Below are 64,324 nucleotides of genomic sequence, written 5' to 3'. Positions count from 1 at the left end.
CGGCCGGGCTCCGGCGGTCCCGAACCGGGGGGGGGTTTGGCGGAGCGCGGTTCTGGCGATGGCGGAGTGGGGGGGGCGGAGATGGCGGCGGCGCGTGAGGGAGCGAGGCGGGAAAAGGGGGGTGGGGGGGCCGCCCCCTCAGGGCTTGCGGGGAGGGGTGGGGCCAAAGCCCTCGTGGGCGGGGCTAAATGCCTTTAAAGGCTCATTAAGCCTAGGGGGCTTTAATTACCCCCACGGGGGGTCCTAATGAGCCCCTTCAAGGACCCACTTAACCCCCCAGGGGGCGGGGTTAGCCTCGCGGGGGGGCGTGGCTTGCGTCGAGGGGCGTGCTTCGCTCATTAACGGGTTAATTAAATCACTCCGGCCCTGATTAACCCCTGCGGGGGCGGGGTTGACCCCGCTTGGGGGCGTGGCCTATCCCTGTTTAACTCCTCGGGTTAATTAACCCGTGGGGGGCTCGGCCTCATTAACATCGCTGGAGGTCTAAGAAAGCCCTTTTTGTGCATAATTACCCCCAGGGGGCGGGGCTAATCATTAACGAGCTAATGAGCGCGTTTAAGGATAAATAAATCCTCGGGGCAGGGTTAAACCAGGGGGCGGGGCTGCAGGTCGGGGGCGGGGCCAATTCGCTGTGGGCGTGGCCAAGCCGCGCTGAATTAATTAAACTCATCAGGGGTTTCATTCCCAGCTCGGGGGGTCTCTTCCCCCCCCCCGGTTTTTGGCAGCCAAATTCCCGCGTTTCTCTTTTCCAGAAGATTTTGCTTGTTCCGACTTTTCCCATTAAACTTTGGACTCCAAGCCCTGGGGTTCTGTCCTTTTTTTCCCCCCCAGTTTTGAGGGTCTCAGATCAGTTTTTCCTGCTCCCCACTCCCCGTGTCTGGGGCTGAGCCCGAGTTCAGCTCCCTGCTGCTCTCCCCAGCCCGTTCCCGGTGCCTAAACGGGATTTCATCCCGATTTTCTGACCAAATCCCCAATTCCGTAATTCCCCGTCAGATTCCTATGAATCCCATCCCGCCCCCCTTTTATATATTTAACTAAATTTAATTTAATTAATTTAATTTAATTTAATTTTTAAAATTTTTAATTCTGGCTCAGGCCACCCCAGATTTCCCCTGTTAACTCCAGATATTTTTTATCATAAAGGACACAGCAGAACTTTTAGGAGTCCCATTTTTGTACACAAAGCCCCGGATTTTGGGGCTGGACCCCCAAAATTCTCCACTCCCCCTTCCCAAATCTGGGAGTCCGAACTTCTGCCAGCTCCCAAAATCCACGTTTTTACCCCCAAAACGCCTTCCCCGAGCTGCCCGTTTCAGCCCCCCCTCCCCCAGGCTGGGGTGAGGGGGGGGGGGGGGTCACCCCCCGGGTTTGGGTTGGGGGGGGGAGGGGGGAGGGGCCGGGGGGGGAGGGGTCGCTCAACCTTCTCTCCTTCCACAGGGCCCAGGAGGCGCACCCGGAGCCGGCCCCTCCCCCGCCCAGCCTCCCCCTCCCCTCCCCTCCCCCAGCCCCTCCCCGGCGCCGTTTTGGGCCGAATCTGCCCAGTTTTGGAGGTTTTTCAACCAATGGGGAAAGGGGGCGGGCTCGTCGCGGTGGGGGAGGGGCGCTGCTGGGGGAGGGGCCTGAGCGCGGGGGGGAGGTGGGGGAGGGGCCGCCCCTCCCCCCGCTGGCCCCCCCCCCGCCCCCCAATTTGCCTTTTTTTTGTCTCTTTTTTGTTCACAGCGCGATTTTTTTGAGCCGGCGGCGACCGTAAGTTCCAACGTTTTCCTGCTTTTTTTTTGTTTTTTTTAACCCCCCTTTCTCCCCCCTCGATTCCCGGAAAAAGGAAAAAAGCAATGCGGGTTTTGCCCCTCCCCCCGCCCCCAAGCCCCTCCCCCAGCTCCCCTCCCCCACCCCGCCCGGGTTTTCCCCCTCGGCCCCTCCCCCCCGGCCCCTGAATCTGCCCCCGACGGCCCCGGAATGGCCCCAGCCGCGAGTGGGGGCGGGGCCCGGCCCCTCCCCCCGCCCCTCCCCCCCGACGCATTTTCAGGGGTTTCGAGGGGTTTGGATTCTTTTTTTTTTTTTTTTTTAATTTTTTATTTTTTTAATTTTTTTTTTAATTGTTTTCCCGATTTTTTTTTTTTTTTTTTTTTTTTTTTCCATTTTTTATTTTTCATTTTTCTGGGCTGTTTGGCCCCGCCCCCCTAAAGCCCTGCCCCCTACACACGTTTTGGCCACACCCCCCTCTCCCCACCCCGCCCCTCCCCCATCGCCGCCGCCGACCCACGGACGCCCCTCCCCCCCCACCGGAGCCCCTCCCCCCACGGTAAGAGGTGGAGCATTCATTAATATGCAAATTAGCGCTAATTGGGGCCCAGGCTGACTATAGAGGGGCTTAACAGAGGAGCCGAGAGCCGTCGTTAGGGACTCGGGGCTAATTAGGAATGTTAATTAGGCATTGCAATCAATAATCGGCTTTTCCAGTGCTAATTAGCATAATTAATTCAATAATGGAGGCCAGGCAGCAGCCACGGTGGCGTCGTCAGTGCTAATTAGAGCTCCTGCACACCTTGGGAGTGTTTAACGCTAATAACGCTCTTAATTAACGGGCAGAGCGATTAGTCACCGATCATTAGGGCTGATTGGTGAGACGGGGATAATTAGCAGTTTTGGGGAGGCTGGAGGCCTCGTTAACGGCTGGGGCTAACGAGGGCCGGCTAACGACCGTCATTAACGAGGGCGGGGGCCAATCAGCAGCATTCGTTAGGGAGCCGCTAATGAAGGGCGTTAATGGAGGAGTTGGGGGTGCTGGGGTTGGCCGACAGGTCCTGCTGATGCTAATTAGATGCTAATCAGGGTCTTGGGGAAGGTTCCAGAACGAACCAGGGGGGTTCCAGGGGGTTCTGGAACCTTCTGGGGTGGTCCCAGGTGGATTTGGGGCGGTTCCAGGTGAATTTTGGGTGTTCCCAGGTGGTTTTGGGGTGTTTTCAGGTGTGTTTTGGGTGTTCCCAGGCGGTTTTTGGGTGGTTTGTGGAGGTTCTCAGTGTTTTTGGGGTGGTTCCAGGTGGTTTTTGGGTGTTCCCAGGTGGTTTTTGGGTGGTTCCAGGTGGTTTTTGGGTGTTCCCAGGTGGTTTTTGGGTGTTCCCAGGCGGTTTTTGGGAGGTTTGTGGAGGTTCCGGGTGTTTTTGGGGTGTCTCCAGGCGGTTTTTGGGCGTTCTCGCTCACCCCCAGCGCGTTCCGGGTGGTCCCGAGACCTCGCGGCGGCCCCCAGCTCCTCCCCCGCCCACTCCGGCCGCGGCCGGCGCGCTGACCGCCCCTCCCCCGCCAGGCCCACCCCCCGCCATGGCCAGCAACGTGACCAACAAGACGGACCCGCGCTCGCTCAACTCGCGGGTGTTCATCGGCAACCTCAACACGCTGGTGGTGAAGAAGAGCGACGTGGAGGCCATCTTCGCCAAGTACGGCAAGATCGTGGGCTGCTCGGTGCACAAGGGCTTCGCCTTCGTGCAGTACGTCAACGAGCGCAACGCGCGCGCCGCCGTGGCCGGCGAGGACGGCCGCATGATCGCCGGCCAGGTGCTAGGTGAGCCGCGCTCGGGTTCCCCCGCGGCCGGGTTGGGGTCGCTTGGGGTCACCTGTGGTCAGTTTTGCTCACTTGTGGTCACCTGTAGTCACTTGGGGTCACTTTTGGTCACCTGTGGTCACTTTTGGTCACCTGCAATCACCTGTGGTCAGTTTTGGTCACTTGCGGTCACTTGTGGTCACCTGCAATCACCTGTGGTCAGTTTTGGTCACTTGGGGTCACCTGCAATTACCTGTGGTCACTTGTGGTCAGTTTTGGTCACCTGTGGTCACTTGTGGTCACCTGCAATCACCTGTGGTCAGTTTTGGTCACTTTTGGTCACTTGGGGTCACCTGCAATTACCTGTGGTCACTTGTGGTCACTTTTGGTCACTTGGGGTAACTCGTGGTCAGCTTGGGGTCATCCACTGTCACTTGGGGGTCACTTGGGATCAATTGTGGTCACTTAGTCACCTGTGGTCAGTTTTGGTCACCTGAAGTCACTTGGGGTCACTTTTGGTCACCTGCAGTCACCTGTGGTCACTTTTGATCACTTGTGGTCACCTGTGGTCACCTGGGATCACTTGTCACCTGTGGTCACTTGGGGTCACTTTTGGTTACCTACAGACACTTGTGGTCACCTGCGGTCTCTTGTGGTCACTTTTGGGCACCTGTGGTCACCTGGGGTCACTGGGGGTGATTCATGGTCACTCTGGGGGGGTTCATGGTCACTTTGGGTCACTCTGGGGGGGTTCATGGTCACTCTGGGTCACTCTGGGGGGTTCATGGTCACTCCAGGAGGGGTCACAGTCCAGGTGACCTCACCTGGCCACACCTGGGCTCGCTCCTGCTCATTCAGGAGTCAGGGTCAGGCACCTTGTGGCCATCTGTGGTCACTCTGTGGCCAGCTGTGGTCACTGGGGCCACCTGTGGTCACTCTGTGGCCAGCTGTGGTCATTTGGGGTCAGTTTTGGGGTCATTTTGGGCTCATTTAGAGGCGTTTTTGGGTTCGGCCTCCCCATTGTGAGACCTTTCTGGGATGGACTCCCCAAACTGGCCCCAAATCACCCCAAAGTGCCCCAAACAGCCCCAAAGTGGCCCCAAACCGCTCCAAACCGGCCCCAAACCTCTCCAAACCGGCCCCAAACCGGCCCCAACGGGCGCGCTCTGACCCGCAGACATCAACCTGGCGGCCGAGCCGAAGGTGAACCGGGGCAAGGCGGGGGTGAAGCGCTCGGCGGCCGAGATGTACGGGTCAGTACCCGCCCCCCCGTCACCGTCCCCCCTCGTCAGGTGGGGACCCTGGGGGGAAACCGGGGCCTTTGGGGGGTCCTGCAGCCGTCCCGAGGGTCCTGGGGGGTCCTGGCAGCCTTTGGGGGGTCCCAAAGCTGTCCCGGGGGTCCTCAGGGGTCCTGGCAGCCTTTGGGGGGTCCTGGAGCCTCCCTGGTATCCTGGGGGGTCCTGGAGCCGTCCCTGGGGGGTCCCAGGGACGGGGTGGGGTTTTTGGGGGGCTTGAGGGTCTCAGAGGGGAGATTCGGTGTTTTTAGGGCCCGGCTGGGATTTGGGGAGCGCTCCGGAAGTTTCTGGGGGGTTCGGGAGGGGTTTTGGGAGGGCTGGGTTTGTGTCCAGGGGATTTGGGGAGGTTTCAGGGCGTCCCAGGGGTTCCCCGGGGTTTTTTTGGGGATCCCAAGGGGTTTTGGGGGGGGTTTGGGGGGGGGTTTTGGGATCTCACTTCCCGTCTCCGCCCCCAGGTCGTCGTTCGACCTGGACTACGACTTCCAGCGGGACTACTATGACCGGTACCAGTATAAACCAGTGCAGAGCGGGTTAGGGACCCCGCCCCCCTGCCAGCGCCCCCGCCCCCGCCGCGGCCCCGCCCCGCGGGCCCCGCCCATGCCGCCGCCTCTCCCCGCAGGATGTACAGCTACCCCGCCCGCGTGCCGCCCCCGCCCCCCATCGCCCGCGCCGTGGTGCCCTCCAAGCGCCAGCGCGTCTCCGGAAACACCTCCCGGCGCGGCAAGAGCTTCAACAGCAAATCCGGACAGCGCGGCTCCTCCTCCAAGTCGGGAAAACGTACGGGAAACGCCGGGAAACGGGCGGGAAACAGGGCGGGGCGGGATGGGAACGCCCGCACAAAATGGCGGCTGCCGGTGGCCAACGTGGCGGCACCCGGGGCTCGTACGGGACAGCGCTGTCCACGCCCCCTTCCAATATGGCGGCCCCCAAGCTTTATCCAATATGGCAGCCCCCACACCCCAATCCAATATGGCAGCCGCCAAGTCCCAATCCAATATGGCGGCCCATGTTGTAACCAATATGGCGGCCCCCAAGGCCCATTCCAATATGGTGGCCGCCAAGTCCTAATCCACTATGGTGGCCGCCAAGTCCCAATCCAATATGGCAGCCTCCATCCTCCAATCCAATATGGCGGCCCCCAAGCGTTATCCAATATGGCGGCCCCCATGCCCCAATCCAACATGGCAGCCCCCAGCCCCAGCCCAAGATGGCGGCGGGCGGGCGCTGAGGGCGTGTCCGGGCGGTTCCGCAGTGAAAGGCGACGACCTGCAGAGCATCAAGAAGGAGCTGGGGCAGATCAAGGCCAAGGTGGACGCGCTGCTGGAGAGCCTGGAGCGGCTGGAGCGCGAGCAGAGTGAGACCCGGGCGCCGCTTTCGGGGCGGAAAACGCGGTTTTTGGGGGTGGGAACGGTTTTTGTCAGCGGCTTCTGCACGGGGCCCCTCAGGCTCCTCCCAGCACCGGCTGATCAGCCCGGTTTCCCTCCCAAATCACCGATTTTCACCCTAAATGTCCACTTTTAACTCCTGAATGTCCAATTTCAACCCCTAAATCCCTGCTTTTCCCCCCAAATGTCTGATTTTAACTCTTAAATCCTTGATATTTCCCCCTAAATGTCTGGTTTTAACCCCTAAATCACCAATTTTCCCCCTAAATCACCCTTTTTCACCCCAAATGTCCTATTTCAACCCCAAAAATCCGAATTTAACCCCTAAATCAGCATTTTTTCCCCCTGAATGTCCAATTTTAACCCCTAAATATCTGGTTTTTCCCCCCAAAGTTACGTTTTAAGCCCTAAATCACCGTTTTTCCCCTCAACCATGGGATTTTAACCCCTGAATCCCCTCTTTCCCCCCGCCCGGCAGAGGCCAAGAGCGAGAAGGCCGAGGAGGAGCAGGGCGGCAGCGGCTCCAAGAAGGACGAGGCGGGCGGGGCCAAGGCCGAGGGCGGCAACGAGGACTCGGCGGAGGAGGGCGACCTGCTGGACGACGACGAGGCCGAGGAGAGGGGGGACGAGCAGGTGGGGACCCCCCCGAGCCCGGCCGGCGCCCGCCGGGACTGAGCCGGCTTTGGGGAGGGGAAGGGGCGGGCTCGGGGAGGAGGGGGGGAGGGGAGGGGCAGCCCCGCCCCTCCCCCAGCCCTGACCCCGTGCCCCTCCCCCCTCCCCACCCCCGTTCCCAGCTGGAGTCGCTGAAAGGGGACGAGAAGGAGGCGGAGGAGGGGGAGGACGACCGGGACAGCGCCAACGGCGAGGACGAGCCCTGAGCCCCTCCCCCCCCGGCCGGCCCCGCCCCCGCCCCGCCCCTCCCCCCGCCGTGCTCGTGCTGTCGTGGCCCCTCCCCCGCCGCCCTCCGTAGTTCGGTCCCCGCCCCCTTTTCGTGCTCCCCACACCCCCCCCCTCCCCCCACAGCCCCTCACACCGCCCCTCCCCCCGCCCCTCCCCCCACCCTCTCGGTTAATTTTGATACCTCGAGATGACGATTAAAGGACGGATGTTTGTAAATGGGGGCTGGGGGGGAGGGGCGTGGACACGCCCCCTGCGCCCCTCCCCCCACCAAGGTTCTTTGGAGGGGCATTGGGGGGGAGGGGCAGGGATTTGTGGTGGGAGGGGTTGGACACGCCCAACATGACAGCAGCCACACCCACCCAACATGGCGGCCCCCAATGCCACACCCAATGTGGCCACAGCCACGCCCCCAACATGGCAACTCCCGATGCCACACCCAACATGGTGGAAGCCACGCCCCCAACATGACGGTCCCCAATGCAAAGCTCACACCGAGATCCCAAAATGTTCCTTTATTTCCCCAAATTCTGACACAAACCCCGCCCCCGAACCCAAAGGTGGGCGTGGTCAGCGTGCTCCGGGGGGCGTGGCCTCCCCCGGCAGCGCGCTGGGATTGGACAGCGCCAGGCGGGGCGGGGCCAGGGCGGAGGCGGGCGGGCGCTTCCCGTTGACCACGAGGGACAGGGGGGAGGAGACGCGGATCCCCAGGAAGGAGAAAGTCTGGGGCAGAACCGGAACCGACCGGTCAGAACCGGAACGGACCGGTCGGAACCGGCCTGATCCCGTCAGAACCAGCCCAAACTGGCCAGAACCAGCTCGATCCGGTCAGAACCGGCCCGGAGCGCTCAGGGCCCAACTCACCTGTCCCTGGTGCTGGTGCTGGTGCTGGGTCAGGACCGGTTCCGGCAGCGCCAGCGCGTCGCCCACGCTCAGGCCCCAGGCGGGCGCCGCGTTGTAGACGGTGACCGCGGCCACGGCCCCGGCGCCGTCCTGCAGCCCCACCGCGCTGGGGGCGGGGCCAGTCCGGTCAGCGCGGGGTCCCGCCCCTCACACGGTCCAACGGTGTCCCCCACTGTCCTCCCAGTGTCCCCCCAGTGTCCCCCAGGACCCTCCCAGAGTTCCCAGTCCCTCCCAGTTCCCCCCAGACCCTCCCATTGTCCCCAATGTCCACCCAGTGTTCCCCAATGCCCTCCCAATCCCCTCCCAGAGCTCCCAGCCCCCTCCCAGTTCCCCCCAGACCCTCCCAGTTCCCCCAGTGTCCCCAGTGCTCACTAGGGCACGCCCCCGGGCGGGGCCAGGCTGAACAGGACCCTCCCCAGCACCACGCGTTGGGGGTTGGGCCCCGGGCGCAGAGCGGCGAGGGGGGAGGGGCGCGGCCCCCCCGCCCCCCCCAGCGGGCCCAGGAGGGGGAGGGGCACGGGCCCGGCCAGGCCCCGGCGCCGCTTCCCCCGCAGCTTCCCCTGGGGGAGGGGAAAGGGGCGGGGTCAGTGAGGGACACACCCAGGGCTGGCCCCTCCTGCTTCAGACCAGCCCCTCCCAGCCCCTCCCAGCCCTCCCAGTCCCCCCAGCCCCTCCCAATTCCCCCCCAGCCCCTCCCAGTTCCCTCCTACCCCTCCCAGTTCCCTCCCAGTTCCCTCCAGCCCCTCCCAGTCCCTTCCAGTTCCCTTCCAGTTCCCTCCCAATTCCCCCCCAGCCCCTCCCAGTTCCCCCCAGCCCCTCCCAATTCCCCCCAGCACCTCCCAGTTCCCTCCAGCCCCTCCCAGTTCCCCCCAGCCCCTCCCAATTCCCCCCAGCCCCTCCCAGTTCCCTCCAGCCCCTCCCAGTTCCCTCCCAGTTCCCTTCCAGTTCCCTCCCAATTCCCCCCCAGCCCCTCCCAGTTCCCCCCAGTTGCCCCCAGTCCCCCCGGTTTTGGCTCCCGCCCCCACCCTGCTGGCCAGCAGCGCGCAGAGCCGGCTCAGGAACTCCAGGAGGTTCCCGTGGCGCCGCCGGGGCTCGTCCCAGCCCGGGGCCAGCTCGGCCGCGCGGCTCAGCCCCTCCAGCGCCGCCTGGAACCGCTCCAGGAACTGCAGCAGCTGAAACACCGCCCACACTGGCTGCCGGAGGGGGCGGGGCCGGCCGAGCCCCGCCCCCTGACTGCCCCGCCTCTGCCCAGCCCCGCCCCTGCCCGGCCCCGCCCCCTCACCGTGGCTCGGTTCAGGTGCAGGTCGGGGTCAGCAGCGGCAGCGGGGTCCACGCGCTCCTGAGGGAGGAGCGGGGTCAGGGACACGCCCAAGGCTCTGCTCACAACCAATGGTTCCGCCTGGTTCTTTATATGGCATTGGCCACGCCCCTCATAGCACCATTTGTCTTTATATGGCATTGGCCACGCCCCTTAGCCACACCCATGTATTTGGCTACGCCCCCAGCCCAGCTCATTAGCATAGCCACACCTTCCACAGCCACACCCCCAGCCCTACCCACCCACATGGCCACACCTCCAAGAGCCCTCCCCACGAGGGGCTGACCAATGGGGTTTGGCCCCGCCCCCGGCTGACCCCGCCCCCGGCTGGCCCCGCCCCCTCACCGCCTGGGCGTAGGCTGCGAGCGCGCGCCGGGCGCTGCCGGGGCTCTGCCCCCCCGCGAAGAACAGCGACACGTGGGCGTTCCCCAGCACGTCTGCAACGGCACGGCACACCTGAGACACACCTGGACACACCTTAGACATCTCAAACACACCTGAGACACACCTGGGACACATTTGGGATACCTCAAACACACCTGAGACACACCTGGACACACCTGAGACACGCCTGACACACCTGGGACACACCTGGGACACACCTGAGATATCTGAGACACACCTAGACACACCTAGACACACCTGGACACACCTGAGACACACCTGAGACAATCCAAACATACCTGAGACACACCTGGGATACCTCAAACACACCTGGGACACACCTGGGACACACCCGAGATGTCCCACACACACCTGAGACCCACCAACCCCTCCCAAACCCGGCTTTAACCCCCTCCAAACCCACAGGACACCCCCCAAATCTCTCCCCTGGCCCCTCCCCCAGGTGAGCCCCTCCCCCAGCCCAGGTGAGCCCCGCCCCCACTCACACCAGGAGCGGCCGTCGCTGGGGTCGCACCTCACGGCCGCCTCCGCCTGGGCCAGGCTCTCGCGCAGGGCCCCGCCCCCCGGGCCCGGCTCCGCCCCCCCGGCTCCGGGCCCCTCCCCCCGTGGGCCGGGCCCCGCCCCCTGGGCACGCAGGGCCATGGACAGCAGGCGCCGCGCCTCGGGGTCCTCGCCCTGCAGGGAGAAGAGGGGAAGGGAGGCTCCCAGGGACCCCCAAAACACCCCCAGGGATCCCCAGGGACCCCCAAACACCCCAGGACATCCCAAAATACCCCCAGGGACCCCCAAAACGCACAAGGACCTCCAAAAATTCCCCCAGGTCCTCCCAAAATACCCCCAGGGACCCCCAAAACCTCCCAGAACACCCCCAGGGACCCCCAAAACCCCTAGGACCTCCCAAAATACCCCCAGGATCCCAAACCCCACCCTGACTGCCCAGTGACCCCACCCCCAGCGCCACCCTGAGCCAACCCCCCAGTGACCCCTCCCCGCCCCCACCTGCTGCAGGGCCCCCCCGAAGGCGTCGCGGGCGCCCCTCAGGTCCCCCCGGCGCCATCGCTGCTCCCCGAGCTGCCGCCAGGCCGCGCCCAGCCCCGGCTCCAGCTTCAGGGCGTGGCCCAGCGCCAGCTCCGCCCGCGCCCCGCCCACCGCCGGGGCCACACCCAGCGCACGCGCACGCAGCACCAGGGCCCGGCCACGCCCCTCGGGGGACACTGCAGGGAGGGGCGGGGACAGTGTCAGGGGGCGGGGCAACAGGGGCTGTGCCCGACCACGCCCAGTGTCAACCCAGCCACGCCCAGCCACGCCCAGACCCATCCCAGCCACACCCTGCCATGCTCAGAGACATCCTGGCCACATCCAGCGCCATCCCAGCCACACCCAACCACGCCCATTGCCACCCCAGCCACACCCAGAGCCATCCCAACCACGCCCAGCCACGCCCCAGCCCCTCCCTGCCCTGGATCTCCTCCATCATCTTCAGCGTTTTCTCCATCTCGGCCACCAAGGGGTCACTGCCGGGGTCACTGCCGGGGTCACTGCCGGGGTCACTGCTGGGGTCACGGCCGGGGTCACCGGGGTCACGGCCGGGGTCACCGGGCGGGTCCCGAGCCGTCAGTGTGTCCCGGAAGCGATAGAGCTCTGTCACCATGGCCTGGGGGAGCGACGGGCACCGACCACAGGTCACCGCAAATTCCCCCAAAGGACCAAAATTCCTGCCCCAAATAACCCCAAATACCCCAAATTCCCCCCAAATCACCTCAAATTCCCTTGAAATCAACCCAAATTCCGCTCAAATCACCCCAAACTCCCAAAATTCCCATTCCAAATACCCCAAATTCACCCCAAATCAACTCAAATTCACCCCAAATAACCCAAAATCCCCCCAAATAACTTAAATTCCCAAATTCCCACCCCAAATAACCCCAAATCAACCCAAATTCCCCCGCAAAAACCAAAATTCATCCCAAATCCACCGAACTCCCACACAAACCATCCCAAACCAACCCAAATCCACACCGGAAATAAACCGAAACCCACCAGAAATAATCCCTAATGCCACCCCTCAAACAGCCCCGAATTTCCCCTCAAATAACCCAAACCTCCTCCCAAAATCACCCAAACTTTCCCCCTCAAACAACCCCAAATTCCCGCCTCAAAGAACCCCCGCAGAACACACCGACACCGCTCTAAGAAAACCCCAAAATGCCGAAAAGCCCCAAAACTCCCCCAAAGGGCCCCAAAAGGCCCCAGAGGGGTCCCAGCCCCCCCCCTCCCCTCAGGACACCCCAGCCCCCCTGAGAGGGGTCCCCGCCCCCCAGAGACCCCCGAACCCCCCCCCGGGGGTCCCGCCCCGCCCCCCCCAGGGGTCCCGCCCCTCCCCCACCTCGAGCCGCCTCAGCGCCTCCTCATCGCCGCCGTCCCCGCCCCCGCTCTCCGCCGCCGCCGCCTCCTCCTCGGGCGCCGCCATGACAGCGCGGGGCCGCGCCCACTTCCGGCCCATCCTCCCGCCTTTTCCGGCCGCCCGGGCCGCCATTGGCTGCGGCGCCACACTCAAAATGGCGGCCGGGCCGCTCCGCCCTCACGACCCGTAATGGCCGCACCCGCGCCCCGCCCCTCCCGCTCTGCTCAGCGGAGGCCCCGCCCCCTCAGCGCCTCTGAGGGCTTTGCCCCGCCCCCACTTTCCTTTTTCGACGAAGTCCCGCCCCCCATTTTCCCGCCGTCCTTTGGTCCCGCCCCTCAGGCCCTCAGGGCGGTTCGAACCGGCACCGAGAGACTCCCCCACGGGTTTTTATTTAAATGAAACTCTTAAATTAAATAAAACTCTTAAACTATTTAAATAAAATTCTTGTGCTTCCCCTCGCCAAACCCGCGGCAAATTCCACAGCGAAGCAGGATTTATTCCAGCGATCCATAAAAAAACGTTTTCGTAACAACAGGACAACAATTTATCTGGAAAAAAAACCCCGGCAGAATAGAAAATAAAGAGTTGAAGCCCAAACCCCCCACTAACAGCGGTGGAATCTTGAAAAATGGAAAAATAAAAATAGAAAATAAAGGGATAAGAATCGGAACTTTTGGTGGCGCGGTCTTCCCGGCGCGGGCAGCGCCTCAGGGAAAGACGGAGGAAAAATGGGCCAAAAAAACGTAAAATCGATAAAAAAGAATAATTAGGAGGTAAACTTCTCAGAAAAGGTTTTGTGGTTTTTCATTTTAATGTATATTCTGATTTAGGTAACGTTAAAGAGGAGGCAAAACACGTGGGGAGGGTCCAAATCCTGGTGGAACTCTGAGGCTAAATTCGCCTCGAATTCCGAAAAAAAACCTCCAAAAAATCTTAAAAAAACCCCAAAATACTAACTGAAAATGCAAATATAGTTCTTTGAAGCGGAAAACTAATTTTAAAAATGGAAATTAAAGATCTAAAACTGTAGTTTTACAGCGCCGAAATCCGCGGGGCGCCGTTTCCGGCAAGCTGCTCCTTCCTGAGGGGAAAAAACTTTCCAAAAAGGGTAAAAAAGGCAAGAAATCCTACCAAAAGTTACAAACCGATAAAAAACGTTAAATCGGCTAAAAATATGTATTAAAACATAAGGAATTACTTTCAAACTGACCTTCAGGAGAGGATGGGGAGACAAGTGGTGGGGAGGGCAAATCGTGAGGGAAAATGAGGTCAAGAATTTTCAGGTTAAGCAAATACGATTAAAAAAAAAAAAACAACAACAAAAAAAAAAACCCAAAAAAAAACCCAGCAGAAAAGGGAGGAAAGAATACAGCAGAGATCCTCCTGAAGCAGATTCCCGCCGGCGGCTCCGCCTGAGGGAAGAGAAACCGAGTCAGACCGGGACCGAACCGAGACCGCAGGAGCCCTCCCGGGAACGTCCCCGGCCCGGCCCGGAGTCCCCGCGGCCCCTCTCGGAGCATTTGTGCGACCCCCCAAAATCCGGTGGAGCCCCGAAGCCTCCTCTGCTCCGTCGGGTGAAGAAGGAGCCGCCGCTGCTCTGCGACACCGCTAAAACCCCGAGCGCCCGCGGCTGGCGGCGACGGGGGGAACGCGGGTCGGGATCGCGAGCGGGAGCCATGTCGCGACACAGCCACACACACACTCACGCACACACGCGAACGCACACAGCCTCCTTCCCCCACAGCCGCCATTTCCCCCCCGCTACCTCTCCCCTGCGATCCGATCCGTTCGCCGGCCCCTCACAGACTGAGCCGATCCCGCCTTCGCCCGCCAGCCCCCATCAGAAAAGCCACCCCCCCCCCCCCGCGCTCCTACTGGCCATCGCTTTACCGCCCTCCGATCCTATTGGCCGCTGGGCTGCCACTCATGCAGGAGAGAGCTGCGGTTATGCAATACGAGTGGGCGTGGCTCACGGTTGATTGACAGAGAGGGCACTGATATAACCCAATGCAAAGGGCGGGGATTGAAGCTGTTGATTGATAGAGGGCGTTGATGTAACCAAACAAAAGGGGCGTGGCTTACATCAGTTGATTGACAGTGGGAGAGCCGAGTTCCCTGGGTGACTGACAAGCAGTGATGGAAGCTGATTGGTCCTCTCTAGATGGGCGGGGTCACCAATTGAATGGCATCATCCACACATAAAGAGGCGTGGCCAGAAGATGGGAGGGGTGGAGTGTATTTTATTAAAAGGGCGTGGCCATTTGGGGTGTGGTCACCTCAGTCCCTCCAGGTCACCTCCACCTCATCCGTCCGGTACCTGTGCACAGGCAGAGGTCAAAGGTCAGAGCTCAGACAGTCCCCACCCCGCCCCAGCTGTACGGCCACGCCCCCTGACCTCTGCGTGATCCCTGATTGGCTGAGCTCCGTCACCTGCCCCACTCTCAGCATCTCCCACCCGGCCTGGGCGATCATGGCGCCGTTGTCGATGCAGTACCTGGGGACAAAGGCCAGGGCTGGAAGGTCACAGGTGTGTCCCACAGGTGTGTCCCACAGATATGACCCACCCCCGAGGCAGGCCCTGCCCTCACCTCTCGTCTGTGGGGCACAGCTCCGCCCCCCGGGCCCTGCACATTGTCTGCAGCATCTCCTGCAGCCGGCGGTTACCTGCGCACACAGGTGTGGTGGGTGGGGCTGTGGGCGGGGCTGGCCCCTGGCTCCTCCCCTGCCCCGCAAATGGGGGAGTCCCACCCCTCTTGACAGGGAGCTCGACCCCGCCCCTTGGTCCCTGCCCTCCCGCTGTGGCCACGCCCCTCACAGGTGTGACCACGCCCTCTGTGTGTGGCACCCTGCCCCCTGCTATGGCCATGCCCCTCACAGGTGTGACCACGCCCTTTGGGTGTGGCACCCTGCCCCCTGCTATGGCCACGCCCCTCACGGCTGTGACCAACCCCTTTGGGCGTGGCTCCCTGCCCTACAGATTTGGCTCCTCCCACCCAAAATCAGGGTCCCGAGAGCTCCCGCCCCCCCAGCGTGACCCCGCCCACTCACAGGCCACGCCCCCCACGAGCAGCAGGTGCCGCGCCCGCGTCAGCGCCAGCGCGCGCTCGGTGACCTCGGCCAGCATCGCGAACGCCGTCTCCTGCCCCGCCCCAAAAACGTCAGCGCCCCAAACCCCAAACCCCGCCCACAGCGCCCCCCTCAACATCACCCCAAAACCGCCAGCCCCAGGCACAAACCCCCCGAACCCCTCTGCTCACACCCACAGCCCCTCCCGAGCTCCACACATCGCCCCAAGACCCCGTAAAATCCTCCAAACCCCATTTATTACCCCAAAATCCTCATAACCCCTCCCTAAAGTGCTCCCAGAACCTCGTTAACCCAAAGCGATGCCCCAAAGCACCCCACATCCACCCCAAACACCCTTTGGGGACCCAGAAACCCCAATTAATCCCCTCCAAACCCCAATTAATTCACACCAAACCCCTATTAATCCTCCCCACACCCCAATGAACCCCCCAAAATCCTTCCCAAACCCCAATTAACTCCCCCAAACCCCAATGAACTCCCCCAAAATCCCCCCCAAACCCCCAAATCCCCCCCAAACCCCAATGTAACCCCCCAAAATCCCCCCAAACCCCCAAATCCCCCCCAAAACCCCGTCTTTCAGCCCCTCCACCTGCAGGGAGAAGCACAAATCCTCCGGCGTCGCCTCCCCCGACCCCAGCAGTTTGGGGGTCACAGCCTGGGGGGGCACAAAAAGCGTTTCAGGGTCTCCCCGCTGCTCCTGGCCCCCCTCAGGGCGCTCTGGGCCCCTCCCAGGAGGATTTGGGGGTACCTGGAGGTGGGACAGGAGCCCCGAGAAGGAGACGTCGAGACCCTTGACCACGTAGGGCAGCGGGATCAGCCGGTGGCCCCTGGGGTCCCGTGGCGGGAATTTGGGGGGGTTTAGGGAGGTCTGGGGGTTCCCAGAGGCTCCAGAGGGAACTCGGGGGGAATTTGGGGGAGTTTAGGGAGGTCTGGGGGTTCCCAGGGGCTCCCAAAGGAGCTCGGGGAGATTTTGGGGTCACCTCTTGGCCAGCTGCTCCACGTTGTAGCCGGGGCTGGGGGCGTTTGGGATCTGCGGGAAAAGCGGTGGGGTCAGCGAGGGCGTGGCTGGAAAGGCGTGGCCAGGCTGGGCGTGGCCGGAAGGGGCGTGGCTCACCTGCAGCAGCCGGGCCAGGCGGTCAATGCAGTTCCCCACGGCCACGTCCAGGGTCTCGCCCAGGATCCGGTACCGGTGCCGGGAGTACGCGATCACCTGCGGGCACTCGCACCGCGTCACCGCCGGGATCCCGCGCGGTACCGGCTGCTCCCTCCCTCTCCTCTCACAATATATCGCGATATCGGCCGTGTCCTCCCTCTCCCCTCACGACATATCGCGATATCGGCCGTCTTCTCCCTCTCCCATCACGATATATCGCGATACCGGCCGTTTCCCCCCTCCCCCGAGGCCAGCCCGCGGTGTCTCTGTCGCGATACCTGGGTGTTGCCGCCGCTGACGTAGAGCACCAGTGGGTCGGGGGCGGGGCCCAGCAGCCGCCCCATCTCGATGTGCCCCACGCAGTGATTGACGGCCAGCAGGGGCCGCCCCCAGAGCTGCGCCAGCGTCCGCGCCACGGCCGCTACCACGGCCAGGGGGGAGCCCATTCCAGGGCCTGTGGGATCAGGGCTGTGTCACCCCAAAACTCCCCCCTGAACCCCAGTAATGGTCTCACCCATGGCCAGGGGGGAGCCCATTCCAGGGCCTGCCAAACCAGGGCTGTGTCACCCCAAAACTCCCCCCTGAACCCCAGTAATGGTCTCACCCACGGCCAGGGGGGAGCCCATGCCCGGGCCTGTCAAACCAGGGCCATGTCACCCCAAAACCACCCCCGAGACACCCCAAAAACCACCCCCTGAACCCCAGTAATGGTCTCACCCACGGCCGGGGGGAGCCCATGCCCAGGCCTGCGGGATCAGGGATGTGTCACCCCAAAAACCCCCCTCAGACACCCCAAAACTCCCCCAGGACACCCCAAATTCCCCCCCCAGGACACGCCAAATCCCCCCCAGGAGACCCCAATCTCCCCCAGAGTGGGTGTGATCATCAAGACTCCCCCAGGACACCCCAAAACCCCCCTGAGTCCCAGTAATGGTCTCAGCCATGGCCTAGGGACCCCATCCCGGGGCCTTCACCCAAGTTGGGGTCACAGGAGCCCCAAAATCCCCCTGGGACCCTCCAAAGCCTCATCTGTGGGGTCCTCAGGGGGTCTGTGGGGCCTGTAGGGTCTTTAGGGGATCTGTGGGGTGTGTAGGGCCTGTAGGAGTTGTGTGGGGGCACCAGGGGATCTGTGGGGTCTTTAAGAGATCTGTGAGGTCTGTGGGGGCTTCAGGAGATCTGTGGGGTCTGTGGGGTCTGTAAGAGATCTGTGAGTTCTGTGGGGTCTGTAGGAGTTGTGTGGGGGTACCAGGGGTTCTATGCAGTCTGTAAAAGATCTGTGGGGCCTACAGGGGATCTGTAGTGTCTGTAAGAGAACTGTGAGTTCTGTGGGGTCTGTGTGGGCTATAGGGGATCTGTGTGGTCTCTGGGGACTGCAGCAGATCTGTGGGATCTGTAGGGGCTGCACGAGATCTGTGGGGTCTGTGGAGCCTGTAGGGGATCTGTGGGGGATCTGTGGGATCTGTAAGAGATTTGTGGGGTCTGTGGGGACTGTAGCAGATCTGTGGGGGCTGCAGGAGGTCTGTGGGGTCTGTAAGAGATCTGTGGGGTCTGTGGGGTCCATAGGGGATCTGTGGGGCCTCTGGGGTCTTTATAAGGTCTGTGGGGCCCAAGGAGTCTTCGGGGGTCCCGGTCTGGTTTCTGGGGGCACTTCTCGGCCTTACCCTTGGTGAAGGCGACCCCGTCGAGGTCGCGGGGCCCGACGCCCGCCTCGCGCAGCGCGGCCTGGACCAGGCCCAGCAGCACGGCCCGGTGGTGCCGCCCGGTGGGGCCGGGGGCGAAGCCTGAGGGGGAAAAGGAGCGGGGAGGGGTCAGTGGGGGGGGAGGGGGGACAGCGCGGGGGGACACCGGGGGAGAGGGGGCGAAGGGGGCAATGACGTCACCCTGTCCCGGCGGCGTGACGTAGGTGGCGCGGCGGTTGCTGAGGACGACGCCGTCCCGCACCACCCCCGCGCCCACCTTGTTGGCGGAGCCCTCCAGGCCCAGCACGGTCGGCATGACGTCACGCCGGGCTCCCCGGTGTCCCCCCAGTGACGTCACGCTGCCGCCGCCGTCTCTCCTCCCGCCGTTTCTCCCGCCGCTCCGCTACGCCACTTCCGCTCCACCGCCCCACCAACCCCCGGAACGTTTCCGGTTCCGGCCACGCCTCCTCCATCCATTCCCTCCCCTCACGGTTCCCGCGCGCGTGGAGCCACTCGCGCCGCTCCCGCCGCCGCCCCCGCCCCGCGGCCGCTGATTGGTCCCGCGTGCCGCCGCCGCGGCCGCTGATTGGTCCCGCGGGCTGAGGTACGGCGCGCGCTGATTGGGCTGGATGAGGAGGGGGAGGGGACGGGTTCGACCGGGACAGCGGCGGGCGCTGATTGGTCACTGCGGGAGATGATTGACAGCTGGCGAGGGGAGGAGGGCGGGCGGGTCGAACGCGGGGCACCGGGCGCCGTTCGGGCCCGGTTTGGGCCCGGTCTGGCCCGGTTGTTCCCGGCCCCGGCCCCGGTTCCGATCCCCATCGGCCCCGGTTCGGCCCCCAGCGCTGCACGTGGCGGCGGCGGGCGGTGATTGGCTGCCGCGCCGTGGGGGGAGGCGCGCCCTGATTGGCTGAGGTGTGGAGGGGAGGTGGGGATTAAGGGTTCGGCGCGCTCTGATTGGCCGCGGGGCTCGCTCTGATGTTCTCCCTCTCCCACGCAGGGGCGCGGCTTAAAGCCGGATAGGCGGGGCATCGGCGGAGGGGGCGTGTCCGGACCGCAGTGGGCGGGGTCTTCGCCATGCCGAAGCGCGGGAAGAAGAAGGAGGAGAGCGGCAGCGGGGACGAGGCCGGTGAGTGACCAGTCCGGACCAGTATAATGCTTTACAGCCCAGTACAACCCAGTGTGACCCCTCAGAACCCAGAGTACCACCCCACTGTGAGCCCTGTAAACCCCAGTTGGACCCAGTACAGCCCAGTCCACCCCGCCCCCCCTCCCAGTGCTCCCAGTGCTCCCAGTAACCCTCCCCACGCAGGGCCCGGCCCTGCCAAGGTGGCCAAGGCGCCGCCGGCCCCGCTGTACGAGGACCCGCCCACCCGCGAGGCCACGCCCGAGGGCCGGCGCTGGACGCTCAAGGTCTCCTCCTGGAACGTGGACGGGCTGCGGGCCTGGGTGCGCAAGGGCGGGGCCCAGGTGAGTGCCTGGGTGGGGCTGGGGGAGGGGCTAGCGGGAGTGGGAGGGGCCAACCGCAGGTTTTGGGGGGCGCTGGGGTAGGGTCCCGTACAGTTCCGGGGGTCCCCATGTATTTGGGAGGGATCCTTCGAGCCTTCCGGGCAGCGCTCAGAATAATTTCGGGGTTCCCCTGGCCATTTCTGGTTGTTCCCTGGGCGTTTTGGGGCTCCCAGCGTCGTTCCGCTCCCCCCCGGTGTAATCTGGTCGTGTTTGGGGGTTCCTGCTCTGACCGGGGGTCCCCGCAGTGGGTGCAGGAGGAGGCCCCGGACGTGCTGTGCCTGCAGGAGACCAAATGCGCCGTCTCGGCCGTGCCCGCCGAGATCCGGGCGCTGCCGGGGCTCCCGCACCAGTTCTGGTCAAGCGCCAAGGACCGGCCAGGCTACAGCGGTGTGGGGCTGCTGGCCAAGACTGAGCCCCTTAATGTCACCTACGGCATTGGTGAGAGCCCCAGAGCACCCCAAACACACCCTGAACCCAAACCCAGCCCAAACACACCCTAAACCCAGCCCAAATAGACCCCAAACCCAACCCCAAACCACCCCAAAACCATCCCAATTCCCAGTGCCATCACTGTCCCCTCCAGTCCCTCCCCACTCCTTCCCAGTGCCCCCGGTCACTCCCAGTTCATTCCCAATCCCCTCCCTGTGCCCCCAGTCCCTCCCAGTTCATTCCCAATCCCCTCTCTGTGCCCCCAGTCCCTCCCAGTTCATTCCAAGTGCCCTCCCAGTGCCCCCAGTCATTTCCAGTTCATTCCCAGTGCCCTCCCAGTGCCCCAAGTCATTCCCAGTTCATTCCCAGTGCCCTCCCAGTGCCCCAAGTCATTCCCAGTTCATTCCCAATCCCCTCCCTGTGCCCCCAGTCCCTCCCAGTTCATTCCCAGTGCCCTCCCAGTCCCCTCCAGTATCTCCCAAGTCCTTCCCAGAACCCCCAGTCACTCCCAATTCATTCCCAGTCCCCTCCAGTCACTTCCAGTTCATTCCCAATCCCTTCCCAGTCCCCCCAGTCATTCCCAGCTCATTTCCAGTCCCCCCAGTCACTCCCAGTTCATTCCCAGTCCCCCCAGACACTCCCAGTTCATTCCCAGTGCCCTCCCAGTCCCCCCGCTCACTCCCGGTGCCCCGCAGGCGACCCCGAGCACGACGTCGACGGCCGCGTGGTGACGGCCGAGTTCCCGTCGCTCTTCGTGGTGTCGGCCTACGTGCCCAACGCGGGCCGGGGCCTGGTGCGGCTGGAGCCGCGGCTGCGCTTCGACGCCGCCTTCCTGTCCTTCCTGCGGCGCCTGGATGAGCGCAAGCCGGTGCTGCTGTGCGGCGACCTCAATGTGGCGCACTGCGAGATCGACCTGTGCCACCCTCGCGTCAACCGCGCCAACCCCGGCTTCACGCCGCAGGAGCGCGAGGGCTTCTCCCGCCTGCTGGCCGCCGGCTTCGTCGACTCCTTCCGCCACCTGTACCCCGAGGCGCGCGGCGCCTTCACCTTCTGGACCTACCTGGGCGGCGCGCGGGCCCGCAACGTGGGCTGGCGGCTGGACTACGCCGTGCTGTCGCGGCGGCTGCTGGGCGCGCTCTGCGACTGCAAGATCCGCAGCACCGTGCCGGGCAGTGACCACTGCCCCATCACCGCCCTGCTGGCCGTCTAGGGCCCTGCGGCCGCCCCCGATCCCCCCGGGGAGATCCGGCGGCGGCCCCGGCACGGCCCAGGCGGTGTCGCCCAATTTTAACCGGAGGGGAGTCGGCCCCGTGTTGGCGCAAATTGGCCCCAAATAGGCTCGGAAAGAATCAGAGTTCAAAAAGTTCAAGTTGGGCCCCAAAAAGCCGTTTTGAAATCGGCCCAAAATTTGCTTAAGTTCAACCAAACAAAGTTGTCTGTTGATGGCGCCATCCAGGCTTTAGATTACATGTTGGCCCAAAATGTCCCAAAATTGACTCAAAGTACAGTTTGGATGATGTCATCAAGACCCAGATGGCATCTCACTCTCCGTTTTATCCCAATTCCCCCAAAACTGCCCAAATTTGGGCCTCTCAGGTGCTGCTGTCGCTGCTCGGTCACAAAACTTCCCGAAGCAGCCCGAAATCCGTTCCCACCCCTCCCCCACCCCAAAGGCCCCGCCCCCTCAGCCCCCCACCCCCTCAGGGACTGCCCCTCCCTCCCCTGATGTTTTAATAAAGGTGAATTTTGGGGTGAAATGTTGGTTTTGGGTTTATTTACATACAAGGCCACCCGTGGTGGGTGTGGCCGTTCAATAAATAGGACTGTACAGGGGGCGGGGCTTATGTACAGGTGGGCTGGGCCCAAGGCATGCAGGAGGGGGCGGGGCCATGCTGAAGGAAGGGGCGGGGCCGGAAATCACCAAATTGTCCAGTAGTGAACAGGGTGTGGCCACATGACGTCATCACGACTGAGGCGCGTCCCCAACGCGGCCGCGCCCGTGGGCGTGTTCCATGGCGAAGGGGCGTGTCCAGGCAGGTGGGCGTGGTCAGGCACGTGGGGGGAGGGGCTGGCTGACCCGCACACAGCCCCAGTAGGCCGCACGCAGCAGACACGCCCCCGCCCCCGCCCCCAGCACCGCCCACGCCGCCGGCACCCACCGCGCCCGGCGCCACAGCCACCACGTTCCAGCCTGGGTGGGGCAGGGGGGCGTGGTCATTGGCACTGGCTCTGCCCTGACTGCAGCTTTAAGCCACACCCACTTGTGCCACACCCACTAGGCCACACCCTCCACATGGATTAAGACCGCCTCCTTGAAGCCACGCCCCTCAGAGCACTGCCACAAAAAGTTAGGCCACACCCCACTAAAGCCACACCCCTCCTCCCACCTCATTCCATTCCAGCCACTCCCCCTTCAAGCCCCACCTTTTTAAGCCACACCCCTTGACCTGCATTCCTGGAGTCCCTCCCCCTTAAAACCTGCCAGACTCTGCCCCATTGACATCTGAGCTCCCTTCCCCTCCCTGACCACACCCCCTTAGGCCCCACCCCCAGGCCCCTCCCTCACCGCCAGTCCGGCTGCGGCCCCGCCCATCAGCAGTGCCCCCAGCAGGCAGCAGAGGCAGCGTCGCCGTGGGAACCGCCGGCCAATGGCAGACCTGGGCGTTGCAAAGGGGGCGTGGTCACCTCCAGAGTGACCACTCCTACACGGGCGAGGGGCGCGGTTGCCAGAACCACACCTCCAAAGGGGCGGGGCCTGACTTACACCTTGCGGCAGTGGGGGCAGCGTGCCAGGGAGCGGTCGGGGAGCTCCGCCCACTGCGGGGAAAAAGGCGTGGTCACAAGGGCGTGCCAAAGGGGCGGGATCAGGGTGGGCGGGACCCGAAGGGGTGTGGCTTACCAGGAAGGGTCCCCCGCAGTGGGCGCAGGCCACGCGCACCCCCCCGGGGGGTGGGTCAGGGCTGGGGGCCCCCGTCTGCACCGGGCCCAGGTTGATGATCCTCTTACTGGGGGGAACTGGGTTATACTGGTTGGGGGGTTGGGCCCAGCTTGGCCCAGGAACCCCCCATACTTCCCTCCAGTGCCCCCAGTATGGCCCAGTGACCCCTCCCAGTCCCTCCCAATACCCCAGAACACCATCCCAGTTCCTTTGCACTCCTCCCCAGTCCACCCCTATTCCCCCCAGACCCCACAGTCACCTCCCAGTACCCACCCAGCCCCTCCCAGTCTCTCCCAGTCCCCTCCCAACCCATCCCAGTCCCTTCCCAGTCTGACCAGTATGGCCGCGGGCAAGCGATGCGCTGGGCCGAGGCCCTGCACACCAGCAGGCAGTTGCATGGACACCGCACGTATTTCTTCCCGCCAGGGGCCGTTCGGATTGGCTGCCACAGCACAGGGGGCGGGGCCTCAGGGGACACACCCTCGAGCACCACCCGCCCCAGGTGGAACCCCGCCCCCACATGCCCCGCCCCTTCCTTCACCCCGGAGCCCCCCCGACCCCACCCAGCTCAGACCACGCCGCTTTCAGACCCCACCCCACCAGAAAACCCCCATCCCCCTCAGGCCAAGCCCCGCCCACTCGGACCCCACCCAAATCATACCCCACCCAAATCATACCACGCCCATTCAGGCCCCGCCCCGTTTAGGCACCGCCCCCTAACGCTAACCCTTACCGTGGCCTCACCGCACCCCCCGCACTTCACCACGTGCTGATGCGTCTTGCCCTCGACGCTGATTGGCCGCTGGCACACGCGGCACGTGACCGCCGGGGGCCCCGCCCCCACCCCCTCGGGGCTGCCCAATGGCGAGTAAGGGGGCGGGCCCTCGCCGGGACCCGGCCCCCCGCCACCTGCCAATGGGGAACGGCGGATCAGTCACCGAGCCACGCCCAAACAAACCACGCCCCTCCCCTCTCAACGAGCTAAGCCACGCCCCTCCGGCTTGCCCGCCTCGCCAGGCCCCGCCCCTGGTAACGCCACGATGGTCCCGAGTGACCCCGCCCTCTCTCACCGGAGGCCGCGGCCCCGCCCGGCCCCGGCCCCGCCTCGGGCGGCAGCAGCGGCGATCGCTCCCCGTCCGCCATGACAGCGCCTGCGCCACGCCCCTCTGAGCCCGATTGGTCCGCTGGGGTCACGTGAAGGCTGCTCCCCGCGACCTCCACCTCCCGCGAACCGCCATTGGCCCCGCCGAATCACGTGACCGCCCCGCGGCGTTGCCGGGCGACGCCGTCACCGCTCCAAGCGCTCCCATTGGCCCGCTCGGCCAACGTGACCCTCCCTGGCGGCGTTGCCGGGCAACGCCCGCGCCGCTTTCCGGGTTCTTCCTCGCGCTCTCATTGGTTCTCCTCGTCCACGTGACACTCCCGCCCCACCCGGCGTTGCCAGGCAACGTTCCCGCCGCTATTCCGGGTCCCTCCCCGCGTTCCCACTGGCCGACTCTGCTCTCACGTGATTTCCCCAACCCCTCTTGTTTCCCGGCAACGCCTTGCCTGCCCCTCGCTTCTCGCGGTCCCATTGGCTGGATTTACCGCCGGTGCCGCGCGGTGATTGGCCGCAGCTCCTGCCGCTCCCACCGCTTCTCCCGCGGCGGTTTCCATGGCGACGGGGGGGCGCGGTCGGGCCAGCGCAGCCCCTGATTGGGCGAGGCGAGGGGGGCGCGATCGTGCGCGGTGACGTCACCCGACGCGCCCCCTCATAAGCGGCGGGGGGCGGGGTCGGCGGCGCAGACGCGGCTCCGATGGACGGGAGGTGAGGGGGGGTCCCGGGGGGGCTTTTCGAGGAGTTTTTGGGGATGGGAGGATGCTGGGGGCGGGGATGACCCAATGGGATCGCGGCCTGAGGGTCTCCTACCTCCGCGGCGGCCAATCGGCGCCAGGGGGCGTGGCCTGGGGGCTTAAAGACCACCCCCCCAATCCCATTGATGGGGAGGGGAAGGAGCAGGGATGGGGAGAGGGGTTTTGGGGGGGGATTCGGGGGGTTTTGGGGGGATTCGGGGGGCGGAGCATCTCCCGCCCCGTCCCAAGTCCGTCTGGCCCCGAGCCCGGGCCGCGGCTGCTCCGGGGCGAGAGTCAAGGTCGAGGATGGGGGGGCCCGGCGGGGCTCGGGGGGCGTCCGGGGGGTGCCGGGGGGACCCTGGGGGTCATCCCAGCCGTTCTGGGGCTCCTGGGGGTTCCCACCTGTCACCCCGTGGCTCCTGGGTGTCCCTGGGGCCCTTCGGGGGGGTCCGCGGTGCCCCCCTCCATCGCCCGATGGGTCCCCACCGTCCCTAAGAGTCCTTTTGGGGAACCCCGGGGTCATTCCGGGGCTCCCGGGGGTCATTCCAGGAATCCAGGGGTCGTTCCGGGCACCTAAGGGGTCATTCCGGGGGTCCTGGGGTCATTCCAGAGCTCCTGGGGTCTTTCCGGGGCTCTCGGGGGTCATTCCAGAGCTCCTGGGGTCATTCCAGGAATCCAAGGGGTCATTCCGGGGGTCCTGGGGTCATTTCAGAGATCCCGGAGTCATTACGGGGGTCCCGGGGTCATTCCAGGGGTCCTGGGGTCATTCTGGGGGTCATTTCAGTAATCCAAGGGGTCATTCCAGGGCTCCTGGGGTCATTCCGGGGATCTAAGGGGTCATTCCGGGGCTCCTGGGGTCATTTCAGAGATCCCGGGGTCATTCCGGGGCTCCTGGGGTCATTCCAGAGGTCATTCCAGGAATCCAAGGGATCATTCTAGGGCTCCTGGGGTGATTCCAGAGGTCCCGGGGGTCCCAGTGGCTCCTTTTGGGTGTCCTGGGGGTCCCTTCACACATCCCCTGGGCCCACCTGTGCCCCTGGGACATCACTGGGACCCCACTGGTGCCAAACTGGTGCCAGACTGGTCCATGCACTGCCACACTGGCCCACAGTGGTCCATACTGACCTGTACTGGTCCATACTGACCTGTACTGGTCCGTACTGGTCCATACTGGTCCATACTGGTCCGTACTGGTCCATACTGGTCCGTACCGGTCTGTCCCAGTTACGAGGCGTGCGCCGAGGCGGCGGCCTGGCTGCGGGCGCGGCTGCGGGAGGCTCCGCGCGTGGCCCTGGTGTGCGGCTCGGGGCTGGGGGCGCTGGCCCAGGAGCTCTCGGAGCCGCAGAGCTTCGACTACGCCGAGATCCCGCACTTCCCCCGCAGCACCGGTACCGGGGGAACTGGGGCAACTGGGGGAACTGGGAGCCGGAGAACTGGGAGTGCTGGGAGCGCTGGAGGAACTGGGATTGCTCGGGGAACTGGGGGAACTGGGAGCGCTGGGAGTGCTGCGAGTGCTGGGAGTGTTGTAAGCGAGAGGTCCAGGGGGATTTTGGGTGGTCTGGGACAGTTTGGGGGGATTTTGGGATGGTTTGGGGATTTAGCGGGAGCGCCGCGGGTCTCCTGGGGCTCAGGGGGGTGTGGTGACCCCGGCCCCACCCCCAGTGCAGGGCCATGCCGGGCGATTGGTCGTCGGCCGCCTGGGCTCCGCCCCCTGTGCCGTCCTGCAGGGCCGGTTCCACCTGTACGAAGGCTACAGCCCCGCCCAGGTGAGCCATCCCTAACCTGAGGGCAACGCCCACCTCTGGGGCCACACCCTCACCTGGAGCCACACCCTCACCTGGGACATGCCCACCCCTGGGGCCACACCCTCACCTGGGGCCACACCCTCACCTGGGGCCACCCTTGGCCCCTCCCCTGACCACGCCCTGGCCACGCCCACAGGTGGTGGTTCCTGTCCGGGCTCTGGCTCTGGCCGGAGTCCACACCCTGGTGCTGACCAACGCCGCGGGGTCCCTGCGGCCACACCTGGGCCCCGGTCACCTGCTGGTCATCCGCGACCACATCGACCTCCCCGGCCTGGCCGGACGCTCGCCCCTCGTGGGGCCCAATGACGAGAGGTGGGCGGGGCCTGCTGAGGCGGGGTCGGGGCGGGGTTTGGGGGGAAGAAGGGGGGTTTGGGGGTGAAAGGGGGGTTTGGGGGTGAAAGGGGGGTTTGGGGTGGAAATGGGCATTGTGGGGGCAGAAGGGGCCAATCTGGAGGTAAAAATGGCCGTACTGGGGGGGACGGGGCTGATTTTGGGGTGAGGAGGAGCCGGTTCTGCGGGAACCGGCCCCATCCCTTGGTGCCGCGGTTCCCGGCAGGTTCGGGCCGCGCTTCCCGGCCATGACGGACGCCTACGACCCCGGGCTGCGGCGCCTGGCGCTGTCCCTGGCCCCCAAGGAGCTGCGGGCCCGCCCTGGGGTCTACGTGGGCGTGGGGGGACCCAGCTACGAGACCCCCGCCGAGTGCCGGCTGCTGCGGCGCCTCGGGGCCGATGCCGTAGGTGAGGAGAGGGGCCCGGGAGGGTGGGGAGAGGGTCCCAAAAGAGGAGTCCAAAAAGAGTCCGAAATCGGCCCCAAAAGAGCAGCGGAACGGCCCCAAAGCAGCCCAGATTCACCTGAAAAGAGCCCCAAATCCAGCCCCAAAATCTGGCCCCAAAACAGCCGCAAATCACCCCAAATCACCCCCAAAAGAATCCCAAAGCAGAGCCAAATAGCTCCAAATGCCCAAAGCCCCCTGAGTTTGGGGTCAGTACACCCCAGGTGTGTCCCCGGGTGTCCCCAGGTGAGCCCAGGTGTCCCCAGAGGTGTCCCCAGGTGTGTCCAAGTGTCCCCAGGTGCGTCCAGGTGTGTCCAGGTGTGTCCAGGTGTCCCCAGGTGTGTCCCCAGGTGTATCCAGATGCCCGCAGGTGTGCCCCGGTGAGCCCAGGTATGCCCAGGTGTCCCCAGGTGTGTCTCCAGGTGTGTCCAGATGCCCCCAGGTGAGCCCAGGTGTGTCCAGGTGTGCCCAGGTGTGTCCCCAGCCTCGCTGTCCCCCCAGGTATGAGCACGGTGTCAGAGGCGGCGGCCGCACGTCACCTGGGGCTGCGCGTGCTGGGGCTGTCCCTCATCACCAACTCGGCGCCCGGTGACGAGGACGAGGACGGCTCTGACGTCACGGCGGGAGGGGCGGGGCCGGAGCCACACCCGGCCGCGCTGACGGGGCACGAGGAGGTGCTGGCGGCTGCTCAGGAGGGCGCGCGGCATCTGCGGGCGCTGCTGCTCGCCCTGGCCCCCAAACTGGACGAGCCCGGACGTAGCCGGACGCGGCCGGACGCCCCGTGACGTGCCTGGGATGACGTCACCGCGATGACGTCACCTGGGTTATGTCACCGGCATGACGTCACCGGGATGGCGTCACCAAGGTGACGTCACGCCGCTCGTGACGGCGGATCTGCGTTGTCCCCGCGCCTCGGGGCGGTGCCTTGATCCCACGGAATTCCCACGGAATTCCCGGGGCGTCCCTGCTTCCGTCCTGCCTTGGGTTTTGCCTTAATTCCCTGTAATTCCACAAAAATCCCGCATGTTCATCCCGTGCCGTTCCCGTGGCGTGCCTTCCACAAATCCCGACGTGGATTTCGCCTTAATTCCGTGAAAATCCCAAATCATTAATTCCATGAAAATCCCAAATCGTTAATTCCGTGAAAATCTCTAATCATTAATTCCGCGAAAATCCCCAATCATTAATTCCATATCAATCGCATGTCGTTAATTCCATGTCAATCGCATGTCGTTAATTCCATGTCGATCCCGTGTCATTAATTCCGTGTCAATCCCCAGTCATTAATTCCGTATTAATTCATTCCGTCTCAATCCCGTCTCATCCCAGTCTTTGTCCCCTCTGGATTTTGCCTTAATTCCGTGTGATTGGTTCCATGGAATTAATTCCGTGTGATTAATCAATTCCCAAGTAATTAATTAATTCCATGTAATGAATTCTGTGTCATTCCCATGTGTGTCTCCCCCGGGCATTAATTAGCGCCCATTAACGAGCGGTGAACTCTCAGGGCCAGGTACACGGTTAATTAACCCCATTGATTCCAGGCTAATTAATCCCCTCGATTAATCATTCCAGGTTAATTAGCCTCATTCTGTTAATTATTCCAGGCGATACTGTGCCATTGACTCATCATTCCAGGTTAATTAGCCCCTGTTCCTTAATTATTCCAGATTAATTAGCCCACCCAGTCAACTATTCCAGGTCCATCAGTGCCGTTACGCACGGTTAATTAACTGCTACAATTTATTATTTAAGGCTAAATAGCTCCGCCATTAATTATTCAGGGCAATTAACATCTACTGATTAATTAGCCCAGGCTGTTAATTTATTCAAAACTTATCAGCCCCCCAGCTAATTAGTAATGCCTCATTATCGCCCCTGATTAAGTAATTCTGGGCTATCATTGCCATTAATTAGTTAATCAATGCTAATGGCACCTGCAAATAATTACCAAAGGCTAATTAATATTCCTGATCAATTTTCCTGCTTAAGGCTGCTGCTTTCAGGGGCTTGATTATCCCCAGGGGCTTAATTAATCAATGATTGGAGGCTAATTAACTACTATATCCCTACTTGACTACTCTGTTCTGCTTTGCGCAGTTAATTAATGAATGGATTAATTAACGAACCATTCCAGATCGTTTACATTCCAGGCGGCTCCTCCCCCCTCCAGGCCGGTTAATTAATTAAATAATTAATTAATGAACTCATTAGTGAAGGGAGGGGGCGTGGCCTTAACGAGCACGAGAGAAGTTGTTTGGAGTTTGCAGAAGTGAAATAAAGTTGATTAAAAGTTGGGCAAAAGTTGGTCAAGAGCCGTGTAAAGTTAATTAAAAGTTGGATAAAAGTTAATTACGAGTGGAATGAAGTTCGTTAGGGCGAATTAATTACAGCAATCACACGGGGGCGTGGGGGGAGGGGCAGCAGCCGGCCACCCTCCCCCCCCGGGGCTATTTTGGGGCGGCGCCCCTCCCCCACCCCGTGGGAACCGGGCGGGGGTGGGGGGAGGGGCCCCGGGGTGGGGTGGGGGGAGGGGCCCCGGGGTGGGGGAGGGGCCGCTCTCAGAGGGCGCCTCAAGGTGGCCGCAGGTTCCGACCCCGGGGAGGTGGGGGAGGGGCGGGCGGGGTGGGGGAGGGGCGCGGGGGTCGCGGGGGGGGGAGGGGAGGGGTCCTGACCTCTGACCCCACCCCTCCCCCACCCCCGACATTCAGGGTCATGGAGCTGCACGAGGCCGCCCCTCCCCCCCCGGAGGTCAAGGTGAGCATTGGGGGTGGGGGGGGGGGAGGGGCGGACGCCCCCACCCCTCCCCCCCACCGCCCCCTCCCCTCCCCCTCCCCAAAATCCCCGGGGTTTCCCGGGCGGTTTTTTTTAGGGGGGAAAATTGGGATTTTGGGGGAAATCCCGGGGCGTGGTCGCGTGGGGGAGGGGCTGGAGGGGGAGGGGCGCGGTCGGGATTGGGGGTGGGGGAGGGCTGGGGGGGAAAGCGGGGGGAAATTGGGGGAATTCGGGAATTTGGGGGCGCGGAAATGGGGCCGAAGGGGCGGAATTTGGGGGATCGGGGCTGGATTTGGGGGTCGAGGGGGAAATCGGGGATTCGGAGGGGAAATCGGGGAATTCGGAGCGAAATTCGGTGTCTCAAGGGGAAATTTTGGATGGGAAAAGGGGATTTGGGGTTGAAAACAGCGATTTGGGGCGGAATTTCAGGGATAAAGGGGGGCTTGGGGAGAAGAATGAGGGAATTTGGGGGAAAAGCCGGGAACTTGGGACAGAAATGGATGGGTTTGGGTGGAAATTGGGGTATTTGGGGAGTAAAGAAGGAAGAGTGGTGGGGAAATTGGGAATTTGAGGGGAAAACTCAAGAATTTGGGGGAAAAAAGGGGGATTTGGGCTGGGATTTGGTGATCTGGGAGCGGAATTTGGGGGATAAAGGGGAGGTTTTGGGAGGAAAGGGGAAATTGCGGTCAGAGCCGGGAATCACAGGGTTAAAGTTTGGGATCTGGGGCCAAAGTGGGGATTTTTAGGGCAAGGTGGGTAAAAAACTTGAAGAATTTTGGAGGGGGGAATGGGGTTGAACCTGGGATTTGGGGCATTTCAAGGCAAAATCTGGGGATTTGGGGAGTACAAATTCCAGTTCTGAGGATCAAGGAGAAGTTTTTGGATTTGGGAGGTGCAAACGGGCCGTTTTGGGGTGAAAAGAAGGAATTGGGGGGGCCAAACTGAGGATTTGGAGGGCGGAAATGAGGACATTTGGGGCAAAAATGAGGAATTTGGGGACAGAAATGAGGATTTAGGAGATAAAAAATGAGGAATTCGGCGTGAAAGGAGGGAATTTCGAGGGAATATGGAGGGGGGAAGTGGCAAATTTGGGGTGAAAACTAGGAATTTAGGGTCAAAGTCAGGAACGTGGGGGTGAAAATGCGGGGTTTCGCATCGGTTCCGGGGGTAAAACCGCTCTTTTTGGGCCATTCCCGAGCCATTCCCGCCGGCTTCGGGGCGGTTTTTGGGGAGCAAACCCCGCCTTTGCGGGCCGGGATCCCGGTTTGGGCTGACCGGGGCTTCCCACCTGGCAGCACCTTCTGGAGACGCCCTTCGGGGTGGTGCACGCCTGGATCTCGGGGTGCCCCCGGCCCGGGCGCCCCGCGCTGCTGACCCTGCCGGACGTGGGGCACACGCGTGAGTCCCCGCCCCCCCCGCGCGCCCCCCGCCCCCCGCGCGCGCCGCTGACCCCTGCCCCCCAGACCAGACCTGCTTCTCGGAGCTGTTCGGGCACCCCGAGATGATGGAGATCGCCCGGAGCTTCCACCTGGTGCACCTGGAGCCGCCCGGCATGGAGGAGGGGGCGCCGCCCTACCCGCCCGGGTACCGAGTGACCGCGAGTGACCGCGAGTGACCGCGAGTGACCGCGAGTGGCTGGGATTGACACTGAGTGACCACTGAGTGACCACTGAGTGACCGCGAGTGGCTGCGAGTGACCGGGAGTGACCACTGAGTGACCGCGAGTGACTGCGAGTGACCGCGAGTGGCCGCGAGTGACCGGGATTGACACTGAGTGACCACTGAGTGACCACTGAGTGACCGCGAGTGGCTGCGAGTGACCGGGAGTGACCACTGAGTGACCACTGAGTGACTGCGAGTGATACTGAGTGACCGCGAGTGACCGCGAGTGGCCAGGATTGACACTGAGTGACCACTGAGTGACCGCGAGTGACCACTGAGTGACCGGGAGTGGCCGGGAGTGACCAGAAGTGGCCACTGAGTGACTGCAAGTGACCGCAAGTGACAGTGTGACCACTGAGTGACCAGGAGTGACCACAAGTGACCGCAAGTGACCACTGAGTGACTGTTGAGTGATTGCTAATCCCGAGTGACCCCTGAGTGACCCCTGGGTGACTGAGTGACCCCTGAGTGACCCCTGAGTGACCCCCGGGTGACCGAGTGACCCCTGAGTGACCCCTGGATGACCCGAGTGACCCCTGAGTGACCCCTGTGTGACCGAGTGACCCCCGAGTGACCCCTGAATGACCCCCGGGTGACCGAGTGACCCCTGAGTGACCCCTGGATGACCAAGTTACCCCTGGGTGACCCCTGAGTGACCCCCGGGTGACCGAGTGACCCCTGGGTGACCCCTGGGTGATTGAGTTACCCCTGGGTGACCCCTGAGTGACCCCCGGGTGACCGAGTGACCACTGGCCGCAGGTACCAGTACCCCTCTCTGGAGCAGCTGGCCGAGGCCGTCCCGGGGGTCCTGCAGGGCCTGGGGTGAGTGGGGGAGGGGGGATGGGGGAGGGGAGGATGGGGGAGGGGTCAGCGCCTGCCGTGACCTCTGACCTTTTGCCTCTCCCCCCGCAGCATCCGCAGCATCGTCGGGGTGGGGGTGGGGGCCGGGGCCTTCGTGCTGGCCAAGTTTGGGGTGAGTGGGAGAGGGGCAGGGCTGGGGGGGTCGGGGGGCACTGGGGGGTTGGGGGGCACTGGGGGGTACTGGGGGTACTGGGGGGGGTACTGGGGAGGTACTGGGGGGGCACTGGGGGCACTGGGGGGGCATTGGGGGGGTACTGAGGGCACTGGGGGGGCACTGTGGATACTGGGGAGGCACTGGGGGGGTACTGGGGGTACTGTGGAGGCACTGGGGAGGTCAGGGGGCACTGGGGGGGTACTGGGGGTACTGGGGAGGCATTGGGGGGCACTTGGGATACTGGGGGGGCACTGGGGGCCACTGGGGATACGGTGGAGGCAATGAGGGGGTACTGGGGATACTGGGGAGGCACTGGGGGGGTACTGGGGGCACTCTGGGGTCACCCGGGGGTCCCCCCCAGCTGCTGCACCCCGAGGCTGTGGAGGGGCTGGTGCTGGTCAACCTCGACCCCCGCGCCAAAGGCTGGATGGACTGGGCCGCCAGCAAGGTGGGTGTGGCTGGGGGCGTGGGCGGGGCGCGGCCAGGGGGGTGTGGTCAAGCATGGGGCAGGGGGGGAGGAAAAGGGGGGGCCTGGGGGTCCTTAGGGGGCGTGGGGGGCTGGGGAGGCTTGGGGCTCTGGGGTTCCTGTGGGGATTGGGGGGGAATCTCGGGGGGATTTGGGGCTGGGGGTTTCGGGCTCTGGGGTTTCTGTGGGGATTGGGGGGGATCTCGGGGTTGTTTGGGTCTCTCTGAAGCTCTGGGGGTCTCGGGGGGATTTGGGGGGGTCTCACACTGTTCCTCCCCAGCTGTCGGGGCTGAGGATGTCGACGAATGAGATGATCCTGAGCCACCTCTTCACCCAGGTGGGGACGGGGCCCGGGGCCCTTCGCGGGACATTTCTGGGTCTGGGGGCGGCCACGGCTGTCTCGGGGCAGCGCTGGGGGATCTGGGGGCTCCCAGGAGGTCCTGGGGAGGTCACTGGGAGGTCACTGGGGGGTCACGGGTCCCAGGGGGCTCACTGGGGGGCCACTGGGAGGTCATGTGGGTCACTGGGGATCACGGGGTGTCACTGTGGTCATTGAGGGGTCACTGTGGTCACTGGGAGGTCACTGGGAGGTCACAGGGGGTCACTGTGGTCATTGAGGGGTCACTGGGGGGGTCACAGGTCACTGGGAGGTCACAGGGTCACTGGGGGGTCACTGAGAGGTCACAGGGGTCGCTGGGGTCATTGGAGGGTCACTGTGGTCACTGGGAGGTCAGAGCAGTCACTGGGGGGTCACTGGGGGTCACTGGGAGGTCACTGGGGTGGACATTGCTGGGCGGTCCCCAGGACGAGCTGGCGGCTGCCACTCCCCCTGTCCGGCGCCTCCGGGAGCACCTGGCGGCCACGCCCAACCCTGCCCTGCTCTGGTCTATGTACACCAGGTGAGGGTGTGGCCTTGGGGGCATGGTCTGGAGTAGCAAGGCCAAAAGGCACCAAAACAGGGGTGGGTGGGGTTTCCTTCAATGGGCGTGGCTGTGTGTGATGGGTGTGGCTTTGGGGGTGGAGTTACAGCCATGGGGTGTGGCCTGATGGGCAAAGGGGTGTGGCCATGGTGGGTGGGGCTGACATGTTGCCCCCACCCCCTCATCCTCCTCAGCCGTGGCGACCTAGGCCTGGAGCGGAGCGGGGCCGGGAGCCTGCGGTGAGTGACCACTGAGTGACCAGTGACCCTTGAGTAACCCCTGAGTGACCACTGGCCCCTGAGTGACCCCTTGACCCCCCTCCCAGCTGCCCAGTCCTGCTGGTGGTCGGTGACAACTCCCCGCACGAGGACGCTGTGGTGAGTGGGGGACAGGTGATGGTCGGGCGTGGTCACTCAGGGTGTGGTCATCTGACACCACCCTGACCCCTCGACCCCTCCCTGGCCCATCCCCCAAGGTTGAGTGCAACGCCAAACTGGACCCGACGCAAACGTCCTTCCTGAAGGTGACCTTTGACCTCTCAGTGACCGCTGAGTGACCACTGAGTGACCACTGAGTGACCACTTGATGGTCACTCAATGACCTCTCTTGCAGATGGCCGATGGTGGTGGGCAGCCGCAGATCGCCCAGGTGAGGGGTCAGAGGTCACAGCTGGGGTCAGTGGTGTGGGGGGGGGGAGCGGTCACCCGGGGAACGTTCAGTGGTCAGCGCTGACCGTGCCCCTCCCCCCAGCCCGGCCGGCTGACCGAGGCCATCAAGTACTTCCTGCAGGGCATGGGCTACAGTGAGTAACCCCGAGGGACACCAGAGGGCCATCAATATGCATGAGGGGGCATCAATATGCATGAGGGACCATCAACATGCATGTGGGGTCATCAATATGCATGAGGGATTCTCAATATGCATGAGGGGTTATCAATATGCATGAGAGGTCATCAATATGCATGAGTACACTGAGCCTGCGGATTGGGGAGGGGGCGTGGCTTCAGGACAGGTGGTTTTGGATTGGGTGTGGTTTGGAGGAAAGGGGTGTGGTTTGGAGGGAGAGGGCGTGTCTCAAGGCCAGTGGCTGTGTCCCCACAGTGGCCGCCTCCGCCATGACGCGCCTGTCCCGCTCGCGCACCGGCTCGGTCACCGTTGGGGAGGGGGAGCGCGGCCGCAGCCGGACCCTCAGCCGGGGCAGCACCGGGGGAGGGGGCGTTCCTCCCCCCGGCAACCCCTGAGGGACTCCCCCTTTTCCCCGAAATATTAACTGGGAATTCTCCCTGAGCCCTGGGACCCCCTGGGGACCCACCTTGAGCCCTCCAGGCCCCAAGATCTCCCTGGGACCTCCAGTGGCCCCCACGACACCCTGGGATGCCCCTGGGACTCCCTCCCCCACCCTCTGGAAACCCCTCCCCATGCGACCCTCGGGACCCCACCAAAAAGTCCTGGCCCCCCCCTCCCAGAGTCCTGGGATCGCCCACACCCCTCCCCACCCTCCCCAGGAAAGCCGAGGGACCCTCACAGGCCCCCGTGGTGGCAATAAAGGGACAAAGCAGTGACAGCACCGTCTCCGCTGTGTCCGGCACCGGCTCACGAGGGTTCCGCGGGAGGGAGTGAGCGGGGCGGTGTCTGTAAATAGAAAGGAAGGAGGGAAAGAGAGTTAAGTATGTAAAGTGACACGGCCGGGAACGGGGACACGGCGCTAAAAGGAGCGGCTGCCGCGCAGGCCGGCGGCTGAGAAGAATGACAGCAGTGGACCCTGCGAGCACCCCTGGCTCCGCCCAACTGAGCGCCTCGCGCTCCCATGGGCCGCAGCCTCAAAGCTTCCGCCAATCCCGGCCCGCCTTGCTCCGCTCTGGCCAATCACAGCCGCCCTTTGAATCCGGGCGCGGTCCCGCCAAGCTCAGTCCGCTCAGTCGCGGCCCGGCCCCTCAGCCCGGTCCCGCTCCCCCGTTTTGCTGGGGTGCCGCTCCGGCCGCTGTCGCTTTGGGAGCCGGCGGAGCCGAGCTGCCGCAGCCCCTGCAGGTGCTGTTTGGCCCCGGGAAGGGTGGGCGGGGGCTCCCCGTTCAGGTCCCGGCCATTGGTTCTCCCAGGGAAACGGGGAGAAGGCGGGGAGCGGGCGGGATCGCGGGAGTGGGGCCTGAGGGGACGGCGGGGCCTGAGGGGGCAGCGGGGCCTGAGGGGGCAGCGGGGCCTGAGGGGACGGCGGGGCCTGAGGGGGCAGCGGGGCCTGAGGGGACAGCGGGGCCCGAGGGGACAGCGGGGGGGTCGCGGAGGCGAGCGCGGCGGGATCGTTCGGGCGGTCTGGGATCGGACTTGTGAGGACACAGCCACTGTCTTTGAGACACCGGCGCTGCCTCGGGCTGTGATCGGCTGTGCTGGCCGGCCCTGGGGCACAAACAGCGTGCGCTGGAGGGGTGCGGGCGTTAGTTCGGCGGTGAGGCTGCGAGCGGCGGCGGGAGCTGCGCGGGCGCGATCCGGGGAGCGCCAGGACGGGAACCCCGCGGCTGCCGGGGCCAGCATCTGGGGGCCGGCGGTGTCCTGGGGCGGTGGAGCCAGTCGTGGCCAGTTCTTTCCGCCACGCCCTGGGTGCGGGGCTTGGAGTGGCACAGAGCTGCTGCTACTGTGACACAGAGAGGAGCTGTTTTGTAGTTTCTGGATTAAAGATAATCTTTAAAATATCGGGAACAAAGCTGATTTTTGCGATTTTATTATTGCAGTTTGCTTTTATTTAAAATAATAACGATTTTCTTTATTACATTATTTTGTTTTGCTCGTTTTATTAAAGTAATAAAATTATTATTAATAATTATCATTACTTTTAATAAGATACATTTTTATGTTTAGATTTATTAATCTATTAATTAACTATTATTAATAAATAATTATTAAATATTATTTATTAATTACTTTAGCAGCTTTTTTTGCTGGATAGCTGATGTTAATTCAGTAGAGACTGTGGGGCTGGGGCTGAAACACCCATTGTGGGACCAGTGGAGACATAAAGCCCCAGGGTGTGGAATAAAGACCTTGGCACTGGAATCATGCCTAAACCAATGTGGGGCAATGGAAATACTGAGGCTGGAGCTGGATAAATGCCATGGGGGAAGGGGATGGAGCTGCAGCTCAGGGCCTGCAGGAGGTGCCTGGGGGATTAGCAGCCCCTGTCTGCTGGTACCAAGGAGAGTCTGAGGGTCTGGGGGCTGGCAGGGCCCAAGGGCACCTTTTGGGTTGGGGGAGCAGGGGCCCAATGGCTATTCCCAGCCCCTGGTTCTGCCTGGGGGGGGTGAGGGGGGGCCTTTGGGCAAGTGCTGGGCTGAGACCCAGGGGGAAGGGGAAGGTACCTGTTGGGCTTGAGGCCTCAAGTGGCCCCAAAGTTGGGCTCCCATTAGGGTGGGTAGGACAGTATCTAGAGACATTGAAGTGACAATAATAACTGACTTGTGGCCTTATCAACAGCCCTGGGTTGCAGTGAGAAGCGGGAGCAGCTTTCAGCCACCAGCAGTGGGAAGCTGAGGAGCTGGAACTGAGGAAGCAGAGCTGGAGCAGACAGAAACATGGTAGGGTTTAGAATAAAACTGTTGTGGGGCTAGGATAAGGAATATGGAGCTGGGATGCGAACTGCGTGGCTGGAGCTGAAATCAGTGTAAGGGCGGGGATAGGGCCTTGCAGAGCTGTTCCTCCAGTAAGAACATTGCTTAAAGGAGGTGTCGAGGGACAAACGTTTGTGCCAAGAAACAGCAGATGAGACAGCGTGGATTTGCAAGGGGGGATTTTTCTTCTTCCCCGTTTTGGTTTCATTCTGGCATTCTCTCCCTGGTCCCCTCAGAAAAAAAAAATAGGGGCTATCAGGATAAAAGGAGTTAAAACTGAGGGAAGAAACTGCTCCTCCATTATTGTCTGTGTTTAAACAGGGGGGAGTCCCCTTTCACCTGTGATTTTGAGGGCACAGATAGGAGGAAAACCTGCCTTTTTTCCGAGTGGTAGGTATATCAGTTGACAAGGAATCCCTTTGGTCGATTTTAATTGGAAGCGGGAAAATATTGATGCCGTATAATGGGTTTGATTTGAGGGTACCTCCCTCATTGTCATCATCCTGTGGGTTTAAACTGAGGAGGAAGCCCTGTTGTCTGCCCTTTATAAGGGTTTGGATTGTGGTAAAAATCCCCCTTTTCCCGTCATTTGAGCGATTTAATTCGAGGAAAATCCCTCCTTTTCTGCTGTTGTAGGGGATTAAATTGAAGGGTGGAGCACACACTTATCAGCGGCTTGACATCGGGCTGTGCCGCCGCATTGGAGGGCGCTTCTGCCCCCTGGCACCAAACGTCTCGCACGGGAGCGCTCCTGGCATTCCCGGGGGAATTGCTGAGGGGCAACGGGAATTTGGCGGCCGGGCAGCCCCCGGGGAGCGGCAGAGCCGCGCTGATGCGGGGCGGGCTGTGCCGGGCCGGCAGGCGGGAGCCCCGGAGCTGTGTCGGTCCCGGCCGCTCTGTCCGCTCCGGGCGGAGTACTGCAGCTGTGCCCCGAGCCGGGCCGAGCCGAGGCGAGCCGAGCCGAAGCGGCCGGGCGGAGCCGACCCAAGCCGAAGCGGGCCGGCCGGGCCGGGCCGAGCTGAAGCGAGCCGGGCAGAAGCGGACCGGCCGGGCCGGGCGGAACCAAGCCGAATCGGGCGGGGCGGAGCCGAGCCGAGCCGAGCCGAAGCGGGCCGGCCGGGCCGGGCGGACCGGGCCGAGCCGAGCCGAGCCGAAGCGGGCCGGGCGGGGCGGACCGGGCGGGCCGAGACGAAGAGGGCCGGGCGGAACCGAGCAGAAGCGGGCAGGCCGGGCCGGGCGTAACCGAGCCGAAGCGGGCCGGGCCGAGCGGAGCTGGGCTGCTCGGACTGGGCGGGCCGAGCCAAAGAGTGCCGGTCGAGCCGGGCGGAACCAAGCCGAAACGGGCGGGGCGGAGCCGAGCCGAGCCGAAGCGGGCCGGCCGGACCGGGCCGAGCCGAAGCGGGCCGGGCCGAGCCGAAGCGGGCCGGCCGGGCCGGGCCGGGCCGAGCCGAAGCGGTCCGGGCGGACCGGGCCGAGCCGAGCCGAGCCGAAGCGGGCCGGGCGGGCCGAGCCGAAGTGGGCCGGGCCGGGCCGAGCCAAAGCGGGCCGGGCCGAGATGAGCCGAAGCGGCCGGGCGGGCCGAGCCGAAGCGGTCCGAAGTGGGCTGGGCCGAGTCGGGCCGAGCCGAAGCGGCCCGAGCCGAGCCGAAGTGGGCCGAGTCGGGCCGAGCCGAAGCAGGCCTAAGTGGGCCGGGCCGAGCCGAGCCGGGCCGGGCCGGGCCGAGCCGAGCCGGGCCGGGCCGGGCCGGGCCGAGCAAGGTGCTGCTGTCCAGGGCAGTTGGAGTTGTTCTCTGCCGTCTTTGGGGGTGAGGAGCAAAGGCTGAGGGGGACGGGGTGGAGACTGGGGGGCTCCCGTGTCCCTTGGGGCACGCCGAGGTCCCCGCCAGAGGGAGGGACACGCTGCGCTGGAGGAGCAAGGTGAGCGGGGAATGGGGAGGGCTCGTGCTGGGTACCCTTGCCCAGAGGGGACTCCGAGCTGCCAGGAAATTCCCTGGGAGGGCTGGGTGCAGAATCCAAAAACCTGTGGAGTTGTTCTGGTTTTTACAGTAGGTATTGGCAAGGGACAAGAATTGATCTTTGGAATATGATTTTTGGCCCATAGTTGCTTATGAATTGTGTACGGCATTATATAATCAAGTATATAATTGAGATGTGTCTAGTAGATGTATTACGGTTATATTGTGTGTGTGTATATGTGACGATTTCATTATCATACCGTTTCACTGAACAGTGAAGTTCATTGGAGTGAAATCTGATTACCTGCATTTTAAAAACTCACCCCCCCCCCCAACTATTTTTGATTTTTTTTCACAGGTATTTTATAGGCATATTTCAACATTTTCCTTCCTAATCCACGAGTAAAGGGAGATGTTGGGATTTGATCCAAAAGATCTTACAACCGATTTTGTGGTGAAACAGAGAAAAACCGTGAGCAGCCAACTCACTCGAAACCTGCATGTTAAACGCAGAGAAGCACAAAGTGTTTGATGCTGTTAGAGTTCAAAATAACAAGGAAAAATGGTGGGGAATTTACCTGCCTTAGAACAAAGTATGACCCCATCCCATACTCTCAGCTCCCGCTCCCCTTCCAGCGTGGCTGTGACCCGGGCTGGCCATACCGCTCGGTGTCTCTGGATCTCACAGCATTTCTACGTGGCTGCTGCACCCGGGTCCCCAGCACGTCCTGCTCTGGCCGCCTTCCCCGAGCGGTCCCACGTGCACCAAGCGGGTGCTACAGACCACAGGGGCCTCTTGGCTGCAGAGCTGGGTGATGGGAGACAACAAAGCAATGCCCAGGATGCAGCTGTTCAAGCCAGCCTCGCCTCACGGAGCATTTCTTTCTCACCCGTCCATGGTTCTCTCTCTGCGTGTCTGTGGTCCTTTTTAAACTGCAGGGCTGGGAGGCCTGGCCATTCCACCTGGACTGCTCACCCTGGGAGCACCAGTCTCTACCTTGGGAGGAAGCAAGCTGCCACCAGAATAAAAGCAGGGTGGAGCTGCTCCCACTCCAAGGCAAGAGCCTGCAAGGCCCATCCTTTGGGGACTCGTCTTTTGTGTGAAGGCACATTGTCTAGCAGAGGAAGAGGTTGCTGCCTGGTGGAGCAGGGCCAAGATTCCATTTTCCCCAGGCAGCTCCCTCCTCTGCCTGCTGTAGCGCTGGCCAGGACTGGGAGAGGAGGGGGAGTGTGTTCAGCACTGCTGCTGGAACGGAGTGGCCCTCTCAGGAGGATCCCGGTTGCTTCAGGGCCTTGCTTTTGCACTGGTTTGTGTCCACAAAGGAAAGGCATGCAGAAGGCAGCACCATCACCCCAGCCCTGCAGTCAGGAGTCCATCAGCTTTCCCCACAGTGAACGTGGTTAAGGTCTCCTTAACCAAAGGAAAACTCAGCACCACTACAGATGTACAGAACAGCAATTTATCCACTGGGGCCCTCCGACACACTTTGCCCATTATGTGTCCAGAAGACTCTAAGTACTGACTTTACACGTCCACAAGCGTGGCCAAAGCCACACATACAGAGCAACACCAAGTTCTCACGGTGTACCAAGAGAAACAAAGATTTAATAACAGTATTTCTTAGACAACTGTTGGGGATGAAGTCAAATGTAAAGAAAAAAATGGAAATGTAAAAAATGATGGACGTTAGTGCACACGGATACAGAGCTTCTGCTTTTGAGCACCGCAGATGCCTGGGGAGGGAGTGAGCAGGGCACTGTCTGTAAATAGCAGGGAGGGGTGAAAGAGCGTTAAGTGTGTAAAGTGACACGGCCGGGCTTGAGCGGGGACACGGCCTTAAGGAAATAATTCCTTTTTTTGTCACTGCTGCACTGAATTTCATAGGCGTGTGGCTAGATGCCTAATATATTTAAAGCAGGTTTTATTCTTACTGGTGTTTTGCACACTGAAGTGTCTGCCCAGGTTTTGTTTCCAAAAGTGAGGTATAGTGCTGGGTGTTTAATTTGGTATGTTACTTCTTCTGTTGCGTAAATAACTGCAGCTCCCTCCCTGTGCCTGTGTATTGCAGGGGCAGGCGAGCGCTGGTTATAAAGGTGGTGATAATTAGGAATAACCTATTAAAGCTGGGATAAAAGGTTCGAAATCATTGCTTAGGGTACTGCATAGATGTACCAGAAGTAACTACATCCTGGAAGTGCTGTGTGTCTGAAACTGTTTCCACCTACTCATTTTTAGCTCCTTTTTCTGACTCTGCTCCTATTCCGACAGACCCGTCTGAGCCTGGCGTTCGCTAAACGCCTCCGCGTGGTGGGAGATGAGTCTAGGAAGAAATACCTTCAATCCACCGACGAGGCAGAAAGGACTCAGCTCAAGGAATACTGCACACAGATGAAGGTAAAGTCCTTAACAGTCTATTTCTTCCCCATAACAAGTACTTCATTCGTGCATTCCTGGCCGTGTGCTGCAGGGCACGTTGGAAGTTACACGTGAGCGACGCTTCCGCTCGCGTCGAGGCGCACGCACGCGTTCCTCGTGCACCTTCTCCCTGCCTGACACGAGCTAACAGAGTCTGCCGAGGTGTGCCTGACCGGTGGTGAGGGCCAGATCTTTGTTGCCCTCATTTCAGTGAAGGAAACTACAATTTCTTCTTGTGTTTAGCACCACACGTGGGTGTAAAGTTCAGCTGCCACGTGCCGGTTGAGGATTGATTTGGTCAAGGAGAGGAATTTTTGCCTAGAAAGATTTGGCACTCCAGTTTCTGTTGCATGGCAGAGGCCACCCAAGATCTAAATGTTGCAATAAGTGTCTTGAGCTACTTCCAATCTGTTCTTAAAAATTTGTGTCTGCAACTGGAGCGATTCTGTGCCTTATCCGGAGATGGTGCATTCTGGCTTTTCAGCGTGAACAGTGACGCTCCCAAGTTTTAAAGTGCCAATCTTTCTCTCGTAGGTTAAGATGGGCACAGTTTTAGGTGGCCCAGAGCCTGGTGTTCATCTCAGAAGGAGGAACTTCATTTGATCACAGAGAAGATGTGGCTTCCCTGCAAGGAGCAGGAAAGATAATCCACAGCCTCTCGGGGAGGCTTAAACTTGAGTAAGTTTTTGTAGCCACCGATGCTGTCGAGGAAGGTAGGCAGATTGCAGTCACCTGAGAATTGGCAACTTTTCACAATGAGCACAGCAAGTGCCACTTGTAACATTTCTCTAAAAAATCTTTTTTCTGTTTCTCTGTTTCTGCTGCACCTCTTCTGTATTTTTGTTTTTATTCTTGGATCTCTCAGCCTCCTTTGGATTGAATTCTTTTGGGATCCTCCCTCGTGGGGAGCCCTGCTTATCTCAGTTCTTATGATTTGAAGAAAACTCCCAAGCTCGTTAGAATCTTGTTTCTCGTGTTTATTAAAAGGTCATCACAGAACTTCTCCAGGCTGGCTGCACAAGGTTAATCTTTGCAATCTGGTACATTTCTTTCTTCTGACAGTACAGACAAGGCCTTGCGGCACACTTTGTGTCTGATGCACAGAATGGCCCTGAAATACGCAGTTCTTTCATCTTTATACCTATTTTTACCCAATTAACAATAGACACATATATTATTTTTCTTACTGACCCAATGTCCCATCACCTCTGTGATGCACTGAGTCATTCTCTATCCAATCACTGACTATTACCCAAAAACCTCCAGGAGAAGAACATGAAGAAGAAAGAAGGGACAAGAGACAACACTGTAAATCCTCCATCTTGTCTCCTGTTCTCTAAACTAACTTTTTCACCCAGTGATTTAAAAAAACTATCTACACACTTGCACTTTTAGCTTTTTTTATCTAACTTTAATATTTGTTTTCATGTATCACCATGAAAACGTGGTCATGAATTTCATATAATATGAAATTCAGTGTTTTTCTGGATCTTATAACTAAGTATCAGAAACAAGGGCATGCACTCTGTATTCCAGACTCCAGCATTTGCTCCTCTATTTGAAAAAAAAGAAAAATATCAACCCAAACCTTTTCTTTGATTAATTTTCGCGAAGGGTTATTTCTCCTTCACTCATGCCCTACGCACCAACAACAGAACTGCTGCTCTGCTCTACAGAGCACTCTGCCTCCAGTTTTGAACATCAGTTAACTAACCACTCAAAGCTAGAGAAATAGATCTAGGTTGCTTACTTAACCAGTAGCTTAATTTGTCTAATTGCTTTAAAGTTTCTGCTGAAGCTACTTGAATTGAAAGCTGAGTTGTTATAAATCTTTATCTGAAATTTCATGAGTCAAACTCTTCACAATCAGGTGTGACTAAGAGTGATATAAGGTTACACTAAGATGTTGCCTCTTTATAAAGAGCATGATAAATAAAAAGAAAAATTGAATATTATACAAAAAACTATTTTCACTGCGATAAGGTATACTTCCTTTTGAGTTAACTAAAACAAGTGATGCAGGTGACATCACATCACAAAGTGATCAACAAAATGATACAGCTCAAGGGTGATACCTGATTCACCTTCATCTTCCAGGACTTTATCTCTCATGCAGGATTCTGAATCTTGACACAGTTCACACCATGCTTTATTTAACAAGTGAGGTTTTACAATATCAATTTTCCCACTCTTTCACATGAAACCCAAAGTTCATTGCTCTGGCACGTGGGATCAAAGTTGTTCAGCTGTCAACTGTGGTTTTGATACGGTTCACATCTGCGTGCTCGCTCTTCTGCTCTTTGGGCTGTCTGTTTGTCTCTGCAGCTGATGAGTTTCCATGTTCTTCGCTAGGAAGTTACTTCTGTTTTGAACCTGTGAATACACAAACATAGACTTTCCTCCAAATTATTAATTGAAATGAATTTTTAATCTTGCTTCTGAACTTTTGACCAGAATCAAATAATTCTCTCTCAACTTTGCTTGACTACTGTTAGAACAGTACTTGATAATTTGCTTTGTAACAGACTTGTTTAAAAAGGACTCTTCAAGAATTATTTGTAATAGATATACAATCTTTGCATTTTTTCCAAAATCTAAAATACGTACATCATGTTTCCATGCTTCTGAACTGCAACCTCTGTTTCCTCCCCCTCTCTTGTAAACAAAGGTAAAATATCTGCTGTCTTGTTCTGACAATGAAAAACCATCCAAGTAAAACACATGCATATGTATACATATAGGAAATAACATTTTTACAGAAATCAAAAACTTATTAAAAAGATGCATAATTGATATTATGCGACACTAAAGTTATCTAAATTATCTGTAATATGAATTACTGAATATTCTAAATATATACTCCCATCCCAGAGTTTGCCACAGCTGATAAATCAATGGAAGATTGGAAAATCATGTCCAGATAACAATTTTCCAAGCCCACTGTAAAATCCAGCTGCTATATTAATTCACTAATTGCCAAGTCAGATTGACCTGAATATTGTTTTGATGCAGAAAACTTCTGGGTTTATTGGTAAATTCTCTATTCAGGTAAAGTCAAGGCTTGGACAGAGCCTAGGCTTTAAACTGGAAAGATGCCTTTTAACTAATTTCTAAAACAAGGTTCTCAAGAGTAGCAGCTATGAGATGCTTACAGCACAGCAAACTGTTGAAATGCATTTGTACAAAGCAAATGATCAGAAGCCGGAGGTACCAGACTAATTAAATCATGCAGCAGTTGGTTTAATCTGAAGCCTCTCCCATGGCACCTGACCATAGGCCAGACAGCCTCTGCAGCAGGGCAGAGCAGCTCCGACCCAAATACACCCAGACACCCGTGACACACAAGACAACAGACAAGGGGACACAACAGGGAGACAAAACTCCGGGCCAGAAGAATGGCCGCAAGGACCCAGAGAATGCGGAACAAGATGGCCCAGGTGAGAATGATGGCGAGCTGATAAGGCTGAGACAACCCTGAAGAAAGAAGATGCTGACACGATGACTTATCCCGAGAAGCGCAAATACGGATGCCCGAGAATCCTACGGCCACAATTCTCTGTCTGTCCTTGCATTCGGACAAGTCCTAGCCCGCTACAATGGATCCTTGCGGCGCACGGCTGTGGACACAGCTCAGAACAAGACCTCAAAAGACACCCGATCGGACGCTTAAAAACAGAGATGGGATTCCAAGGCCTCTGAGAGGTCCCGAGGCACAGCTCTGACAGTGTCAGCGCCAGGCCGAGGAGCCAAGAGATCAGAGATGTTAAGAGTGACGCCAGGGTTTCCTGTAACCTCCTGGAAGGGCTAAGGCAAGACACATACAACACGAGGTGCACAAAAGGCACGACAGACAAGTGACCCGACACATCCCCGGACCGCTCTGCCCTGTGCACCTCAGCATTGGGAGCCAAAGTGAGGCTTTCCCTTGAGGTGGCCTAAAGGGCCACTTCTTGAACCTCGCTACGTCCAAAGCAGACTCAAAACTTCCTGGTCACGAGTCCCAGCCCGGCACCCCGCTTCCATCCCCCCCCTGCGGATCGTAGCCTTTGAGTTAGCTCTCGGATGCCCGGGGGGTGAGAGTCCACACGGGCTGCCAAGGAACGCCGTCTCGTCGTCTGCCCAGTTCCTGCCGTCACCATGCTGCTGTCTCTTGATGAGCTACACGAAAAAGAACAGAACATCATCTCAGGATCTTAGCAGAACATCGGGCAAACCCTGACAAGTCTGCTACTCACGGTCTCTCGAGAAGGCCCGCATCCCAGGGTCGCACGCTTCGGCCACGCCCGGAGCCAGATGCCATCATCGCGGGGCACGCCTGCGTTAGGAGGAGACAAGGTGATCTGTCACTGTCGAAACTCGAGCGGGCCCTCGCTCCTCCTTCCGACATCCCCAACTCACGGCAACCCCTCGGCTGTTGCTAAAGGCTGCCCGGATGGCACCGTCACGTGGAAAACACCAAGGCTTAAGCACGCGGTCCCTTAACGCTTCCGCGGGGCTCACGGGAGCGGCGAACCAGGCCTGCCAGCCAGTCGGCAAGGGGGTCACGGTAAAAGGTGCCTGGACCGCCTAAAGCACGCAAAGGAGAAGGGATGCTTGGAGTTGCAGCTGAAACTGAGACCTCAGCAATAACAACCGCTTCTCTCCACCCCTCACTGCTCACCTTGCCGACTTCGCCCTGACCGTGGATAGCTGGCTTTACATCCTAAAAATAACAACAAAGAACAGAGCTGTCACACAGTGACCGGTTCCAGGTCCCCTGCAAAGACAAACCGTGACTTACCTTCTCGCGGGAACACCCTTACCCTGGATGGGGCCCTCTGCCACGGATTTCATCCATCCGCATCTGAAAGAAAGCAAAGACACAACTCAAAGTGCTGCAGGATAACTTCACAGCTCCTGACATCTTCTGTCAATCTAGGCATACTATCTAGACTCCAACTGCATTCTACATTACAGATCTCTAATTACAAATCCCTAATTACAGCTACCCAGGATTTGTCCATTTACACCTACAGCCAGCCTCTGCAGCAGGGCAGAGCAGCTCCGACCCAAATACACCCAGACACCCGTGACACACAAGACAACAGACAAGGGGACACAACAGGGAGACAAAACTCCGGGCCAGAAGAATGGCCGCAAGGACCCAGAGAATGCGGAACAAGATGGCCCAGGTGAGAATGATGGCGAGCTGATAAGGCTGAGACAACCCTGAAGAAAGAAGATGCTGACACGATGACTTATCCCGAGAAGCGCAAATACGGATGCCCGAGAATCCTACGGCCACAATTCTCTGTCCTTGCATTCGGACAAGTCCTAGCCCGCTACAATGGATCCTTGCGGCGCACGGCTGTGGACACAGCTCAGAACAAGACCTCAAAAGACACCCGATCGGACGCTTAAAAACAGAGATGGGATTCCAAGGCCTCTGAGAGGTCCCGAGGCACAGCTCTGACAGTGTCAGCGCCAGGCCGAGGAGCCAAGAGATCAGAGATGTTAAGAGTGACGCCAGGGTTTCCTGTAACCTCCTGGAAGGGCTAAGGCAAGACACATACGACACGAGGTGCACAAAAGGCACGACAGACAAGTGACCCGACACATCCCCGGACCGCTCTGCCCTGTGCACCTCAGCATTGGGAGCCAAAGTGAGGCTTTCCCTTGAGGTGGCCTAAAGGGCCACTTCTTGAACCTCGCTACGTCCAAAGCAGACTCAAAACTTCCTGGCCACGAGTCCCAGCCCGGCACCCCGCTTCCATCCCCCCTCCGCGGATCGTAGCCTTTGAGTTAGCTCTCGGATGCCCGGGGGGTGAGAGTCCACACGGGCTGCCAAGGAATGCCGTCTCGTCGTCTGCCCAGTTCCTGCCGTCACCATGCTGCTGTCTCTTGATGAGCTACACGAAAAAGAACAGAACATCATCTCAGGATCTTAGCAGAACATCGGGCAAACCCTGACAAGTCTGCTACTCACGGTCTCTCGAGAAGGCCCGCATCCCAGGGCCGCACGCTTCGGCCACGCCCGGAGCCAGATGCCATCATCGCGGGGCACGCCTGCGTTAGGAGGAGACAAGGTGATCTGTCACTGCCGAAACTCGAGCGGGCCCTCGCTCCTCCTCCCGACATCCCCAACTCACGGCAACCCCTCGGCTGTTGCTAAAGGCTGCCCGGATGGCACCGTCACGTGGAAAACACCAAGGCTTCAGCACGCGGTCCCTTAACGCTTCCGCGGGGCTCACGGGAGCGGTGAACCAGGCCTGCCGGCCAGTCGGCGAGGGGGTCTCGGTAAAAGGTGCCTGGACCGCCTAAAGCACGCAAAGGAGAAGGGATGCTTGGAGTTGCAGCTGAAACTGAGACCTCAGCAATAACAACCGCTTCTCTCCACCCCTCACTGCTCACCTTGCCGACTTCGCCCTGACCGTGGATAGCTGGCTTTACATCCTAAAAATAACAACAAAGAACAGAGCTGTCACACAGTGACCGGTTCCAGGTCCCCTGCAAAGACAAACCGTGACTTACCTTCTCGCGGGAACACCCTTACCCTGGATGGGGCCCTCTGCCACGGATTTCATCCATCCGCATCTGAAAGAAAGCAAAGACACAACTCAAAGTGCTGCAGGATAACTTCACAGCTCCTGACATCTTCTGTCAATCTAGGCATACTATCTAGACTCCAACTGCATTCTACATTACAGATCTCTAATTACAAATCCCTAAATACAGCTACCCAGGATTTGTCCATTTACACCTACAGCCAGCCTCTGCAGCAGGGCAGAGCAGCTCCGACCCAAATACACCCAGACACCCGTGACACACAAGACAACAGACAAGGGGACACAACAGGGAGACAAAACTCCGGGCCAGAAGAATGGCCGCAAGGACCCAGAGAATGCGGAACAAGATGGCCCAGGTGAGAATGATGGCGAGCTGATAAGGCTGAGACAACCCTGAAGAAAGAAGATGCTGACACGATGACTTATCCCGAGAAGCGCAAATACGGATGCCCGAGAATCCTACGGCCACAATTCTCTGTCTGTCCTTGCATTCGGACAAGTCCTAGCCCGCTACAATGGATCCTTGCGGCGCACGGCTGTGGACACAGCTCAGAACAAGACCTCAAAAGACACCCGATCGGACGCTTAAAAACAGAGATGGGATTCCAAGGCCTCTGAGAGGTCCCGAGGCACAGCTCTGACAGTGTCAGCGCCAGGCCGAGGAGCCAAGAGATCAGAGATGTTAAGAGTGACGCCAGGGTTTCCTGTAACCTCCTGGAAGGGCTGAGGCAAGACACATACGACACGAGGTGCACAAAAGGCACGACAGACAAGTGACCCGACACATCCCCGGACCGCTCTGCCCTGTGCACCTCAGCATTGGGAGCCAAAGTGAGGCTTTCCCTTGAGGTGGCCTAAAGGGCCACTTCTTGAACCTCGCTACGTCCAAAGCAGACTCAAAACTTCCTGGTCACGAGTCCCAGCCCGGCACCCCGCTTCCATCCCCCCCCTGCGGATCGTAGCCTTTGAGTTAGCTCTCGGATGCCCGGGGGGTGAGAGTCCACACGGGCTGCCAAGGAATGCCGTCTCGTCGTCTGCCCAGTTCCTGCCATCACCATGCTGCTGTCTCTTGATGAGCTACACGAAAAAGAACAGAACATCATCTCAGGATCTTAGCAGAACATCGGGCAAACCCTGACAAGTCTGCTACTCACGGTCTCTCGAGAAGGCCCGCATCCCAGGGCCGCACGCTTCGGCCTCGCCCGGAGCCAGATGCCATCATCGCGGGGCACGCCTGCGTTAGGAGGAGACAAGGTGATCTGTCACTGCCGAAACTCGAGCGGGCCCTCGCTCCTCCTTCCGACATCCCCAACTCACGGCAACCCCTCGGCTGTTGCTAAAAGCTGCCCGGATGGCACCGTCACGTGGAAAACGCCAAGGCTTCAGCACGCGGTCCTATAACACTTCCGCGGGGCTCACGGGAGCGGCGAACCAGGCCTGCCGGCCAGTCGGCGAGGGGGTCTCGGTAAAAGGTGCCTGGACCGCCTAAAGCACGCAAAGGAGAAGGGATGCTTGGAGTTGCAGCTGAAACTGAGACCTCAGCAATAACAACCGCTTCTCTCCACCCCTCACTGCTCACCTTGCCGACTTCGCCCTGACCGTGGATAGCTGGCTTTACATCCTAAAAATAACAACAAAGAACAGAGCTGTCACACAGTGACCGGTTCCAGGTCCCCTGCAAAGACAAACCGTGACTTACCTTCTCGCGGGAACACCCTTACCCTGGATGGGGCCCTCTGACACAGATTTCATCCATCCGCATCTGAAAGAAAGCAAAGACACAACTCAAAGTGCTGCAGGATAACTTCACAGCTCCTGACATCTTCTGTCAATCTAGGCATACTATCTAGACTCCAACTGCATTCTACATTACAGATCTCTAATTACAAATCCCTAAATACAGCTACCCAGGATTTGTCCATTTACACCTACAGCCAGCCTCTGCAGCAGGGCAGAGCAGCTCCGACCCAAATACACCCAGACACCCGTGACACACAAGACAACAGACAAGGGGACACAACAGGGAGACAAAACTCCGGGCCAGAAGAATGGCCGCAAGGACCCAGAGAATGCGGAACAAGATGACCCAGGTGAGAATGATGGCGAGCTGATAAGGCTGAGACAACCCTGAAGAAAGAAGATGCTGACACGATGACTTATCCCGAGAAGCGCAAATACGGATGCCCGAGAATCCTACGGCCACAATTCTCTGTCTGTCCTTGCATTTGGACAAGTCCTAGCCCGCTACAATGGATCCTTGCGGCGCACGGCTGTGGACACAGCTCAGAACAAGACCTCAAAAGACACCCGATCGGACGCTTAAAAACAGAGATGGGATTCCAAGGCCTCTGAGAGGTCCCGAAGCACAGCTCTGACAGTGTCAGCGCCTGGCCGGGGAACCCAGAGATCAGAGATGTTAAGAGTGACGCCAGGGTTTCCTGTAACCTCCTGGAAGGGCTAAGGCAAGACACATACGACACGAGGTGCATAAAAGGCACGACAGACAAGTGACCCGACACATCCCCGGACCGCTCTGCCCTGTGCACCTCAGCATTGGGAGCCAAAGTGAGGCTTTCCCTTGAGGTGGCCTAAAGGGCCACTTCTTGAACCTCGCTACGTCCAAAGCAGACTCAAAACTTCCTGGCCACGAGTCCCAGCCCGGCACCCCGCTTCCATCCCCCCTCTGCGAATCGTAGCCTTTGAGTTGGCTCTCGGACGTCCGGGGGGTGAGAGTCCACACGGGCTGCCAAGGAATGCCGTCTCGTCGTCTGCCCAGTTCCTGCCATCACCATGCTGTTGTCTCCTTGTCAGCTACAATAAAGACATCCAAATATCAATGTGAGATCTTCTCAGCACATCTACGAAAACGCAGCACTCACCGTCTCCTGGGAATGCCCAGGTCCTGGAGCTGTATGCTTCAGTCCTGCTAGGATGCTCAGGCTTGCAGAGCCAAACTCTTCAGGGCAGTATTGGTGTGGAACTGAATGACCACCACCTTGATGATGGGTTAGTAGCTCCCCAGTTGTGGAGGGACAGGGAGTCCAGGGCAGGCCGGGTCAGGAAACCCTCAGTTATCCCACAGCAGTGGGCTGTACACAAATGGTATCTCTTCTGAAATGGCCCTAGTACAAGGTTTACTGCCTGCACCTCTCCAGGGTTCTGGCACTCTCCTGCTTTAGGTTTCCTGCCTGCAGCTGTTTCAGAGAAATAAGGGTGCTGTGAGAGCTGCTGTCCAGAGTTGGGGTTCACAGTGGGGAACACTTGTACTCTACCTTATATCCCATCCTGTACCCCTTATTCTAATTGTTTATCTCTACTCCTCGAGCCTTTTACCTTTGAAGCCCTCCCTCAGCCTCTCCGTGTCACTGCCAAGCTGCCCCGCTGAACCCTACAAACTTACAACCCTACGCTTGCAACCGGGGATGCTCCTTATGCATAGGCCCCAAGAGATGTCCCTTAGCCCGGACCAGGCAATCCACAGTTGCTCCCTACCCTACCTAAGTTTGGCCCTGAGACAGGGCAGAGGCTGACAGAGCCGAACTCTTTGCGGAGGCCAGGCACGAAGCCTTACCAACCGCCGCCTCGAGGAGGGGTGGGAGCAATCCCCGGCTGCGGAGGGACAGAGAGCCCAGGGTGGGGCGGGGCGGGAAACCCCCTGTTTCCCCAACCCTGCGGATCGTCCCCCCACTATCTCTTCCTGGCTGGCCCTAGCACCAGGGAACTGCCTGTACCTCTCGGGGGTTCTGGCACTCTGCTGCTTTAGGGTTCCTGCCTGCAGCTGTCTCAAAGAAATGGGAGCGCTGTTAGGGCTGCTGTTTAGGGTTTGAATAGTCCTGTACTCTACCTTATATCCCAACCTGTACCCCTTTTATTTTCACTGTTTGTCTCCAGCCCTCGAGCCTTTTACCTTTGAAGCTCTCCCTCAGCCTCTCTGTGTAACTGCCAAACTGCCCCTCTGAACCCTACAAACTTACAACCCTACGCTTGCAACCAGGGATGCTCCTTATCCATAGGCCCCAAGAGATGTCCCTTAGCCCGGACCAGGCAATCCACAGTTGCTCCCTACCCTACCTAAGTTTGGCCCTGAGACAGGGCAGAGGCTGACAGAGCCGAACTCTTTGCGGAGGCCAGGCACGAAGCCTTACCAACCGTCGCCTCGAGGAGGGGTGGGAGCAATCCCCGGCTGCGGAGGGACAGAGAGCCCAGGGTGGGGCGGGGCGGGAAACCCCCTGTTTCCCCAACCCTGCGGATCGTCCCCCCACTATCGCTTCCTGGCTGGCCCTAGCACCAGGGGTACTGCCTGCACCTCTCGTGGGTTCTGGCACTCTGCTGCTTTAGGGTTCCTGCCTGCAGCTGTCTCAAGGAAACGGGAGCACTGTTAGGGCTGCTGTTTAAGGTTTGGGTTAGGGATGGGGTACACTTGTAGTGTACCTTACCTGTACCCCTTATTTTTACTGTTTGCTCAGCTTTTTTTTTTCTACAAGCTCTTGGGACAGACTGGGGGCACTAGGAGGGACTGCCAAGATGAAATCCAAAGGCAAAAGGAGAAAGATCAGCCCTGCAAATCCACACTGGCTCACCCGTTCAAGTGCTACTTCCTGGCAAAATGGTTTGTCCGTCAACATCTCCTCTGAGCAACGCTTCACATCCAAGTGCATCCAGGTGCTCCCCCAGACCCTATGAGATGCTCTCACCGTCACTCCATCAGATGCCAGTGGGAGCCCACCAGAAACTCCTCTTCTCCAGCAGATCCATGCCAGCGTCGATTTGCCACTCGTATTTGGCCCTGTAATAACAGCAAAATTGTTGCCCTCTGTCAGGTACGTGTTGTTAGACACAGGTTTTTCCATAGCCATCTTTTCAAGAATGAGGTGCCATCCCTGCTTGATTGTTAAATTAACAGTAAATTCTGGGAAACCTAAAGGAGAAAAAAAATCTAAAACACTGACGAGTTAATATGGGAACCTTTACATGATTAAACTAGTATGTTTTGAAATAAAGTGAATTCTTCCAGTCCAACTGCAAAAATCCCATTCCTAAAAATAAAATAACCAGAAAACAAGCAGCATAAACAAGCAGCATCAAATTCCCACCAATGTCATCAATAAAATCACAATACCTCCACCAAGTAAGAGAAAAAAATCTTATCGTATGAAAAAACCCAAACTACCTCAAGAAGATTCAACACTGAAACACAACGCATCCTAACACCTCAATTACCTATACTAGAATTAATCTTGAAAACAAATATTCCCTCAATCCACTCCATCAATACCGCATAAAACAAACAAAATATTCTCACCACAGTGCACTCATATCAAAAATGCAAAGTGCCCTAAAGCCTTTAAAATCATTAAAAAATTAACCCTAAAATAAAAACTTTCATCTCACTAACGAAAAAAACCCAAAAAACAAAACAAGTAACACAAGCTAAAAAAACTCCACCCTACAATCAAGTACCACAAAAAAGATACTGTGCTCTTTCACTAACAGTTCTTGTCACACCACAAAAATTAAACATAAATAAATAGCACCCCTATGGGACTCCATGCAACAAATCACACAAAGTATTAAAAAATAATCAGGCCAAGTCACAAAACTCCAGACCATTCAACTAACGCTAAACATCACTAAAAAAATCCCCAAAGCTCTACCTTTAAACAAATATGTAGATAGTTACTGATACTCCATTAAAAAAAAAAAAAATTAAAGCTAATTAAAAACAAAAAATATCCATCTAAACTACTAAGAAATTGAAAAATATCACCATCCCCCCCATAATACCTATAGAAATCCACTGTATGAATGCCCGTGTCCCCAAAAATAATACTAATAATAAACACCGCAACATAAAGAAATCCCAACGTATCATCAACACCCAAACTGAAAAACACAACATGAAATAAGAAAAAGAGATCCGGTAATATACGCCACTACAAACAAAACAAAACAATCAATTACTAAAAATCACCTTATAACCACTAGATAAGAAACTTCAGATCATTAACAACTGCGTCTAACAAAAGCCACCTAATTAACACCCAAAACTCGGCGAACCAAACAAACAATACCCAATTTGAACCCCTACATACCATAAACAAAACTAAAATCCCAATAATACAGATCAAAATCTATTTTAATTGATTTTACCTAAAATACAAAGAAAGCCATTCATCAAATTATCTTTACTCAAAAACCAAATTTCACATACTATACAACACCATTAAAAAACACACCATGTACCACCAAAAAATCTAATACTGAATAAAGTAAATAAATAATGCAATAAATATTGAGTAAAAACCACCTCTACTTACTAAATATTACGACGACTATATTTAACTGTTTCTACATAAAAGTATATCTACAATTAAAATACATTACTTGGAGCATTCAACCAAGTATAAGCAACAAAAAATAATATGTCCTAAAATTACATTATATCAGAATATCCCCTATGTTTGCTTTATGCCCAAACATAAATTCTCTAACTTCAAAACTAAAAAAAAAAAAAATCTTCAAACATAAAATCTATATACAATACCGCCTCACCCAAATTCTCTCTCAAGTCTATTATCTAACACAGACAACAAAAAATCCCTTTTTTACTTTTTAAAAATAACTTCTGGTCGATTAGTGAATACAAAAAAATTGCCGCACCGGCGGCACTCGGCACCCGGGGGCGGCCCCGCGCTCCCGGCCCCGGACGGAGCGCGGCTCCCGGCAGGAAAGCGGCTCCTCCGGCGGGCGGGGGCGGCCCCGGCCCCGGGAGAGCCCGGCCCGCCCAGCGGCACCGGGACCGGCCCGAAGGGGCCCCGGCCGTGCCCGAGCGCCGCGCCAGGAGCGGGCAGAACGGCCGGGACCGACACAGCTCCGCACCGCGGCTCCCGCCTGCCAGCCCGGCACAGCCCGCCCCGCCTCCGCACCGCTCTGCCGCTCCCCGGCCGTGCCCGAGCCCCACGCCCGGAGCGGGCAGAGCGGCCGGGACCGACACAGCTCCGCACCGCGGCTCCCGCCTGCCTGCCCGGCACAGCTCGGCTCGCCTCCGCACGGCTCTGCCGCTCCCCGGCCGTGCCCGAGCCCCGCGCCCGGAGCGGGTAGAGCGGCCGGGACCGACACAGCTCCGCCGCTCCCGCCTGCCGGCCCGGCACAGCCCGCCCCGCTTCCGCACGGCTCTGCCGCTCCCTGGCAGCTGCCCGGCCGCCAAATTCCCGCTGCCCCTCAGCAATTCCCCGGGGAATGCCAGGAGTGCTCCCGTGCAGGGGTGTAAGGGGGCAAAAGGATAAACCTCAGGATAATGCAAATGGGGGAGGTACTTTAAGTGGAAAGGGAAAGCATGGATGATGCTTTTCTATGGATCTGAATTAAGGGGAAAATGCCCCCTTTTCCATCACCAGAGAGGTTTAACGCAAGGAAAACCACTCTTTTCCCCAATATCTGCGGGGTTTAAATTAAAAGGGAGAAGCCATTTCTTTACCACTGCCTCTGTTTAAATGGAGTTAGCTGTCCCATTTGGTCATTTTAAGTGTTGCCTTTTCCAGCATTTCAAGGGTTTAAAGCTGCATTTCAGGGCACTTTTACCCACACCCCGGCACCAAATATCTGCGACGGGAGCGAGGCCAGCAGGTATGTAATGGTAATGCCACCTGGGAGTCCATTCTTTTTCTTATTTTCACTTATAACGTAGAGAGCCCTGATTAAAGGTCCCTATGAGACACCATTCAAATCAATACTATTCTTCTCCACCCTAATTAACCACAGGTGGAATGCTACTTAGTAATCACTGAAAAATAATTATGGAAGTCCATAAATTATCCAACTTAACTGGCAACACTGCTGAAACACAAAGTTTTTCTTCTTACCTTTTTTTTCTCCTTTGCTTCATTGTCCTGAGTAATTGTAGCAGAAAAGAAAACATTGTTTTTTCTCAGAGTTTTCTTCTGTGCAGAGCTCCTTACCTCAAATTTAACTCAGAGGAGCCAAACAGCTACGCTCCCTCTGAGGGCCTTTATACCCGGTGGGATTTGCCGCCTCCCCTTTCCCAGGCATTGTGGGAAAAAGAGGCGGGCCCAATTAGGGGTATATTAACCCCAGGCTGTGCTAAGGGGCATTATTCCTTCCAGGGGAATCAGCAGGGGTAAAGAGCTCCTCTCTCATTTCAGTGAAGAGGCTCTTTCAGTTTGCTTCAGCCTGCTAAGAGCAGGCATCTTTTTGGGCATTTGAAGCAGCAGAAGTTTTGAAAACACCTTGAAGAAAGCAATATAGAATACAGGGAGTACTTAATTTCTTGATTTTGGGTTGGGGGTTTAGGGGCAATAAGATGCTTCTATAATGACTCTTCTCCTTGGATTTTTTTTTAGGAGGATTGCAATTTCCAGAAGTTCTAGGTCATATCAAGTGCGATACTTCAGATTCTCTCAGCAGATTCATCGTAACACAAAAGGGAACCGTCCCTGCAGCAGCTTTCCTTAGCAGCGGATTGTCCCCTCGCACAGATTCACTTCAGAGAGATAAGACGAGGGCTGTGGTCACAGAGGGGATAAAAACAGGGCGGTGGGGTAGGATTCACACCGGTTAGGGGTTTTGAGTCAGCTATGCGGGGGGGAAGGTTTGAGAAATGGCCTCTGGGGCCACAGTGAGGGAAAGCCTCACTTTAGCTAACGATGCTGAGGTGGGCAGGGCAGAGCAGTCCCAGGGTGGGTTGTCACTTGTCTCTTGTGCTTTCTGTATCTTCTGTGCATCTCGTGTAATGTTTCTCTTGCCTTAGCTCTTCCAGGAGCTTATAAGAAACGCCAGGTCCTTCCGTTCATCTCCCATCTTTGCGTTCCTCGGTCCGACGCCGGCAAAGCTTCGATTCGGGAGCTCGGACACGCATCAGAATCACATCAGTCTTTAGAAGCACGTGATCATATGTTTCTTTAGGTCTCATTCTCAGCTGTGTTGACAGCTATGTGCAGCAATGTTTCTTTACAGTGGATAAGGACTTGTGCCGATTCAAAGGCAGGCAGAGGATTCCAGCCACAGGATTCTCGGGCATCCGTCTCTGCGGTTCTTGGAAAATAGTTGTTCCGTTAGCGTCTTTTTCCTCCAGGGTCATCCGAGCCCGGCAGGCTCGCCTCGGGTCCCTCCTAGGTCATCTCGTTCAGCATTCTCTCGGTCCTCGTGAGGACTTTCTTGTCTCAGAGAGTTTTCTCTCCCTGTCACGTCCCCTCGTCTCACGGGTGTCTGGGGGCATTTGGTCCGGAGCTGCTCTGCCCTGCCGCCCAGCCTGGTTGTAGGTGTTTAAGGACAAGTGTTGGGCACTTGTAATCGGAGACTTGTAGTACGGGCTGTAGTTGGAGTCTAGGTGGTATTCTTATGTTGGCAGAAGGTGTTTGGAGCTGTGAAGTTACCCTGCAGCACTTTGACTTTTTTCCTAACTTTCTTTCAGATGCAGACGGTTTGACCTCGTGGCCGAGCAGCTATCCCAGATGATGGGGGTCCCCCTGCGAAGGTCGGTCACGGTTTTTCTTTGCAGCGGGGCTGGAACCGATCACTGTGTTACATCTCTGCTCTTTGTCTTTCTTTCTAGGAAGTAAAGCCAGAAAGCAGCAGGGAGGGCGAAGCAGGTGGAAGGTGAGCCCTGGTTGGTGAAGAGCAGCCGTTGTTCCTGCTGGGGTCTCAGTTTCTGGTGCAACTCCAAGCATCCCTGCTTGTTTGTGTGTTTTAGGCTGCCTCCTCATGCTGTGCTGAGGCCCCCTCACTGACCTGCCAAGAGACCCGGTTTGCTTCACTCATTTGCTGGTGAGCCCCAGCAAATATTACCGGAGTCCGTGACAAAGCCTCGACCTCATCCACGTGTCGGTGCGGTCCCGGTACCCTTTTAGGCGCGGTCGAGGAGTCGCGGTGAGTCGGAAGGAGCGGCGAGGGCGCGCTCAACTTTTAGCGACGCTACATCGCCTCCTCTCCGTTTATCCTAGGCGAACCCTGCGACGACGGCGTCCGCCTCGGAGCATGGCTGAAGCGTGAGGCCCGAGGACCTGGGAGTTCCTAAGAGACAGTGAGTAGGAGTTGGGTTTTGGTGAATATGATAGTAAGATAGTGCACTTATATTTGGTTTTCTTTATCATAGGTGATGATACTTGTCTGAGACAACAGCCCGGTGAGAGAAGAACTTCCCAGACAGCGAGGTGGCTTTGTTTGGCTCCCGACCGGCCTCTCGCTGTGACTCACATCTTCAGCCCTCTGAGAGATAAGTGGAGCCCACAGAGGGGATCAAAGCAGGGCGGCGGTCGGGACTGAGATCGGTTTGGGTTTTTGAGTGAGCTTTGGGGATGCGGAGGTTTTGGAAATGATCCCATAGGCCCCTGTGAGGGAAAGCCTCACTTTGGTTTGCAATGCTGAGGCAGGCAGGGCAGAGCAGTCCCAGGGTGTGTTGTCACTTGTCTCTCGTGCCTTCTGTGCCTTCTGTGCATCTCGTGTAATGTGTCTCTTGCCTTAGCCCTCCCAGGGGCATATGAGAAACCCCGGGGTCCTTCCGTTCATCTCCCATCTTTGCGTTCCTCGGCCGGACACCGGCGAAGGTTCGATTCGGGAGGTCGGACACATGTCAGAATCGCATCTGTCTTCAGAAGCACGTGATCTTTTTAGGTCTCGTCCTCAGCTGTGTCAACAGCTATATGCAGCAATGTCTCTTTACAGCGGATAAGGACTTGTGCCGATTCAAAGGCAGGCAGAGGCTTCCAGCCACAGGATTCTCGGGCATCCGTCTCTGCGGTTCTTGGAAAATAGTTGTTCCGTTAGCGTCTTTTTCCTCCAGGGTCATCCGAGCCCGACAGGCTCGCCTCGGGTCCCTCCTCGGTCATCTCGTTCAGCATTCTCTCGGTCCTCGTGAGGACTTTCTTGTCTCAGGGAGTTTTCTCTCCCTGTCACGTCCCCTCGTCTCACGTGTCACGGGTGTCTGGGGGCATTCGGTCCGGAGCTGCTCTGCCCTGCCGCCCAGCCCGGTTGTAGGTGTTTAAGGACAAGTCTCGGGCACTTGTAATCGGAGACTTGTAGTACGGGCTGTAGTTGGAGTTTAGGTGGTATTCTTATGTTGGCAGCAGGTGTCTGGAGCTGTGAAGTTACCCTGCAGCACTTTGACTTTTTTCCTAACTTTCTTTCAGATGCAGACGGTTTGACCTCGTGGCAGAGCAGCTATCCCAGATGATGCGGGTCCCTCTGAGAAGGTCAGTCACAGTTTTTCTTTGCAGTGGGGCTGGAACCGATCACTGTGTTACATCTCTGCTCTTTGTCTTTATTTCTAGGAAGTAAAGCCGGATAGCAGCAGAGAAGGTGAAGCATTGCGAAGGTGAGCCCTGGTTGGTGGAGAGAAGCAGTTGTTCTTGCTGGGGTCTCAGTTTTTGCTATAACTTTTATCCCTTGTTTTTTTTATTTTAGGTGGTCTACTTGCAAGATATCCCAGCCAAGGATACTGGAGGACAGGTAGGTGCAAGCTCTGTGTGTGTTTTGGTGTTTAAGTCCCTGGTTTGCTGCTAGTCTTTAGTTCTCTAAGATAGAATGGAAGAACCACATCACAAATCCCACCTTGCGGATCCTGACACACATCGGTGTCACGGACAGGATTCTGAGAGACAGAAGGGGTTGCAGGTTTATCGTGCAGTCATTATCAAAGGAAAGACGTTTCGCCTCAGCCGCCCCTAGCCTGCCACGCTGGTGAGCAGTGTCTAGAAAGCAAGGGAGGTGACTTGAATTTGTTAAAAATAGCACATGCCTCAGGGCAAAGCACCCCACACTCGTTTGAGGGCTCTGTCTTCAGAACTTTACAGGGGATCTTTGAGTATGAGAAGTGGGACTGAGAGGTTTTTCTGTTTAAAGTCCCTGGTTTGCTGCTAATCTTTAGTTCTCTAAGATAGAATGGAAGAACCACATCACAAATCCCACCTTGTGGATCCTGACACACATCGGTGTCACGGACAGGATTCTGAGAGACAGAAGGGGTTGCAGATTTATCGTGCAGTCATTATCAAAGGAAAGATGTTTCGCCTCAGCCGCCCCTAGCCTGCCACGCCGGTGAGCAGTGTCTAGAAAGCAAGGGAGGTGACTCGAATTTGTTAAAAATAGCACATGCCTCCGGGCAAAGCACCCCACACTCGTTTGAGGGCTCTGTCTTCAGAACTTTACAGGGGATCTTTGAGTATGAGAAGTGGGACTGAGAGGTTTTTCTGTTTAAAGTCTCTGGTTTGCTGATAATCTTTAGTTCTCTAAGACAGAATGAGAGAACCACATCACAAATCCCACCTTGTAGATCCTGACATGAATTGGTGTCACAGACAGGATTCTGAGAGACAGAAGGGGCTGCAGGTTTATCGTGCAGTCATTATCAGGGGAAAGACGTTTCGCCTCAGCCGCCCCTAGCCTGCCACGCTGGTGAGCAGTGTCTAGAAAGCAAGGGAGGTGACTCGAATTTGTTAAAAATAGCACATGCCTCAGGGCAAAGCACCCCACACTCGTTTGAGGGCTCTGTCTTCAGAACTTTACAGGGGATCTTTGGGTACGAGAGGTGGGACTGAGTGGTTTTTCTTCTGTTTCAGTCCCTTGTTGGCTGACAAGCTTTTGTAGTCCCAGATGGAATAAAGGAACCACATCGGGAATTCCACCTTGTGCATTGTGACAGTAACTCAGAGTGCTTTTTTTTTTCTGTCTTTGCAGGATTCGGCGTTGCCCCAGGCACGGCAAGGAGCAGAGATGAGCAGGTGAGTTGGCATTTTGAAGTTAAGTTAGAGGACAGGGCTGTAGTGGGATAGGCCCCTCTGAAGCCAAGGGAGAGGGTTTCTTTGCAAGCTCCCCAGAGCTTTTGCCGGGCAGGGCAGTTCCAATCCATGTTGTCGTTCTCTCGTGTTTCACGTCATTGGCCATCTCAGCCTCTTGACGTCGTCGTGGATTTTTTCGTCTGAGGAACCGGCCTTCGCATCCGCAGCTATCGCCACGTTCACCCGGCAGACATCGCCTGTGACTGCCTTGTACCGTGCCTGCCTCTGTAAAACTAACTGCATTGTGCCTGCCTCTGTAAAACTAACTGCATTGTGTCTGCCTCTGTAAAACTAACTGCATTGTGCCTGCCTCTGTAAAACTAACTGCATTGTGCCTGCCTCTGTAAAACTAACTGCATTGTGCCTGCCTCTGTAACTTAACTTAACTGCACTGTGCCTGCCTCTGTAACTTAACTTAACTGCACTGTGCCTGCCTCTGTAACTTAACTTAACTGCACTGTGCCTGCCTCTGTAACTTAACTTAACTGCACTGTGCCTGCCTCTGTAACTTAACTTAACTGCACTGTGCCTGCCTCTGTAACTTAACTTAACTGCACTGTGCCTGCCTCTGTAACTTAACTTAACTGCACTGTGCCTGCCTCTGTAACTTAACTTAACTGCACTGTGCCTGCCTCTGTAACTTAACTTAACTGCACTGTGCCTGCCTCTGTAACTTAACTTAACTGCACTGTGCCTGCCTCTGTAACTTAACTGCATTGTGCCTGCCTCTGTAGCTTAACTTAACTGCACTGTGCCTGCCTCTGTAGCTTAACTTAACTGCACTGTGCCTGCCTCTGTAGCTTAACTTAACTGCACTGTGCCTGCCTCTGTAACTTAACTTAACTGCACTGTGCCTGCCTCTGTAACTTAACTGCACTGTGCCTGCCTCTGTAACTTAACTGCACTGTGCCTGCCTCTGTAACTTAACTTAACTGCACTGTGCCTGCCTCTGTAACTTAACTTAACTGCACTGTGCCTGCCTCTGTAACTTAACTTAACTGCACTGTGCCTGCCTGTGTAACTTAACTTAACTGCACTGTGCCTGCCTCTGTAACTTAACTGCACTGTGCCTGCCTCTGTAACTTAAGTGCACTGTGCCTGCCTCTGTAACTTAAGTGCACTGTGCCTGCCTCTGTAACTTAAGTGCACTGTGCCTGCCTCTGTAACTTAAGTGCACTGTGCCTGCCTCTGTAACTTAAGTGCACTGTGCCTGCCTCTGTAACTTAAGTGCACTGTGCCTGCCTCTGTAACTTAACTGCACTGTGCCTGCCTCTGTAACTTAACTGCACTGTGCCTGCCTCTGTAACTTAACTGCACTGTGCCTGCCTCTGTAACTTAACTGCACTGTGCCTGCCTCTGTAACTTAACTGCACTGTGCCTGCCTCTGTAACTTAACTGCACTGTGCCTGCCTCTGTAACTTAACTGCACTGTGCCTGCCTCTGTAACTTAACTTAACTTAACTTTAACTGCATTGTGCCTGCCTCTGTAACTTAACTTAACTGCACTGTGCCTGCCTCTGTAACTTAACTTAACTGCACTGTGCCTGCCTCTGTAACTTAACTTAACTGCACTGTGCCTGCCTCTGTAACTTAACTTAACTGCACTGTGCCTGCCTCTGTAACGTAACTTAACTTAACTGCACTGTGCCTGCCTCTGTAACGTAACTTAACTTTAACTGCATTGTGCCTGCCTATGTAACTTAACTTGCCTTAACTGCATTGTGCCTGCCTATGTAACTTAACTTGCCTTAACTGCATTGTGCCTGCCTATGTAACTTAACTGCACTGTGCCTGCCTCTGTAACTTAACTTTAACTGCATTGTGCTTGTCTTTGTAACGTAGCTTAACTTTAACTGGATTGTGCCTGCCTCTGTAACTGAACTTAACTTTAACTGCATTGTGCCTGCCTCTGTAACTTAACTGCATTGGTTTGGAGCTGCCCTGCCCTGGCATATAGTTAGAGTTAGGTGGAACAATTATAAAAAGTTACAGGTCCTTTTTTCTATCAGGTTTTTGTGTAGAAAATATGTGGGCCTAGAGGGTGGCTGAGTCATAGCTACCATAGAATTCCTCACTGACCACCTTGTGTTGTCTTGCAGGTCTCTGATGCCTCTTTTCTGAGGATCTACCGTTTGATGTTGAGAAGCAGCAGTGAGAAGATATCTCAGGGCATTTTGTTCAGCAGAGTGTTTCAAATAAGGGTTGCGGTCACTGTGCGAGTTAGTCTCCTGCTGCGTGTCAGAGTGTGTCTGTCTGTGAGAGTCGGTGGGTCAGGGTCTGCTTGTGTGCATGTGTGTCGAGTGGTTCTAACCTCGTCTGTATGGCTTTTGCCTTTCAGGACTTACAATTCACTTTTAAATTTAGAATAAAAAATCCCCAGCTGGGGGGGTTTTTTTTTTTTCCTCCCAGCTGGGGTTTTTTTTCCTCGGTCCCGGCCGGTCTGCGAGGCGACAGTCATCGCCAAAGTTTGGGCACGGACCGGCCCCGGACCGAGGTTTTCGTCAGGCAGGCTGAATTGGAGGCCCCCCGGGAACCGAGTTCCCGTGGGGTAGGAGGGGGGTGTGTGTGTGTGTGTGTGTGGAGTGGTTCTAACCTCATATGTATTGCTTTTGCTTTTCAGGACTTGCAATTCACTTTTAAATTTAGAATAAAAAATCCCCAGCTGGGGGGGTTTTTTTTTTTCCCTCCCAGCTGGGGTTTTTTTTCCTCGGTCCCGGCCGGTCTGCGAGGCGACAGTCATCGCCAAAGTTTGGGCACGGACCGGCCCCGGACCGAGGTTTTCGTCAGGCAGGCTGAATTCGAGGCCCCCCTGGGAACCGAGTTCCCGTGGGGT

General features: G+C 58.2%; 7 protein-coding genes and 3 long non-coding RNA genes across 16 annotated transcripts in view; 6 read left to right on the top strand and 4 right to left on the bottom strand.

Moving 5' to 3' along the window:
• The window catches only part of HNRNPC (heterogeneous nuclear ribonucleoprotein C), a 7,443-nt gene extending 109 nt beyond the window's left edge, over positions 1-7,334 (top strand). The window contains exons 2-9 of one of the 5 annotated variants that reach the window (XM_086870643.1): positions 1,720-1,746; positions 3,305-3,559; positions 4,716-4,830; positions 5,289-5,363; positions 5,453-5,610; positions 6,086-6,187; positions 6,697-6,851; positions 7,013-7,334. In XM_086870643.1, coding sequence (XP_086726769.1) covers positions 3,319-3,559; positions 4,716-4,830; positions 5,289-5,363; positions 5,453-5,610; positions 6,086-6,187; positions 6,697-6,851; positions 7,013-7,096 — 930 coding nt within the window. In that variant the 5' untranslated portion in view covers positions 1,720-1,746; positions 3,305-3,318 and the 3' untranslated portion in view covers positions 7,097-7,334. Of the gene's footprint in view, positions 1-1,719; positions 1,747-1,990; positions 2,303-3,304; positions 3,560-4,715; positions 4,831-5,288; positions 5,364-5,452; positions 5,611-6,085; positions 6,188-6,696; positions 6,852-7,012 lie in introns of those variants that run through there. The other 4 variants (XM_086870647.1, XM_086870646.1, XM_086870645.1 and 1 more) reach the window with 4 other exon arrangements.
• A 281-nt stretch (positions 7,335-7,615) lies between these two features.
• Positions 7,616-12,233, bottom strand: TTC5 (tetratricopeptide repeat domain 5). Its single transcript, XM_086870640.1, has 10 exons — positions 12,128-12,233; positions 11,200-11,395; positions 10,741-10,955; positions 10,227-10,416; positions 9,682-9,773; positions 9,301-9,357; positions 9,044-9,190; positions 8,391-8,578; positions 7,980-8,124; positions 7,616-7,838 (listed from the first exon to the last, which is right to left on the bottom strand). Exons 1-10 carry the CDS (start codon positions 12,209-12,211, stop codon positions 7,686-7,688), a joined length of 1,467 nt encoding a protein of 488 aa, XP_086726766.1. The 5' UTR covers positions 12,212-12,233; the 3' UTR covers positions 7,616-7,685.
• Positions 12,234-14,365: 2,132 nt separating this feature from the next.
• OSGEP (O-sialoglycoprotein endopeptidase) lies at positions 14,366-18,398 on the bottom strand. Its single transcript, XM_086870641.1, has 11 exons — positions 18,266-18,398; positions 18,047-18,166; positions 16,664-16,839; positions 16,347-16,442; positions 16,213-16,262; positions 15,981-16,059; positions 15,822-15,887; positions 15,194-15,284; positions 14,734-14,809; positions 14,541-14,639; positions 14,366-14,462 (listed from the first exon to the last, which is right to left on the bottom strand). Exons 1-11 carry the CDS (start codon positions 18,378-18,380, stop codon positions 14,423-14,425), a joined length of 1,008 nt encoding a protein of 335 aa, XP_086726767.1. The 5' UTR covers positions 18,381-18,398; the 3' UTR covers positions 14,366-14,422.
• Positions 18,399-18,520: 122 nt separating this feature from the next.
• On the top strand, positions 18,521-21,759 carry APEX1 (apurinic/apyrimidinic endodeoxyribonuclease 1). Its single transcript, XM_086870649.1, has 5 exons — positions 18,521-18,668; positions 19,065-19,193; positions 19,377-19,534; positions 19,819-20,011; positions 20,698-21,759. The coding sequence occupies exons 2-5, from the start codon at positions 19,142-19,144 to the stop codon at positions 21,210-21,212; spliced, it is 918 nt and encodes a 305-aa protein (XP_086726775.1). The 5' UTR covers positions 18,521-18,668; positions 19,065-19,141; the 3' UTR covers positions 21,213-21,759.
• Positions 21,755-24,083, bottom strand: PIP4P1 (phosphatidylinositol-4,5-bisphosphate 4-phosphatase 1). Its single transcript, XM_086870650.1, has 7 exons — positions 24,011-24,083; positions 23,674-23,849; positions 23,276-23,382; positions 22,902-23,007; positions 22,767-22,819; positions 22,569-22,659; positions 21,755-22,193 (listed from the first exon to the last, which is right to left on the bottom strand). The coding sequence occupies exons 1-7, from the start codon at positions 24,081-24,083 to the stop codon at positions 22,050-22,052; spliced, it is 750 nt and encodes a 249-aa protein (XP_086726776.1). The 3' UTR covers positions 21,755-22,049.
• On the top strand, positions 24,031-29,703 carry PNP (purine nucleoside phosphorylase). The gene is made up of 6 exons (XM_086870648.1): positions 24,031-24,747; positions 25,998-26,161; positions 26,436-26,539; positions 26,715-26,890; positions 27,135-27,316; positions 27,853-29,703. The coding sequence occupies exons 1-6, from the start codon at positions 24,737-24,739 to the stop codon at positions 28,134-28,136; spliced, it is 921 nt and encodes a 306-aa protein (XP_086726774.1). The 5' UTR covers positions 24,031-24,736; the 3' UTR covers positions 28,137-29,703.
• Positions 29,704-29,885: 182 nt separating this feature from the next.
• Positions 29,886-35,753, top strand: LOC111942841 (protein NDRG2-like). Its single transcript, XM_086870639.1, has 15 exons — positions 29,886-29,956; positions 30,063-30,108; positions 31,422-31,524; positions 31,590-31,710; positions 32,548-32,610; positions 32,701-32,761; positions 33,165-33,251; positions 33,550-33,606; positions 34,074-34,168; positions 34,384-34,428; positions 34,515-34,566; positions 34,665-34,712; positions 34,802-34,837; positions 34,940-34,991; positions 35,291-35,753. Exons 2-15 carry the CDS (start codon positions 30,067-30,069, stop codon positions 35,428-35,430), a joined length of 1,002 nt encoding a protein of 333 aa, XP_086726765.1. The 5' UTR covers positions 29,886-29,956; positions 30,063-30,066; the 3' UTR covers positions 35,431-35,753.
• A 323-nt stretch (positions 35,754-36,076) lies between these two features.
• Positions 36,077-51,537, top strand: LOC147647796 (uncharacterized). Its single transcript, XR_015281338.1, has 5 exons — positions 36,077-36,217; positions 37,652-37,752; positions 42,009-42,134; positions 42,690-42,833; positions 45,027-51,537. It is a non-coding gene; the product is annotated as an uncharacterized LOC147647796 (long non-coding RNA).
• Positions 44,283-56,684, bottom strand: LOC111945008 (uncharacterized). 3 transcript variants are annotated; one of them, XR_015281336.1, is made up of 16 exons: positions 56,563-56,681; positions 53,395-53,486; positions 50,422-51,511; positions 50,280-50,321; positions 50,018-50,185; positions 49,855-49,934; positions 48,688-49,777; positions 48,546-48,587; positions 48,284-48,451; positions 48,121-48,200; positions 46,958-48,043; positions 46,816-46,857; positions 46,554-46,721; positions 46,391-46,470; positions 44,763-46,313; positions 44,283-44,528 (listed from the first exon to the last, which is right to left on the bottom strand). It is a non-coding gene; the product is annotated as an uncharacterized LOC111945008 (long non-coding RNA). The 3 variants fall into 3 exon arrangements; XR_015281334.1 differs by lacking the exons at positions 53,395-53,486; positions 56,563-56,681 and having other exon boundaries at positions 50,400-50,529; XR_015281335.1 differs by lacking the exons at positions 46,391-46,470; positions 46,554-46,721; positions 46,816-46,857; positions 46,958-48,043 and having other exon boundaries at positions 48,666-49,777; positions 50,400-51,511; positions 53,281-53,486; positions 56,563-56,684.
• Positions 56,685-56,812: 128 nt separating this feature from the next.
• Positions 56,813-63,707, top strand: LOC147647795 (uncharacterized). The gene is made up of 12 exons (XR_015281337.1): positions 56,813-56,975; positions 57,061-57,258; positions 58,131-58,193; positions 58,272-58,315; positions 58,410-58,585; positions 58,660-58,739; positions 58,812-58,935; positions 59,845-59,907; positions 59,986-60,029; positions 60,119-60,163; positions 61,391-61,434; positions 63,591-63,707. It is a non-coding gene; the product is annotated as an uncharacterized LOC147647795 (long non-coding RNA).
• The last annotated feature ends 617 nt before the right edge of the window (positions 63,708-64,324 follow it).

Source organism: Cyanistes caeruleus, chromosome 33 (genome assembly GCF_971803275.1).
Source record: "Cyanistes caeruleus chromosome 33, bCyaCae1.hap1.1, whole genome shotgun sequence".
NCBI lineage: Eukaryota > Metazoa > Chordata > Aves > Passeriformes > Paridae > Cyanistes > Cyanistes caeruleus.
The sequence above is the reverse complement of the archived record's forward strand: the minus strand, read 5'-3'. Positions and strand labels throughout refer to the sequence as shown.

What these genes read in the sequence shown, in the direction of transcription:
- TTC5 (XM_086870640.1), bottom strand. Translation starts at nt 12,211, where the DNA reads ATGGCGGCGCCCGAGGAGGAGGCGGCGGCGGCGGAGAGCGGGGGCGGG. An exon ending in CAGCGACGGCCGCTCCTGGT is followed by an intron (nt 9,774 to 10,226) that starts GTGAGTGGGGGC and finishes GTGCCGTTGCAG; the next exon opens with ACGTGCTGGGGAACGCCCAC. An exon ending in GCGCGCTGCTGGCCAGCAGG is followed by an intron (nt 8,579 to 9,043) that starts GTGGGGGCGGGA and finishes CCCCTCCCCCAG; the next exon opens with GGGAAGCTGCGGGGGAAGCG.
- OSGEP (XM_086870641.1), bottom strand. Translation starts at nt 18,380, where the DNA reads ATGCCGACCGTGCTGGGCCTGGAGGGCTCCGCCAACAAGGTGGGCGCG. An exon ending in GCTCGTGGGGGGCGTGGCCT is followed by an intron (nt 14,810 to 15,193) that starts GTGAGTGGGCGG and finishes CTGTGTGCGCAG; the next exon opens with GTAACCGCCGGCTGCAGGAG. An exon ending in CAATCAGGGATCACGCAGAG is followed by an intron (nt 14,463 to 14,540) that starts GTCAGGGGGCGT and finishes GCCTGTGCACAG; the next exon opens with GTACCGGACGGATGAGGTGG.
- APEX1 (XM_086870649.1), top strand. Translation starts at nt 19,142, where the DNA reads ATGCCGAAGCGCGGGAAGAAGAAGGAGGAGAGCGGCAGCGGGGACGAG. An exon ending in CGGCAGCGGGGACGAGGCCG is followed by an intron (nt 19,194 to 19,376) that starts GTGAGTGACCAG and finishes CTCCCCACGCAG; the next exon opens with GGCCCGGCCCTGCCAAGGTG. An exon ending in TAATGTCACCTACGGCATTG is followed by an intron (nt 20,012 to 20,697) that starts GTGAGAGCCCCA and finishes GGTGCCCCGCAG; the next exon opens with GCGACCCCGAGCACGACGTC.
- PIP4P1 (XM_086870650.1), bottom strand. Translation starts at nt 24,083, where the DNA reads ATGGCGGACGGGGAGCGATCGCCGCTGCTGCCGCCCGAGGCGGGGCCG. An exon ending in ACTGCGGGGGACCCTTCCTG is followed by an intron (nt 22,820 to 22,901) that starts GTAAGCCACACC and finishes TTTTCCCCGCAG; the next exon opens with TGGGCGGAGCTCCCCGACCG. An exon ending in TGCCCCCACTGCCGCAAGGT is followed by an intron (nt 22,660 to 22,766) that starts GTAAGTCAGGCC and finishes TGCAACGCCCAG; the next exon opens with GTCTGCCATTGGCCGGCGGT.
- PNP (XM_086870648.1), top strand. An exon ending in GCACTTCCCCCGCAGCACCG is followed by an intron (nt 26,162 to 26,435) that starts GTACCGGGGGAA and finishes CCCCACCCCCAG; the next exon opens with TGCAGGGCCATGCCGGGCGA. An exon ending in GTGGGGCCCAATGACGAGAG is followed by an intron (nt 26,891 to 27,134) that starts GTGGGCGGGGCC and finishes GGTTCCCGGCAG; the next exon opens with GTTCGGGCCGCGCTTCCCGG.
- LOC111942841 (XM_086870639.1), top strand. Translation starts at nt 30,067, where the DNA reads ATGGAGCTGCACGAGGCCGCCCCTCCCCCCCCGGAGGTCAAG. An exon ending in CTCCCCCCCCGGAGGTCAAG is followed by an intron (nt 30,109 to 31,421) that starts GTGAGCATTGGG and finishes CCCACCTGGCAG; the next exon opens with CACCTTCTGGAGACGCCCTT. An exon ending in CCCCGCACGAGGACGCTGTG is followed by an intron (nt 34,567 to 34,664) that starts GTGAGTGGGGGA and finishes CCATCCCCCAAG; the next exon opens with GTTGAGTGCAACGCCAAACT.